Source organism: Lycium ferocissimum, chromosome 5 (assembly GCF_029784015.1).
Source record: "Lycium ferocissimum isolate CSIRO_LF1 chromosome 5, AGI_CSIRO_Lferr_CH_V1, whole genome shotgun sequence".
In the NCBI taxonomy this organism is placed as follows: domain Eukaryota; kingdom Viridiplantae; phylum Streptophyta; class Magnoliopsida; order Solanales; family Solanaceae; genus Lycium; species Lycium ferocissimum.
Window position 1 is genome coordinate 21,419,247 of NC_081346.1, and position 63,737 is coordinate 21,482,983.

Here is a 63,737-nt window from a genome sequence, read left to right on the forward strand (position 1 = left end):
TCCCAATTCGGTACATTTAAACCCTTTCCCCTTGAGTGTTTCTTTAAAAAATTTTTTTGGTTTCATAAAAAAAAAATTAAAAAAAATATTCATTTTTACCGGCAAGTTTTTTGTCATTCCCAAGTGTATCGGACCCGGCCAGACTTCTTTGTTAGTACTTTTGCATACATTATTATGCATTGTAAACTAGTTTGAATGAAACACGCATTTATTGGAATCTTGTGAATGATTAAAACACTCTCCCGTCTGCACACTAATAAAGCAACTTATAAGTTATATATGTCTTCATAGAGTTACTTAGTTATTTTTAGTGTCGGATCTTCTTTCACTTCTTTCATTTTCTCTTATATTTAGCTGATACACCGCTCGATATCCGTCCGATAATTTCTAATCTGATACCGAACCAACCGATATCTTATAGGTTGGCTAGCGGATTAGTACTTTTAAAAGCCGATAACCGTTACGTGTAATAATCCGTCCAATCGCCCCGATATACTCTACCGGCAGCGTCGAATCGCTATCCAATGGAACCCTTGCCTTGGGATCGGCTCGCCCTTCCGTTCCGTCTCGACACTGGTGCATGCTTCCTGATCTTCTCGGTCCTTCGTGCGTGGGTCTCCTCGGATGAAGCATCACCTGAAATGTCAACATATTCAATCGACCTTAGAGCAGAGTAGGGTAAAGAACTTCTTCCCACCTCGCGTGCAATGCCGAGCCGACTTCGTTCTTCCCGCCGAAGGAAACGGCGAATGGTTGTATCCTCCTCCGCATAAAGTCAACGAGGAGTCACACCGACCCTCCGAACAAGAAAATCGGGATTTGTTTCGTTCTTAGAGTCCGAACGACACTTGCCCTCTTTTGCCGCCCTTCGTCCGAGGGGTTTCTCCTCCTTTTGTCGTGTTAAAGAATAACACGGGATGTACCCGCCGAATCAAATTGCCGTCGGGCTCCGTCCTTGCAAACTCAAATACCGAAGATGTTATAAAAGGAAAAGAAAAATACGAGATATAATGTGTTCCAAATCGGTGCCAGTAATATTACCGTGGTTGGGGCGATCCACGGCCACGCGACCCCCCCCCCCCCCCCCCCCCCCCCCCGCGTCGCACCGCCGGTGTGCCGATCGAGGAGAGCTCCAACCCATTCATTCATGTTCCCGACAGCCGGAGGTATCCATGCCACGGCTGATATAAAGTTAAGGAGAAACCGTTTTAATACGAGGGGCGAGTGTTTAACAAAGCGTTCGAGGTAATTATCAAAGAAGGAGCGAAACTTATGATTATCATTCCACCTCTTCGGAAAGGGCATATAGTCGGCTGAAATAATGTTCGTGGTCCTCACTCGGACGTAGCGCTCTAGCCAACCTCGGTCCCTATCTTCATCCATCTTCGAAAAGATCGGATTTCGGCTTCGCTTGGCGAGCTTGATCACATCCCCTCGGAGAATATAAATGGATGAAGTGAGCCATCGTAAACTCCCTTTTTACGTCATTAGCCAACAATCGGAGGCAGGCCACAGTCCTCCAGACTATCGGGCCAATTTGGACTAGGGTCACATTATATGTCCAGCACATATCCAATATAACCGGGTCGATTGGGGGGTCGAACTTGAGTGTAAAGGGATAGGTATAAACGTACAGGAAGCTCTCCCTGTAATCGGAGATCGATTCGTCGGGCCCGAGTGCAAACACTTGCACCGGATGGTTATCCTATCCGCAGTCAGCCCGGACTTGGTCGAGTTTATCCTCGGTAATGGACGATGGGTATCGCCACAACGAACCCTCTATCCGCAACCGTGAGAAGGTTTCTCAACTTCAAACTCTTTGTTATAATCGGGTTTTGGACGGTACTATGTACAAAGTAGTGGGCTCAACGACCGTCTTCCCACCCGGGTGAAGTTGGCTCGGCCATTTTATAAACAGGGAACATCCCGGGAAAGTGGTTTCGGTGTTGCGTACATTTGAATTAGATAATAAAAAAGGAGGTTCGGTGAACTCGAATGAGGGAGAAGGAACAAGTTACAAAAAATAATAAGAGTGAAAAGGCAGTTGAGAGTTTTTCAAAATAGCGAAGTGAGAGGAGAAACGCAACAACACTTTCGATCAAAGAACAACAATGGAGAAGTTGACAAAGTTGGTCTGTTTTGGCAATCAAAAATAAGTAAGAAAATGGAAGAGGAAGACGATCAGAGGTGGGGAAGTAAGAAGTAGAAGTGAAAGTGGTAAAATGAGAGGGTTAAAAGCCTTATATAGGCATGAGGGACTGAAATGGTTACAGAAGCCAGCCAACCGAAGGATGACACGTGTCCCACAATTAATGAGACGTGAGTTGAAGAGACGTGCGTCACGGGGGTTGCCAAAGTCGACCACTCGGGGTGAGACACGTGGTCGACGGGCGTCGACGCGACACAAATCGTTCCCGCCAAAAATTTAAAGATAAGAACGGGCTTATGGCACCACCGTTTGTCGATTCATCCACTTCCCGTTACTTCGAAAAACTACGGTCCAGGAAGTGCGGGGACTATCCGTATATGATAAAATCCTGGATAAGTAAGACCGGAGACCGGGGACGGGAGATAAGAAGAGACAGCATGATCGGCAAGTGTTCCCTTGGGTGATATTGACACCGGCGGCCGACCCGAGAAAAAGGAAGCGACTGCACACGGGACCAAACTCCGTGATCGCAAATTCCGGTTTCAGATGACCAGGGTTGATTGTGGCCGTTGGTCGATTTAGCACGACCGAGTTGATCGTAAAGCCGTTGGTCCGTTTCGATGATCGAGTTGATCGTGGTTGTTAGTCTGGTTAATCAGTTATAAAATCGCCACGCGTCAACATCGTTCTGTCACATTGTATCGACGACCGTACGGGTGTCAGACCGTACGGCCCAACCTTATCCTTTTAGGGTTTACTTTATTCTGAAAAAGGCTTTATGTTGTATGCAAGGCAAAACTATAAATAAGAGGCATTTCCCTACTTTTTAGGGTTAGCTTTTTCAAGATCAAGAACATTGTAATAGGAATTATATATTGAAGCTCTCTCTCCTTTGGTCCGGATCAGTGGCATTTTATGCTTATTCTTCCAATATAGTTGGTTTAATCATAAACATTTGTATCTTGATTCGAATCACTAACGCATATGTTCACATACAAATGCTATAACACGCAAATCTATAATTATTTCCTATAAACCCAAAATAGATTAAAGTTCATCCACATATTCTATACCTCACTTACAAATTCAATTGGTTACCTAAATTCGGGGTAAACAGAAATTAGTATATATTTAGTCGTGCACTCTAACAAATTAAAGTATCTTTGGGGTTGCAACTGCTGCTTCCCTTACATATCACCCCGGATCGAGCGCGAATGTCACTTTTAATTATTTTTTTGAGCCTATTTTTAGAAAAACAATAAGCGTTAAATGAGCTGCCCGCATTCGAACTTGCTTGTTACACCACGTTGCACAACCTTAGCCACTGAGCTATTTCTTTCATTTGCTTCACTGTATTAAATTATTTTTATTATACATATTTGACCTATATACTTATATTTTCGCCACTGCTACGCTATTAGTGACCTATCTGACACAGTATTTTCTTTCAGTCATCATTAAAATTTTTGTTAGCGTTTATGTTAAGATAATAGTGCCCCCGGCGTCTTAAAATCCTGAGTCCGCCTCTGTGTGAGGTGGCATACCACATGGCATCTGCCTTAGTAAAATGTCAGTGCCACGTGTGTACATGTCAACTTTGGACAACTTAATGAAAAAGGGTATATTTGAATCAATAGTATAACTTCAGAGGTATATTTGGACCCAAAGTATTACGAGTGATATATTTGGCCCTTTTCAAATAGTAGGGGCGTATATTTGACCCTTTCCCGAACAAAAAATTGGGGCAATATGGCAGCCGAGGGAGCGTTGAACACCAACTCTGCATTTTAAAATGTGCTTAATTAATTGGTTAAATTGGAAAGAAGAAAAAATTGACTGAATAAAGAGCAGTTCTTTTTTATAAAAAGGAAGAGGAGTAGAGTTTGAACCTCTTTTTTCTCTCTTTATATTTACTTACTCGTATTTGTTCTTTTTTTTTTTTTTTTAATAAAGGTTCAACCTCACGATTCAAATTGATATATTGTTGACAATGAAATGTTCACTGTGGGGCCCATGATCCCAGAACTTAACAGAATGATGATGAAAATACACCCGACTCCTCGCCACCGTTTCCCCACGCGTAACGACAGACGAGTGCCAAAGTTTTTCCCCTACTCTACGTGTGTGTCACTACCCATTAAAATATGCGTTGGTTATTGCACCAAGCGCCAACTAAATCCCAAAAAATATAGAGGGAAAAATACAAATACACAAACTAAACTATAAATAATAATAAAAATACTTTCTCGGTCTCAATTTGTGTGGACAGTTGAAAATTTCAAAATCAATCAATTTTTTGACCTATTTCTTTATATATTTTTAAATTTTCTTAAATCATTAATTATTGTGAATTATATTATTTTTTCATCTCAATTTATGTAATAAAATTTGATTAAATATAAAAAAGTATATTATTTATAGAAGTGACTAAAAAAAAAGTGGTATCAGGTACGTTGGAAATCGAATGATTACTATTTCAAAAGTTGTAAAATTTTTATATCCGAATTACTTGTTAAAGTTTAAAAATTTAAATCTCGAAATTGAGAGCGGACACGTAAATGGGACAAGTGTGAACCTGCACACAAACCACAGAATCTTGTCTTTCCCTTTTGCCTTTATTGCTTTTTAACAAAATAAAATATTGAATATACTTTTCCTCGGGTACTGAACCAAAATGCCCTAAAAAAAAACAGTTTCGACCAAAATACCCCAACAAAAAAAATGTTACGAAAATGCCTTTAGCGCGATGAAATTATCGCTAAAGTGTTAACGGACACGGCTCATTAACTCTATAGCGCAGTAATTTCTTCGCGCTATAGTGTTTTTCTTTTTTAATTTCCCGTTCTTTTGGTTAACCCTTCTTTCGTTACACTTTTTAACGTACTTTGACCATAGATTAATCATGCTTCGGGACCCCGAAATTTCAATATTTTATATAGAACCCTACTTATTTTTGTGCGTTTAATTAGGTAGGATCAACACATCAAGGATACACAAAAGTTCGGATGACCGTTTTAGAGGTTGAAAAGTGCTCGAACGCCATTTCGTTCAAGGATCGGTGACATTAGCTTGAAGTTCTTTACGAATACTTAAATTTGTTCATTAATAATTAATCAAAAGTTAGTCAAAATGGCAGCGTTCATGCAAAAAAAAAAAAAACTTAATTAAATTGCATCATTCATAACCTTGAGTAGATGAAAATACTTAACACACTAATTCATTCATTAATAAGAAACCCATGATATGTTAAAAATACAACCACAACATTCTTGAAAAAAACTTAATACTTAATTTAATACATCAATTAATGCTCTTGAGTTGATCTTCCGCCACCACCGCGAGATGTGCCACCACCACTAGAGGTAACAACTAAAGTTTCCTCCACCCCGAGAGGTACTTCCACCGCGAGATGTAGTTTGACCACTATGCCGTAAGGGACACTTGCGCTTATCATGACCAACATAATTGCAAAATGAGCATTTTCGAGTGTATCTCCCCGTGGAACATCCATTTCATTATGAATACGTGAGTATGCATTCTTTTCCGAATTTACGGATAAATGTTTTATTTGCAACCATTGAAAATGGATGCGTGCCAATAATTCTCACTACCAAGTGGATAGAACCTTCAAAGATACGTTTTTGCATAATTTTCAACCGTATACTCCTCGGCCATGTAAGAGGAGGCGTTCTTTCCCGTTGTGATAAAACACTTGAAGGCGTGAGAACATGGCATGTGATATGATTGCCACTTGCCGCGTGTGCACGTTCTTGAATCTCACAAATTGTGTGAACGTTACCTCCTTTACCTTGCGCACACTTGTTGTGAGTTCAAATATGCGCTGCGGAGGTTGTACTCCATCCGATCATGTTTTTGAGCCTTATATTTGTGGTACTCGAATAGTTTTAACGGTTTTGGCATCCATCTTAGACCTTCTCTGCGTACGTGCTTTGGCCTCTTTTGATCTGCCGACGAACCGCTCCACAACCTCGCTAAATGTCATTCTCACCATTGCGAAGACGAGTAGTCCCCGTGCAGATTTCAACAAGCCATTGAATGACTCGTTGTTTGTTGTCGCATACCCCATCGTCTACCTTCATCCTTGTGTAATGTCCATTTGTCTTTATCAATTGCATTTAACCAAAGGAAGGCTTCCTCATTCGCCCGCCTAATAATGTCCATTTGCGGAGTTAAACTTCTTCTCGATGCTGCATTCGCGTGCCCGCCCACATCCAATTGCAAAGTGTTGGGATTCGATATGCCTTTGGAAGTTTGCCTTTAAATGCCTTAAACAATAACGATGGTAGACAAATGGTGGTTGCCACCCCCCGCAAATTGAACATATTGTGCAATATGCCGGCATTTCTATCCGATATCACACATATTCCCATGCGATCCTTAATAACGTGTTGCCTTAAGTAGTCCAAAAACATACCCCACGTACTAATGCTCTCATTAGCCGCAATTGCAAAAAAGCTGAGGAATATAGCTCCATTTGCATCCATTCCAACCGCTATTAGCGACTTTATGTCATACTTCCCGTATACACGTGTTCCATCTATTGATATTACAAAGGTAAATGATGAGCAAACCCATCAATGCATGGTTTGAAGGCCCAAAATACAAAATCAAAAAAATAATGCGGCACACCAGGCTTCGATTTGAGCTTCCATTCAACAACAAGACCATGATTGAAGTGTTGTAGAGCCGCGTGTATCTCGCAACGTCTTGAAAGAGTCCTCCCAATTGCCGTAGACTATTTCTACGTGCACGCCACGCCCCCAAGATACGCCTTCCTCGTAGTGACGCTTTGTTATATACTTTCGAGAGCGGCTCTAATACTGATCTTTAATAGGGTACACCGAAAAATTTGAAATATCAACATATAACAACGAGGAACATTATATTAACACAAAAAATAAAATAAACTTAGGCGAAGGGGATACCTTGGGTTTTCTCTAATGTCGCCAACTAATACACGCGCAATCAAATTAGTATCTAGATTGCAATGATCATCTGGGAGGTCACCCATATCACAAGTGTGCTTTGTGTAGAACTTTGAAATAATCCACATCTTTTCGGCTTCTTACCACGAGCATCCATTCGCGGCCTTTGATACTTTCGCTTGCGCACCAATCGCCAAAGTTTTCGTGGAATCGTCAACTTTAAACTCCCTCATCCCCCGGATGCAATAAATCTTAACCGCTTTGCAATGTTTTTTTCGAGCCGAAAATCATCCTTTTTCAATATGAGCCTTTTGTTTTACCGCATCCACTCGGCTCTTTCCACAAATTTTGCCGAATATGATCATCATCCCTAGTAAAGACAAAGGCATCCGGGCGATCTTGAATGATCAAGATATGGGATCTCATTGGAATGCCACCGAATCGGGTCGACTCTGTCGTTGAAATTGGCTTTGCTACCGAACCGAGTCGATCGTCTTCGTTCAAATGGTTCTTTGAATTCAGCTCCTCCTCGTGTCTTGGATCGTTCATCATGTCTTGCAATGGGTTCTACTTGATGTTGACGATTAGTTCCAACCTCAATCTCATCGTCACTTTGCTCATCGTCACTTTCCTCCGCATTAGGTATTTCCTCACTATCGCCGGGTGATGTCACTATATAATCTTTGATAATCCGGACCATCCATAGCACGCCTTTGCCTATAATTTGCAACCACCATCTTCTCCCCGCACAAGAAATTAGGGTGTTTTAACTACTACACATCAAATAACACTATTGATGTTAAAAAAAAATAGACGTACGATAGTAATCAACCGCACCGAAAACTTGAGGAAGGACCATCGCTTTGAGTTGTTGGATAGGGTTGAGGATGTTCCAACCCGATTCATCCATCCCGATTGAGGAGACCGTCCGATATGATCCATATCGTGTGTATAACCCCTAAATAATATAATCAACATCATTAGTAGCATTCAAGTGCCATTACACATAATAATAATAAAAATAATAATAATAAAAATAATAATAATAATAATAATAATAATAACAATAACAATAGTAATAATAATAATAATAATAATAATAATAATAATAATAATAATAATAACAACAATAACAATACTAATAATAATAATAATAATAATAATAATAACAACACTACTACTACTACTAATAATAATAATAACAATAATAATAATAATAATAATAATAATAATAATAATATTAACAATAACAATAATAATAATAACAATAATAATAATAACAATAACAATACTAATAATAACAATAACAATACTAATAACAATAATAATAATAATAATAATAATAATAATAATAATAATAATAATAATAATAATAATAACAATAACAATAGTAATAATAATAATAATAATAATAATAATAATAATAATAATAATAATAATAATAATAATAATAATAATAACAATAACAATACTACTACTACTACTAATAATAATAATAATAATAATAATAATAATAATAATAATAATAATAATAACAATAATAACAATACTAATAATAATAACAATACTAAAAAGAATGAATATTTACCACTGCCCGTCAAATTGATGACTTAAACTATCCAGAGGCATTTGGTTAGTCAAAATGCTTTGATAGGTACTCATGTCAGGGTAATTGTGTTGATAAGTAGGTTCCGCTTGAGTGACTTCGGCCTGAATTATAGACGGGGCTTCCCGAGGAGCCCTACCCATGAATTCAAGTCGATTAATGGGGACCTTCTCTATATACATTTCAAGGACGTTTAAAGTTATGCATTTCCTATAATCATAAGGCGCCTTCAAAAAATCAGTCAACGATTCATCGTCTTGAATGTACCACTGACCATAACTAGTTACACCTTGCGGCGTAAATGACGTTGGATATTTTTCAATTATATTAAGATCAAAATCACTTCTACTAATTTGTAATCTATTATACAAGGCTTGGAGTAGTTTTGAGAATTTTAAGTCAAGTGGAAACTTAACATGGTATTTTGGGGAAGAATCATAGCGCAAATTATTTTCCTCGAATATAATTTGTCCGTCCCAGAATAAAGAAACTTTAATTCTTGGAACATCTGCCATACTTTGAATAATTTAAGAGGAATACAAAACGCAAAAACTAGATGAAACTTTGAATTTTTTACTTTTTTTGCGTTATGCGAACTCGGTATTTATAACCAACCAACGCGTGCATGCAATTACGGTGTTACGTCTAATCAAATAAGTGTGGAGGTGATGCATAACGTTATTTTACGGCGTTATGCAAATTTTCAGCGATATAGCGCGATAAAATAATGCGTTATGACGGTATAAGCGCGAGTAAAATAATGCGCTATGACGCTATATATCGCGATAAATTACTTGCGTTATGCCATATAACGCATAATTTTCTTTGCGCTATCGGACTCCTCCATTGTCACCTCACCTATCAAACGAAAAACGTCATGATTCGAATCAAACTTTATATAACGTAATTTGACGAATAGTTGTTACCAACCACACATTTCACACAAAATTGAGCTCTTTGTGTCATTTTTTGATCAATTTAGAGATATTAACCGTGTTATATCATTCACTCAAAGAAACATATTTGAAGCAATGGGTAGGACACGGGAACTAGATGATGATGATTTTCGTTACTCAAATAACCACTAACGATAGATTCAATCGAGAATACAATAATAAAATGACAAGAGGAGTGGGATTGGCGTGTTAGGGAGGCTGTGCCGGAGCACAAGTTAGCGTCGATGGGGCTTAAACGCCCAAAAAAACGTGCTATGTCAATGCCTCGCGTGAACTCCGAAGAGTTTAATTTGGCTCTTAATCGTTTTCGCGAAGAAAACAATCGGATGCAAATACGTTACCATAGGGTAGAATATGGTATATATGGTAGCACAAGATTTAGATCCAAGTGGGATTCGGACCGTGAAATGTCAGGTGAAGATTAACATTTTTCTTACAATAAGGTAAGTAGGTAGGGTCGCAAAGACCCTTCCCCCCCTCCCCCCGGGGTACTTGGGGGTTGCAACTATATAAGTAGCCATTTCTTTGTTATTAGACTACACCATATTCAATGTCGAGTAGTAGAAACTCGGCTTGGTCTTTACTCCTTCCAAAAAGAACCAAATAGCAATGACGATGAGAGTTCAAATCATGGCGCTTTTCGAGCGATACTAGTGATTTCAAACTAGATGAGCTAAATCCCCACCTTCTTATAGAACGTAATGATGATTTACGCGTGTGAAATATTCGGATCCGCGGGAAAATTATTGCGGTTTACGCCGAGAATGGTCACATCGGCTTCTTAGAATCGAACGTCTTGTTCGTGACTTGGAAAATCTTAACGCTCCAATACCAACGAGGTGCTCCTTAACCATGCCTCAAGTAGGTGCGAGAACTTGCGGCTTGCCGTGCAAAGGATTAGAAAAGAAAACAACGAATCGGCAAGACGATGTAGATTTTACATGCTAAAGTTGGCGAAGAACAAGCATCATCAACCGGTAGAGAACTAATCGCTGAAAAAGATGTGTCTTAAGAAACCGCTAATATTTTTCTGAGGACGATATTGAGGACTTGTACTCTGATGATGATTAAGAATGTTGTGATTTTAGTTTTAAGTTTAATATATCGTTATGCTCTTAGGTATTAAATTAAGTATTAAGTTTTTTTCAAGAATGTTGTGGTTGTATTTTTAACATATCATGGGTTTCTTATTAATGAATGAATTAGTGTGTTAAGTATTTTCATCTACTCAAGGTTATGAATGATGCAATTTAATTAAGTTTTTTTTTTTTTTTTTGCATGAACGCGCCATTTTGACTAACTTTTGATTAATTATTAATGAACAAATTTAAGTATTCGTAAAGAACTTCAAGCTAATGTCATAGATCCTTGAACGAAAATGGCGTTCGAGCACTTTTCAACCTCTAAAAACGGTCATCCGAACTTTTGTGTATCCTTGATGTGTTGATCCTACCTAATTAAACGCACAAAAATAAGTAGGGTTCTATATAAAATATTGAAATTTCGGGTCCCGAAGCATGATTAATCTATGGTCAAAGTACGTTAAAAAGTGTAACGAAAGAAGGGTTAACCAAAGAGCGGGGAAATTAAAAAAAGAAAAAACACTATAGCGCGATAAAATTCTTTATGCTATAGGAATAACGGAGGCGTGTGGGTTAACACTTTATAGCGATAATTTCTTGCGCTAAAGGCATTTTCGTAACATTTTTTTTTGTTGGGGTATTTTGGTCGAAACTGTTTTTTTTTAGGACATTTTGGTTCAGTACCCCTTTCCCTCCGGAGTGGTGTTTCCTCCATGAAATGGGAAATGGAGGTGTATGAAATCGAAGCAGTCCTCGAGAAAATCTGGGATTACACGATAAGCTTAGCGATGCTATTCACTCCGTTTCTCGCGCTCATTTCCTCAAGTCTCGCACTAGTAAGTCCGATGACTTCCGTTCTAAGAATTTTGATTTATAATTTTGAATTATAATTTTTTCAATCCGAAAATTGAATATCCAAAACAAAAGTTTAATATATCCAATTCGAATGGCACACCGCCCACCGCCTTCCCTTACATATATCAACTCTCATTATAGAACTATGGATCATCAAACAAGATATCAAATTAACCAAAGAAAGGGAGTGCGAGATTTATAGTTAGAAGAGATTGCTTCGCGCTATCAAACTTATAGTCACATAATGTTATTCTTTTAAGGCTATTATTAAATATTGTAAATATTTGTTGAAGGTGAACAAAATCACTATTAACACATATTTGAAGGGAACCAATCAAATGTGCAAATTTTACGGTGAACGAAAGCTACAAATATAAAGAAGATTTGTGAACTTATGAAGATGCACTCGAGCAAGTGACATTCATTCTATTATTGATTTTAAGTCATGTATCTTATAAAGATTCTAACTTTATTTAAAATTTATCAATGTACCAAAAAAGGATGTTGGTTATTTTGAGCATTATAATAGTAAATAACATTATATTAAAAGTGCATCATGCTACAATTCATTTTGCTGCAATATTTCTTATATTAATGGTCAATCAATAAAGTGGCAATTATGACCCATTATCCATATGAGTTAGTGGTAGAAGAATGTGGCAATCATATCCCTTGCAACTCTTCTAACCTCCAGCTCTTTATTCTCCCATATTATTCATATTATCATCAATTTATTACCCCACCTTCCCACTTCTCTTCCAATCTATTTCAAGGATGAATTTCTTTACCTATAAATAGAAGTCATCCTTACATTATGGTGTGTAAAAAAAAACATAGAGCGCATGAAAAAAGTGAGTTAAAAAAGAGAGTTTTATTTAGTTGAAGGAAAGTGTTAACTTTGGCAGATATGCATTAAAAGAGGCGAATGTCCGTAGCATATTTTGAATATTTATTTATTCATTTTTTATTCATTTTATTATAATTTTTAACTGTAATTTTATGGTATAATTCACAAACAAAGAATATCCTCTTAGAGCATTTTGAGTCTAAGGCGATAGGGATCGAGAGCTAAATGTGTGTTGCTCTGTCTTTTATACTTTGAGGTGAAAGGTTCAAAACCCATAAATAGTGTAGCATCTTCTTTCCCTCTCTCCTCAGTAACATAATAATTCCCGATTTAAAAAGAGTATCCACTCAGTCATTTGTACATTCTTTAAGAAAATACTAACTATAGACATTGCAATTTTAATTGAATTAATCCATACAAAATTTGAATTAAATTCTAAGTTATTTGACATGTTGACCAAGTCAATTTTTGGTTAGTAAAGTCGGATTAATTATTTAAGTCGAAATTACATGACGTGAATGAAATTCAAATTACATTTGGATTAGTCGAACCTCTACCACGAGACGAAAAGGAGCTGACTCACGTCGTTAGAAAGCTGAAGATCCGCTAGATATATTTGGAGACTAAAATCTGTAAGTCACAAATTCTTTGCTTTTATATGAAGGGTTAAACTTATCACTTTCGAAGGGATGCTTAGAGAAGGCTGCATAGTATCTTGGCTAGAGGAAAAAGGAGGGAGTATTTTTTGTTTAAAACAAAAAATAAATTAGGGTAATATTGCACCCGAGGGAGCGTTTAGGTGAATGCCAACCCTGCATTTTAAAATGTAAGTACTTAGAGCCCATTTGGATGGGCTTATTTTAAGTGGCTTTTAAGCATAAGTCATAAGTTAGGAATTGTAGTTTTTGACTTTTGACTTATTTTGGCTTCAAAACAAGTGCTTTAAAGCACTTTTTTTACTTTATCATAACACTACAAAATGGCTTAAAAATTATTTTGGCTTAAAAGCACTTAAAATAAGTCAATCCAAACGGGCTCTTAATTAATTGATTGGGAAAAAGAAAAAATTGACTAAATAAAGAGTAGAGTTTGAACCTTTTTTTTTCTTTTCTTTTTCCTTTATTTACACATTTATTACTATAGTATATTTTTTAATAAAGTTTCAACCTCACGATTCAAATTGATAATGAAATGTTCATTGTGGGGCCCACCATGCCATAACTGAAGTTGCTCAGAATAATGATGAACTACACCTGAGCCTCACGTTTCCACGCTGTAACGGTAGAGGACTGCCAGGTTTTTTCCCCCCACTCTATCGTGTGTGTCACTACCCACCAAAATATGCGTCGGTTATTGCGAACCAAGCGCTAACCAAATCCAAACAAAAATAGAGGGAAAATACAAATACACAAACTAAATAAACAATAATAAAAAATAGTCTCTCTCTGTCCTAATTTATGTGGAGGGTTAAAATTTCAAAAGTCAATCAAATTTTTTTCATCGAAATTTCTTTATATATATATATATATTAAATTATTAATTATTACTCTCTCCGTTTCAATTTATGTAAAGATATTTGATTGGACACGACATTTGAAAAAGAGTGAAGACTTTTGAAACTAGTGGTTCAAAATAAGACTTGAATATTTGTGTGGCTGTAAATCAGTTCAAAAAGTAAATTTATTTTCAAATTAGAAAAAAGGTCATTCATTTTGATACGGACTAAAAGGGAAATAGATTCACATAAATTAAAACAGAGGAAATATGATTTATATTATTTTACCATCTCAATTTATGTTACAGAGTTTGATTAAGTATGAAATTTAAGAAATAAAAGTAAACTTTTGAAAATTGTGATCTAAAACAAGTTATAAATTAAAAAAATCAAATTAAAATTATTTTTAACTATAAAAATATATTTATTATTGATAGAACAAACTAAAATGAAGCAGTATGCCGTTTCCACGCTGTAACGGCAGATGAGTGCCAGGTTTTTCCCCTACTCTACGTGTGTGTCACTACCCACCAAAATATGCGTTGGTTATTGCGAACCAAGCGCCAACTAAATCCCAAAAAAAATATAGAGGGAAAAATACAAATACACAAACTAAATTATAAATAATAATAAAAATACTTTCTCGTTCTCAATTTGTGTGGACAGTTGAAAATTTCAAAATCAATCAATTTTTTGACCTATTTCTTTATATATTTTTAAATTTTCTTAAATCATTAATTATTGTGAATTATATTATTTTTTCATCTTAATTTATGTGATAAAATTTGATTAAATATAAAAAAGTATATTATTTATAGAAGTGACTAAAAAAAAAAGTGATATCAGGTAAGTTGGAACAGAATGATTACAATTTCAAAAGTTGTAAAATTTTTATATCCGAATTACTTGTTAAAGTTTAAAAATTTAAATCTGGAAATTGAGAGCGTGACACGTAAATGGGACAAGAGTGAGCTGCACAAACCCTAGAATACTCTCTTTCCCTTTTGCCTTTATTGCTTTTTGTAACAAAATAAAATATTGAATATACTTTCCCTCCGGAGTGGTGTTTCCTCCATGAAATGGGAAATGGAGGTGTATGAAATCGAAGCAGTCCTCGAGAAAATCTGGGATTTACACGATAAGCTTAGCGATGCTATTCACTCCGTTTCTCGCGCTCATTTCCTCAAGTCTCGCACTAGTAAGTCCGATGACTTCCGTTCTAAGAAGAAACCCGACCCGTTAAAAGCTGGTTACGTTTACGTTAAGGAGTTCCGTGTAGATGACGATGAAAACGCCGTTCATGAAGCTAAGAGTCTTAATGCTATTCGCACTGCTCTTGAACACCTTGAGGACCAGCTTGAGTTCTTCCATGTAATTTCCCTTTTCTTTCCTTTTTTGGGAAAATTATGGTCTATGTCTATTTTTGAAAGTATTTACGCCGCGTAGCCTGTACTTTGAGTTTCTTACCCGATTTAGCTCATATTTGTGCATACGCTATTATACAAGGTTGATACATTATGTATAATGCTTTTCCCCAGGTTTGATGTTTTATAATATTGTCTATTGGGCTACGTGGCGTAATAATTTTCAAGAGCTGTATATTTTTTTGAAAATTTCCCTGGTTTTTGGTCTATTGCTATAATTTATTCTGGTTTAAAGCGTTTTTTTGGTAGTCTTCTGGTTATTACTATTAGTTATTTGATTTAGTCTTCTGGTTATTATTAGTTATTTGATTCAATTTTGGCTGAATGGAATTACCTGAGGTTGTTTGTGAAGGAAGAAATTACGGAATGTTGTGTGATTTGAAGTTTTGTGATATTAGAGTATTATTATGCTGGAATTCATGTGAGTTGAACTGTTTGATGAAACGTTATAATAGAATCCTTGGTGTTAGCGGAGTAGCGTTTCCAGGATATATACTACATCTTATTTAGTGCCCTGTAGCACAACTGCAGGCAAGAGGCAAGGGAGGAATAGGGATGCCAAATGAAAAGAGAACACAAGACAAAGTGTCGTTGTTTAGTTTTCATGCCTCAAATTAAGCACTGTATTTTCTCATACTAATATTGCTTTTATCAAATTAGTGCTGAAATTCCATGTTGTTCATTGTCGAGAAATTACTGCGAAAAGCTTCTGGTTATTTGATTTTGGCACATGCATTTTTTAGCTTGGGTAAGATGGTAGCCTACACGATCTTTTGCAAAAAATTTCATTAAAATAGCAGTCTTTGACAGCTTGGTTTTTATTAGGTGCTCATAAAGAAAAGTTTGATGCTTGATGCGGTGAAGACTTGGTAGTATTTTGTTAGAAAAAGTTTTTTTTTGAACTTCTATGACAATGCTGTGTAGGATAGCCAGATGATTGCAGTTCTCTGTTTAAGTTGTTACTGCCATTTTGTTATACAAAAATAAAAATATAATTGTTAGCAATGTTTATCTTACCCTGCATATTAAACGACTCTCTTGGGTCGAATGAGGATAGGAGAATGGTCATGAACCTGCTGAATTTACGGTATGCATCTTTGATGGTGTACGTTCATTGAGTATGGTATCAATTATGGTTGTTGTCGGTATCAATTATTCTTTTGATTTTAGTGAACAAAATATAAAGGCGTACATGTGCATAAAAAGTTGTATCCAACATTAATGGTTGTGTGACCTCTAATATGAAAAATTGATATTGATACAGATGGTTAGCAATAAAATGAGAGAGCGACTAGGAGTAGAAGGGATAGGTCAATTATATGGTAACTGGCTAGGACTGATCTCTTTTGGTTTACCGAATAGATAAACCTAGTTGTTGTTCAACAAGAAGCTTTCTGTGTGCAACTGTGTCCACAAGAATAGAGCAGAAGATGCTGAAGCAGATTCTAACACTAGTAGACAGCTAGAAACAAAGCAGGTTCTAGAGAAGCAATAATAAGGCAAAACAACCACCAGAGGCTGCAACACTTACAACTTTGGCCTCTGCAAGTATATGGGCACCCAAATTGGGATGCTGAGTGATCGCTGGAATCACAATCTTTCATGCACCAAGAGGTGAAGCTAACATATCTGATAGAGAGAAGAAAGAGAGTGAGAGAGGTCTAGCGTCTTAGACACCAGAGCTTAGACGAAGTTGATTTCACCTTTCTTAGGATATTTTTGTATATATTTGTGTAGTATAACTTGGATTTATTGATATTTCAGTTGGCCCTAATTGCATAAATATTTGCTATATGAATTAGAAAGGTGGGATTAAGACACCTTAGGAAAAACACATGCCAATGTTTTAGAAGTTTATTCATTATTCAAGGGTCATCCAAACATGACTAAGAAGTTTATTCATTATTCAAGGGTCATCCAAACATGACTAAGAAGTTTATTCATTATTCAAGGGTCATCCAAACATGACTAACAACCAAATTAAGGGAAGAAAAGCACAATAGCAACTGGGGAGGCCTACTGATCATAGTGCAACACCTAAGGTTGTGCCCATTGATCAATGAAGTGGGTGAAAAACTTAGAGACAAGGGTTCAATTCTAGCAGAGACAAAAAACACTTGATGGCTTCCCATCTGCCTAAGTCTTAGTGGGCAGAGTTATCCGGTACCTGTGCTGGTGGAGGTAGAAAGTACCCATGGAATAGTTGAGGTGTGCGCAAGCTGGCTTGAGCACCACCACAAAAAAGAGATAGAAAGATCAAAGTATAGTGGTTAAAATAGCCAACCAATTCTAATATTAAATCTTTTTTTTTGAGATAAAGGTAAATACCAATTCTAATATTAAATCTGTCATCAACTTATCCAAGCAAAACATTAAATCCGTCATCAATGAGTAATTCTAGGATTGCAACAAAATCAGGAATATTACCAATGTATCAGTTAATCACTTTAAGAAATACGTCCACTTTCAACGCAATATTTTTCACTGATCTCAAATTCTTTAGGTCTGGAGTTTTGCCTTATGACAAGTCTATATTTATAAACTCTTAGATTTATTTTAAAAGGGGTGCTCCAAAAGTTCATAAATTTCACCATGAGAATTATCCCGCTATCCGCTTTCAATGTGCTACATATGCATCTGAACCAAGATACGATGCCAATTTCTGGTTGGATCGCTCAGCATGTCTGTTTAACACCAGTAAACTTAGGGAGATTTGCCATTGACAACTGCTCTGCTTCGTGTATTTTGTTGGTCCATGGGGGGTCGTGGTACCCGATGCATAAGACCAACTTTCTTGCTAGTCAGCTTTGAAGGCATTGGAGTAATTTTAGTAAATGCAATTTGTATGTTCTTTCTCCGGTTGCATTAGTTGAAGTGGTTCGTGATGTGTTAGAGCGGTTTTCTTTCTCCTTTTCTTTTTTCCTTTTTGGAGTTGTGCGGTCGTTGGGCAGGCGCTGCGAAGGTGTGCGAGTAAAGTAAAGTATTGTCTAACAGAATCAGCTAAAGAGAAAGTTGAAAAGTAATTAGGAATTGTACAGAAATGTGATTGGTGAAGAAAAGTAGTCGGTTTGAGCTGTTTGCATTAATAGAGTATGTTTAAGATAGAAGAAACCTCAAGTTTGGTTCATGAGGATGTAAATGGACAGATCCTGTCATTAAACTGTTTCTGGTATCCTTTTCTTTATTGTTGGATATATTCTTCTTGACATATTCACAAGTGATATCTTACTTGGTTCTCCTTTTTATTTTATTTTATAAAAGTATGACTGCGCAGTTTGATTTGACTTTATTATTATATTGTGTCCAACAGATAGTTAACTTCCTGCTTACTTCTCTTCTTCTTTTTGGGTGCATTTTTACCAGACCGTGCAAAATCAGCAACGTGCAGAAAGGGATGCTGCCGTTGCTCGCTTAGAGCAAAGCCGAATTGTTCTTGCAATGCGATTGGCTGAACATCAGGGTAAAAACTATAAATTCATTGAAGAAGCTCAATCTTTGGTGGGAGATGTTCGTAATGCGAGTCAGTTTGTTTCTCCTGAAAATCTTTATGCTCCTGCTACAAGCCCCCCAGGTGAGAATTTAACGGCGCAGAAGAGGAAGAGATCAAATGCTCTAGTCAATATACTCTTCTCTAGTTTTAATTTCTTTAGGAAGTCTCTTAGAGTGGACGAAGTGGGTGGAATTTTGGGAAATGCAGCCTTGGTTGCAATCAGCATGCTTGCACTGATGCACCTGCAGCAAGTTGGTAGCAAGGAAAAGTACCTTTTGGACTTCCCATTAGGACAAGATGTTGGCCCCAACAGAAATATGAGAAAAATCTCTCAGCCTGAGGGGTCATCTTCCAGTCTAAATTTGGATGTGTTGTCAGCCAGGGGCTGAAACGTAAAATAAAGTTGGTATACAGTGAGAATTGGGGAGAAAAAAGAGGGTATTATGTAACTGCTTCCACTTAGCTGCCGAAGTTTTGTTGATTGATGGGTAGAGCTTTTGTTTCTGGTGGTTGTTAATGCTTAGTCGTGTAAAAACAAATTTTAGATCTATTAAAGCATAAGATGTGAGTTTGTCTTCAGTGGTAACTGGTCCTAATTTCTGAAAAGGTGAAGTCCTATGTGCATAGGATAGAATTTCAACTGTCTTTATTGAGTATAAAATTGTGCCCCCCTCTGAAAAAAGTTAACAAAATGATGGATTTTGTCCCAATTAAGCATAAGTTCGTTTTGTACCCAAAATTTACGAGGTGTGAAAACCAAGTTTCTTATGGTAGACAAAGTGGCTAGAAGGGGATATATCGACCAAGTATGTTTTTGCTTTCTATAATGTTGTAAAGAGCCATAGCTACATTTCTTTGAAACACATGCCAATTTTATACGATAGTCTATATGTATGTTACGGGTGAAGTTCAAATTTGACTAGTTGCGGATAAGCGTGTCATTCTTCATCTAAAGGTAATATGCAGAATGTTGTGTATCGTAAGTATTTAGAAGTTGATTAAACACGCACCGGCAAGTGAATGCTAATTGTCAAATGTGTGAAGAAAACCGAAAACAGATGATATATTTTGAAGTTTAGGTTAAGATTGTGTTAGATATGATTTAAGTTTGCTGTGGATAAAGGTCGCTATATTTACGGGTCCAGAACCAAAATAATGTGTATTTTTGGCCGAAGAAACAAAGTAAAGTGTGAAAAATAAAAATAGCTATAATGCGCTGAGCTCTTTTCTCATAGAAAAGTACATAATCCAAACGAGTTTTAGGAGCTTAGTGACATCATGACCATTATAAGATTGGAAGTTTGGCACATGTTGCTATGTAAATTTCAACAAAAGTCCATTAAGTGAATTGAAGACCGTCCTCACCTGCCAAGTTTTTTTTTGCCTTTCACTATGAATTTCAGTTGGTTTACTTAGCCCGGTCATATACCTGTCTTTTCGGAAAAGAGTAAATATCTTGGATTATCTTTGGGTTCAAATATATCTCTTGTTATTTTTGGACAAATATCTTTTTATTTTAACGGAGAGACACGTGTCATCATCCTATTAGCCTATTTTAATTATGTCCTAATTAATTAAAATTTAACCCATAATTGAATCTAATTAAAAGACCATACCCATATCCCAAAAATTGAGGCAAGCTCCATAATGGCGGCTGCCGATCACCGTCGCAGTTGCCGATCGCCGGCGCCGTGGTTTCATAATGTCCGATTCAGAACCGCTGTTTAATTTTGAAGTAAAGATATAGCTTTTCGTATTGCGACCATAATTAATTGTTGACTCTAATATGTCCGCTATTTAAATTTATTACTACTGTAAATTGGATTGTCTCCTGATGATGTTTAACAACAAATTAAGAAAACATTCAGATAACTAAGTACTCAATCATAATTCAAACAGAATTAATGGCATTGAATAATACTTATAGAAGAAATGTTGCGAGTGTTGGGAAACTTGAAATGAGTTTGCAAGAACTCAAGAAATGGCTAAGATTTGATACAAACAATGATGGGAAAATTAGCAAAGAAGAACAAGAGAGGCTGTAAGGGCAAATGGCGGCGGTTGGTTCAGTAGGCTAAAGGACAAACGTGGCATAAAAGCTGCAGATGCTAAGGGTAATGGATATATTGATGAGAATGAATTTGACAATCTCGTTGAGTTTGTTTTTAACTAGCGCCAGGCGATCGGCAACTACGACGGTGATCGGCAGCCGCCATTATGGAGCTTGCCTCAATTTTTGGAATATGGGTATGAGTCTTTTAACTAGATCCAATTATGGGTTAGATTTTAATTAATTAGGACATAATTAAAATAGGCCAATAAAATGATGACACCTGTTCCTCCGTTAAAATGAAGGGTATATTTATGCCCAAAGTATAACAGTAAGGATATATATTTGGCCCTTTTCCGTATATCTTAATGCAGTGTTAGATGACCTGCTTTAGTTTTTTTGGCTCATCTTCAATCTTTGATGTTACACATACTGAAAATAATCAAGAAAAAAAGGCCTTTCTTGACAAGTATTTTATGCTAATCTTAACTAGAAGGGAAATTAGTAGTATAGCGGGCAAACTTCTAGAGAAAAGTCGCAGGAGCACGCCAGAATGAACTGGTACAAGTTTCTAAGAAACTGAAAGTTTTGATGTTACAACTTTTATCCTTCCCGGAGGGCGAACTGCTATGGAATTATTAGTCATATTATTGTAATTAAATGAATCAACATTGGTGTCCCAAAACACATATGGAAATAGCATTGCAACCTTATTTAACAATCCAAACCCCAATCCTTTTTATTGCATACAGCTTCTGCTGAGGCAGCTCATAGAACCACTCTTCAGAACTCCAGGAAGAACGGTGCAAAATGCCATTTCTCCCTCGAATACTTAGCATTTGTTGCTGGGGGCCAAGTATTCGAGGGAGATATGACATTGTGCACCGTTTCTCTTGCAGTTCTGAAGAGTGGTTCTATCAAGTTCATCCCTGAGACACCAGCGGAAGCTGGACGCAATAAAAAGATTGGGGTTTCGATTTTTAAATAAGGTTGCAATGCTATTCTCATATGCGATTTGAGACACCAATGTTGATACATTTAATGACAACAATATGACTAATAACTGATGTAAATTAACTCCAATATACGGATTAAACAATACGATAGCCCACATTATTTCAAACATGGTATGCGTAAACTTAAAAACTTGACTAAGAGTCATCTACACTCCGCCTGCTTAGAGTTGCATACATAGCCCAAAGCATAGATAGCTCAGTAAAAACTTTTTCCAATAGTGGCACGTAACTCGCGGATGGAAGAGCTGCCCGGTAGATAAATCATCAAAGCGAATCTCTATAAGAGAAGCCAACGAGCTGCAACTTTATTGCACAAGAGAGTCCCATTAACATTTTTGTTATTTTATCCACTTTCCTTGGGCTTAGGAATTTTCTTATATTCATAATCATTAATATCAACCTTCTCTTGCAAAGCCTGCAGAGGATAATAGGCATCAAAGTAAGCTTTTGAAAGGAATTCAACACACACATGGACACAAGTGAGACTACTTGTACCTTTAGTTCTTCCTCCAAGTTAATTTTTTTGGGGTTATATGCATTGACAGGTCCAACCCTGGAAAGAGCTTTTCTTGTTTCGATGATTTCCCACTCCTGATCATCCTTCACTTTAGCAATATCCTTGCTGAACAAAATTTTGCACCACTTATCTTAAGCCAAGGGGAAATACAATAGGATAATGTCTTAAAACCCCGCACAAGTTATGGCAGGAGAAAACTGTCCAAGTAAAATGGGGAGATCACCAAAACGTCAGAATTTTGGCTATCTGGAAGCTACACTGCTTCGGAGTGGGCATGCACCACATAAATACACCCAGCTAGGGGTAAGAGATGGCACATTTTAATGCCAATCCCTCATATTGACGGACGACTGGGGCTGACTGAAATAGCCCATAAAGATTATGGTTTTCACTTCAGCTATCAAAATTTAACTCTAGCAGGATGCCGATAGTAGCACTAACGAATATAGTATGTGGTTGTTGTTACCAATACACATTAAGTATCATTATCACCATAATGATCCAGAAGACAAGAGGATATACATGGCATTTAGATATCAACAAGGTAAGTGAAAATTTCTCCTGAATTACTGTCACTTTTCTTGAGCTATCAATATTTTAGCCTTTAATTGCCTTTTGAATCACACTTCATTTTGCATTTATCACTTTTTATAGGTTTTTTTTATTTGGAGAAAAGTAACAATGTTATAAATATCAACAGCACAAAGGCAGTAAATCAAAGCAAAAAAATTAATTACGCATGCCATTACACTCATCAGGCATCCATGCTGAACTTTTTTCTTTGGTAAAAATATCTCTTTACACAGGCTAGAATCTTTTCGACAGTAAGCCCTTAGCGTTATTACAATCCCATAACTCCAAGGACTTGACTGCTATGAGCCTGAGGTATCCAAGACCCATATCAATTAACATGTGAATCTTCCCTCGCTGACTTCCTCAACATATGGACTTAGATGTCTAAGAACTTACTATTAGCTATTTAAAAAATAATAAATACTCCGCATTATCTCTACGTAATAGATGTCTAAGAACTAACTATTAGCAACTATGAAAACTAAATCAAAACCAAACAAAGAAAATTAAATCAGAACCAAACCAAGAAAATTAAGACCGAGTCCGAGCTCACAATTGCAGATAGTCATATAAGGACTAGTTGTAATACTTTTAAAACATGAAATATGACCGTATAATAGAGCCTCTGATTTAGCAGAAAGGCTGACAAAGTAAACAAGGACAATTACATAAAACTGACAAACCCCTAAACAATATGTTTTCTGAGCTAAGCTCAAACACTTGCAGGGACTGTTAGTTATGATTCTTAAATAACCTATGGGAAGGTGAACATTTATTAGTTGTGGGATTTTCATAACTGTGCCAGCAAAAAGGCCGAAAATGCAAAAAATAAGAAGAATTGTGTCATTTTGTAAACGTTAAACAAACATCAACTGAGTAATTTGACATTAAGTATAACTAACCTGCCTTGCAGAAGTTGGCTAAGACCAATAGATCCAAGCACAGTTAGTGAGATCATAGGAAGTCCATATCTCATAAATGGTGATCTTCTGCCCAATCTTTTGTATGACGAAGGTGGGTTTTGAACGTTGGCAGCAGAGGAGGCTACTCGTTCATTAACTTTATTAGGCTGACTCATCGTAGGCTGGGTAGTTGTCATGGTCAATATCAGTAGGTCACCTGCTTCACAATCTCAAACTAGTCAAAAAGTGGGGTGGCGATAATCAGCATTCAGCAGTATCAAATACAAGGAACTTGGAATTAAGAAAAGGCTTCGGATTTCAAGGGACTCCAAACAAACAGTCAAACTCCCATGACTGCAATACTCTGACCCAAATGGCTAACATAATAGACCCCTGCGTTCAAACCAGCCCAAAATACAGGAAAGCTCGTATGACACACATACAGTCAACTACACCAAATGATAATGAGTTCTACTGGTTCTAAATCTAGCATGGTACAGATTATTCTTAGGGCGTATTCAGGTCTCACAGATGACAGAACGCAGACCAAGACGAGCATGTCATAATAGGATTAGCTACATATATGGAGTATAACTATTAAGCTAGGATGCAGCTAAATTATTGAAGAGTCCTTATTAAGCCTAGATTCAAGCCATGTTGTTCTTATTAGTATTGCATTTAATCCTAAAGCAAGATATTCCCCCCCAAAAAATTAAAGTACAAGTAGATTAGGATGGACTAAGACATGAGTTTCTAGTCCTTTCGACATCGCATAGATTCAAAGTCACAGTATATCAATAACGAAGATAGATATGGGCCTAGTCATGTGTTAGCAGGAACATGGAGACAAAAAAAAAAATTATCTTAAGAGGTCCTAGATATGAGTTCTGGATCACGAACAATGACAAAGAAGAAGCATATTTTGACATATTGGAGGCAAGGGGCTGACCTGGCCGCTTTTTTCACAGCATTCGAGCAGCACAAACACTTCGATATAACAAGGAAATTAATGTAGCACTACACACGGAAGAATAAAATGTCGAGGGATAAAGGACTGACCTGACTCCGTAATATAGAAAGAACATTTGCAACGAATAAAATGTGAAGAACAAGAAAACTAACACGTGACAAAGCAGTCAAAAAGAAAACCCGGACACCAAGCTAATAAGCCACGAATAGAATGTTTCAATACACAAATAAATACCAACCAGCCAAAATTATAATCGAAATAAATCAAAATCAACCTCTTCTTCCCAATAAGCTTAACATATACATATATTTATAGCGAGATTATGATAGAAGAAGTAGACAAAGATTACGCTAGGATTTCATTGGGAATTCACACAGAGTCGACTTTGATGTTTTTTAAAAAAATCAGATCTTTTCCCAAAAAAAAAAAAAAAGGGGGATGAATTTGTATTTGACATAAAATAGGGGAGTATTACCTATACATGAGCTTGATTTGTTCCAGCAATTTCGTTTTAAAGGCAATATATATATATGTAAAGAGAGGGTTTTGATTTTGCTATGAATTTTGGGAGCTAAAGTAAGAAATGGGGTGAAAAATTAAGGGAATAAAGTAAAATGACAAAATCAAAGTGCATATTAATGAAAGAATTTGAAGAGTCGGCGAGGTTGACGTATTATTTGGGCTTTGTGTTGAGGGCTTGACGGATTAATAACAAAGTGCTCCATTGGGCCTCTATTCATCTTATGTACGTAACACATTGTAAGACTGGGCTTTTGGTCGCTTCACATGAAAGCCCAAATAGAGTGAGCCCATTCCACCAAAAACTGAGCCACCATATAGGACTTCTTCATAGCATACATATTTGTGAACACGATTATCTACCTTGATCTTTACTTTGATTATCATTATTTGGGGACTGGGACCTAGCTACTGTCCAGCAATTAAATGAGACGGTCCACCTGGATGATTCTGATTAATAATCAGATAAGCATGCTACCTATACTCTGACGAAAATTTGGAATTAAGAAATACTACCACAAATGGCCCAGAGAAAACTTGCAAAATCAGCAATCCTTTTAGGAAAGTAGTGGATTTTGTAATTGCATGGGATTTGGAATGGCCCCTTTCAAATAGCTACTTCTGTAATGGTGGGGAATGGATTGATGCTGGCTTTTCTGGTTTATAATGCAGCAGTTTATCTTTATTTGGGTGCAGAATACATCTATGAATTTTTAAACTAGTCAGTAAATTTCAGTTAGACACGTAAATTACGATTTTTTTTTTTCCGATTGAGCATCTAAATATATGATGAAATTTTCTTATTAGATACTTCCAACTCAAATTTTAGAAAAAGTATTTGTGTGTGTTGTCAAACACTAATTACGTAGATAAGTCATCCACTTAAAATATGTCACTCCATTTAATTATACGCATTAACATCAAAATGTCGTAAAATCTCATGCATGTTCCAGTTGATGTATACATAATCAAATAATGTGGAAACTTTTATGTGATAACTTATCGACGTAAGGGACGCTTGTGAATACGCGCAAAAACTCTTTCAAAATATGAACCGGAGGTGTCTAATCGGTATACTTTACTATGTGATCAATTGTTTATTTGATGCATAACATAATTCGAGTCTAAATGAAATTTACTGACAAATTTAAGGGGTCGTCGACCTCTCCCTTTTTTTTTTTTTTTTTTGGAGTTCTCACTGGAATCATATACTATATAGCATAGCATTCCATATTTGAAGGGCCAATATGTCGATAAGACAAAACAGAAAAACATTCTCCTGTTTCTTTCGTCTACCTTTTCTTTCTTTTCTCTGTAATCTTTTTAATAAAAGAATTTAGGCGTGCAATATTTATGCGCTTTCGGCAATCGGCAATCTGCATAGACTCTAAAAATCCATTTCTTTTTGGTTTTTAATTCAGAGGTCAACCCCAAAAGGGTGATGTATTTATGATACAATCATGCCTTCATCTTTTTGGTACGTTGATGCATATATTACATCCATGATATTGTAAATTAATAAGATCTCAATTAAAGTTGCTAGACTAAATCATGAAGCTTTCTTCCTAGTTCCAACTGTTTTTTCCCATGACCTTTTCACAATATTTACTCTTTTTTTTTTTTGGGAATCAAATTATGGATCATCCTAATATATATAAGTATGTTGAGTAATTTTAACGATTTGAGAATATTAAATATCTCGTTTGTTGAGTGTGTGAATAAAGTCTCACAATGATAGCTAAAAAGAAAAGGAAACTATATATAAAGTGCAACGATACTTTTAATAGTGTGAAACCTTTGAAGAAACCACGCAGATTGTCCCAAATTGACAATATCACACCATTTTAGTATCTATGGACTGTTTTTGCCTAACATCTTACTAAAATGCGTTTGAGATTTTAAGGTCGTTGGGACATTACTAGTTTACATTTTTTAAAAATCAAATTATGAATTATCCAAATATATGTAAGTATGTTCAGTAATTTTACTATTTGAGAGAATTAAGTACCCCGTTTACAGTGGCGGAGCCACACTATGCCGAGGGTGTTCATCCTGTCACGACCCAACCCCGTAGGCCGTGACTAATGTCCGAGTTGGACACTCGTACGCACTTAATATTGAGAATTTACCCACTACCACGCATAATCATACATAATCACATATGGCTTCAGATTGTCGCAAAATAGCAAACATATATCGTAACGTACAGAATCTCATAGTATACACAAAGGCAAGCCAACTAGGCTGCCGCGGCGGGTGGACCGCCCGAAACACATAACACACACACATAGTCGTACGTACGTAACCGTACCTACGTACATGTCCACGTACCCTCTAAACAGAGTAACAAAATCATATGACGGGACAGGGCCCCGTCGTACCCCTGAATAAATATGTACATATGCATCAAAAAAAGTATATATACCAAATGTAGGCTCCGGACGAAGGAGCGCTCTCAAAACGCAGCAGTAGATGCCACTGGCGGATGGATCCTCAAATCGCGCGTTGGTACTGCGGCATGAAACGACCCGAAGAAGCGGGGTCGACGAATAGGTACCGAGTATGTAAAGCAGGAATACAGAATCATGATGGCAAAATACAAAAGTAGATATGATATGCAAAATATTAAAACACTTGTTTAAAAATATAGTTCATGCAAAGGCTCTTAGAACGGTGGTCGCCCGCCTGTCGTTGGCGCCACGCCACAGCATCACACCAGAAGAATTTCATATCTCCGTAACCCGACAAATCCCCGTAACACATCATAGCCATCCATAACGCCATAACACAACATCACACCAAACGAACCCGGCCTCGGGGAGAGGAGTCGGTGAACCGTAACACGACATCACACCTAATGTATATCATAATGCGCACGAAGCATATCCGGCCCGGGATCCGGTGAACGAAGTAGTGACCATAAGCACGAGCAGAGTCGTGAGTAACCAAATGCATAAAATCATATTCATAATTCATTAAACCAATAAGAAATCCATTTGCGGAAGTCGAAGAGAAAATAGCACTAAATTTTCTCAAAAACCATTAAGGACGAGCATAAAAGCCGCGGGCCCCACGAACGGGTGCCGGCCCCCATCCGAGCCCGACTACGGTAGTTAGGGGAGAGTTATGCCTTATGAGCTTACCTATTATGTTTTGGGGCGTTCCGAGCTCGTATGCAAAAGTTACGGACGTTTGAAGTTCGGGACCCTTTTGTAAAGGAAAACTCTTCATAAAACCTTTGAAATTCAATCTTTTGAAAACATGGAAGTTTTATCTTGGTCCCGTTAAGGAGTAGATCTTAAGGGACGAACCAAGTACATACCTAAGCTCGGATTCTAAGAGTGGAATTTCCCAAGAGCTCGGGTCATAGCCTAACATCACTAAGACATGCCAAGAGAAAGCGATGCCTTACATACCTTATTCGCTCGCAAGTTGAGTCAACCTTCAAGCTTCGGGTACGCCAAGATCTACATAAGGCCAAGCATATTAACATTAGCCATAAGTCTTTATGAACTCAATTCCAGACGAACATTAAATTCTACCGAAATTTCGGCAGCACTTCTCTTGTAATTACACCAACCCCGAGATTTATACTCGGCCAAATCCAACAACAACCAAGCCAACAACCAAACTACAATATCAATTTACAATATATATTCCAACACATTTCAATTATGTTCAATTCGACTTCATGTATCCAAACTATCATCAATGCTTACATATACAAATAATAATCCGAGGCCATTCAAATACGTCGTAAGAACATCCCAAGGGGTCCATATAATGTCCAAACAACTCAAACAACAAGTCAACTTACCCGAAATCCATCAACTACATTGGGACATCAACAACATATTTTCTTCCTTCACAATTCACAAATTACACCAACAAACCATGCTTAAACAACCTTATTCTTAAAAGTTCAAGAAACTACATTACGTCATATTAATCCTTAAAATCAGCCCATACAATTTTTGCTTCAACTTGGGATCATTAACCATCATTTTTATATCATATAACGCATGACGACGATAACCAAAACACCATATAATATCAACTCACCATGGCTGCCCCCGAAACTGCCTATACACGGCCAGCCCTCAAACCTTCAAAATTTCATGATTTCTATCCATTTCAACACATCACAACAACACACACAACAAGCTAAATACAATTAACTCATCACTAATAACACACTACACACATACACGGCCAAGGGCCACACCACTGCTCAACTTCAACATTCCTATTTCCATGTTTTTCATTCATTTTCACATCTCAATATCCACAAACCATGCATAACACATAAGAACAAAGATTGAACCTTACCTTTCCTCTTCACTTCACCACTAGGCTTCTCTTTATGAAGATGAGTGCTTTCCAAGCTTGACAATCACTCTATGTTGTTCCTTACCTTCTAATGAGTTGAATTGCTTTGAGAAAACCACTTATTTTCCTCACTTTTTTTCTTGGTGATTCTCGGCTAGGGAGCAGCCGAATGGTTGCCTCTCTCTTTCTCTCAAAGCTTCTTGTTTGCTCTTGCTTTTTCTTTCTTTCTCTTGAAGCTTCTATTAATACATATAATGATCACATGGAAAATTAATAAAATTAGGGGCTTGGGCCAAGGCTTGGCCTACCACCCCCAATTTTAGCCAACTTGCTCTTCTTTTATTCTTTTGGCCCGATTGGTCATGCCTCGTCTTAAAATTCCGAAATTAATTTCGAAGTTCCCGATTTTGTCCCTCGCCTTTCCCGCTTTATTTCCACATTAATAGGTCATGAGCAACACACACCTATAAAATAAGGTCAACCTAGCCTTATTCCTTTCAAGCCTAGCTTATTTCGAATTTTTCCGAATAGGCAAAAACTCGGGATATAACACATCCGAACCCCCTCGGCGGAAAAAAATACTATTTTTACAAGGTTAAAATTATTTTTTATGTATATATAGTAGATGTTGAACCCCCTTAGGCTTCTTCGTATGTTTACTTTTTTATATTTTGAACCCCTCGGCGGAAATCCTGGCTCCGCCACTGCCCGTTTATGTTAAGAAAATTTAAATTTGTGATTTTGAGGTTGTTCAGACTTGACACTTAACTAGTTCGACAAGGGTCTCAATAGCTTGCGAACTCCTTTAATTCTACATGATTATTTAAAAGCTAATTATAATGACATCCACCTGCTAGTCGTCTAAATGTAATACGCTTTTGGCTTATTTTTGTCATTTTGACTTAAAAACAGTTTTATATTTTACCCAAACACTACAAAAGTGCTTAAACTCTATTTTGGCTTAAAAACACCTAAAATAAGCCAATCTAAACAGGCTCATATGCCCTCTCCGATTGACTTCGTAAAGTTATAGGCACAATGTTCAAATATATAAACTACGTGGAAAATATTTGATCATACAAATTAAAATAATCTTGAAAAGTTTAATTTTTTATTGCACAAAAAGTTCAACCTAATTTCTAAATTGTGGCTTTTCTCTTGCTTACGGGACTTTCTAGAATAGGAGCTTTATTAATGTTTTGCTGCAAGACCTCTTTTTTCATTAATTAATAAAGTAGCCCCTTGGGCCTTATTTAAAAATAAAAAATAAAAAAAAAATAAAAACGTTCCGAAATTAATAACCAAGTAAAGATTGACCAGATAAGAATTTTTTTATAACGGTGTTTACATCAAACTTAATTTCCATCGGTTAAACAATAAATTAAGGTGAAAACACATACTCTTATTGAGTAATAGATAGATTTATTAGTTTAATATAAATACTGAGTGTGTGAATAATTGTTTCTCAAACTAATCCATTAGTTACGATTTCACCTTATGCTGTTGAAGCTTTAACACTTGATTTTTCCCACTTTTTCTTGGTTTTGATTAGAGTGGAGGGCTACTATTTTTGCACAAATCTCTATTTTGATCACATTGACTAGTCGGCAGATCCGTTTTGTGGAAAAAGTAGGGGGTGGTTTGAAGAAAAATCACCGACCCGACCCAGATTTAATGCTCAACCTAGAATCCGGGCCCATCAACATGTTGTCGGTGGGTAAATAGTAGAGTAAATGGGCCCTTTTGTACAGGGCTTTAGCCCACTTGAGCAGACGATTTTCACAAAAACTGACCCAAAGCACGTGACTCACTGACTCATAATATTTTATTGACTCCTCATCATTAAAAACAAAGTTTGGTACAGCCAGCTAACTTCCCATAAACATTTCACGTTCTCTTTGGTTGATTATGTTTTACATACAGTATGAAGATGAGAAGATCAAACATAGGAAAGCAATTTTCAAAGTATGTGTCTGTGACTCTATGCATATATATATTCACACACACATATATAGAGTTCCGAAGCAAAGGTAACGAGTGAAATCCATCTAGTGGTGGATGAGCATTTTTTTCATCTAGAGTAGTGAATCTAGTATTTTCGATACGTAGCATCGATATGTATGTAAAAGATTAGTAATTTTTTTCTTCTAAAAAGTATTATATTTTGAATCTATATTTTCAAAGTTGTATTGGGATCGGTGATATTAACTGAAATATTTAAATCCATTAAATTTTAAATCCCACATAAGTGGCTAAAATCCGTCCCTACCTATACACTATAACATGGGATCCTCAGTTTTCTGTTGGTTACAAAAGAGTTAGTTTTCAATGTTTTATATGTATGTTTAATTTTGACAAGCGCCATTGGCTGTTGTGGCAACGACACCTGGCCCCAATCATATCAAAGAGTAGTCTTCATTGTCAACCCCTGAAGATTTTAGTTTTACTAAGAATCTTGATTGATGGTAGTTAAGAAATTAGAATTACTATAAATATATGTTTATGTTATTGTATACGGTAAAAACCGGGTCAACTTGCGTTCGATGGGACCGGAGTAAAAGATAGGTCCAAGTGGGCATGAACGCGTTCAACTCTACTCAACATCGAAGGTATTTTACCGGACACGGTAGACCTGAACCTAGAGAGCATACTCGGTGTAGGTTCGGACAATCAGTTATGGAGCAGGCCACGTGTCATCAAACTGTTCGTCATTACCATTGACAACGATAAAGGGTGTCGGTGTACGGATCGGCCCCCACCTTTATCCATTTTTCTAGAAAGGCTTTGTAGCATTGCACTAAGGCCCATTTATTGAAACCTATAAATAAAGGGCTATCCCTTCCTTTTTTAGGTGAGCTTTTTCACTACTCAAAAAATTGTAATCAGCAAAGGATCATAATTATTTCTTCAAGTACTTTGGCTCGGTTAAAGGAAGCTCACTCCAAACCGGACCAACTCACAGCATTTGATAACTCTTGCTCACTACTTTCTATTGTTATTGCTTAATAATATTTGCTATTACTTTACTAATATACATCATATATATATTCGATAGAATCTCAAATCACAAAAGAATAAGTTCACCCACTTATCCTATCCACCACTTACAAATCTAATTGTTACCCATAATTTGGGAGGAAACAGTTATATTTAGAAAACAAAATCAATTCAAAGTTATTATAGGAGGATATGTTATATATCAAATATTCAATATCAGTTTTGTCTTTGTGTGAGAATTGATATCCTCCACTCATATTAATTTAGACAGATGCAAATTGCATCTGAATAGCAGGTACAAGAAAAGTTGTTATGAAATCGACCAATCAGAGAATGAATATTAGCATGCCTTTCATAAAACATCGAGCAGCCAAAATCGAAGTACGTATGCAGCGTCAATAACATGTAAGCAGTACAGGCACGCATCTTTCATGAAAGGGACGTAAGAAAACGTGGCTATTGGTTTAAGCAATTGCCAGAACGTACAGGTGGGGATACCAACAATTTAATTACTCATCCCCCTACCTCGCTGTAGCAAAACCAACTGATCCTAGGCTTTGAGAGCAGGGGCGATTTTAGGCCCTATTTTTGAAGCAGGTGAATACATGATCTCGTCGTAAAATTAGGTATTTTATATATATATTTTTTAAAATTAATATAATATTACTTTTTTCTACCTAACACATCTTACAAAAGACCAAATAGTGCACATTTGAAAATTAAGTTATTTCACCAGGGGGGATCAATTCCCGCTTAATATATATATATATATATATATATATATATATATATTTTTTAAATGAAAGCCCAATGCCCGTAAATTAAGATTCGCATTTGTTTGAAAGGTACATTGTTAGTACATGTGGAATAGATTTAAATTATATATGCTAATAAGTGTCATGATTGAATAGCGTAGGGCGTAACCAAGCGGAGCTAGGAGGGTGTGAAAGTGTTCATCTAAAACCCCTTCATTAAAAATTATATGTACATACAGGTCAAAATATTGTTATGTATTTGTAGTGGATGTTGAATTTCTTTAGTTTCTTCATGTGTTTATTTATTGAAATTTTGTATCCACTAATTAATAAAAATTCTTGCTCCCGCCATTAATTGAACCGTGTAACATGAGCCCCTTCTTTAAAAGCTTATCAGCATAAAAGTCTATTAGTACATCTCGTTGACTCGGTCTCATCGACCCCCTCCATTGCATCACATAATAAATAGTTACCTATAGCTGTCAAAATTATTTTTCACTCTGGTGTACAAAGCCAAAATCATAATCCATCTGTACGAATATTGTCTTAGTCTATATATGACCTTAAATGAGCTGTTTTTTGCATTGGGTTCCGCAGAAGCCTGCGGCAAAAGTCGGCTCTGATCATAGATTGTTACATGTACATATCAGTTAATATATGCATAATAGTATTGGTTTGATGATTCTGTCTTCTGATCGAGGCCTCTGTTCTTTGTGAAGTTACGTATATAGCCAGTAGGTTTAAGATGGGGGGCCATTGTCCAATATTCATAAAATCGGCCATACTTTTTGACTTTTCATCATAATTCTATCATCAAAGTCACTTTGCTTTTCTCTCAGCCTTGCTTCTCATTTTTGCAGGGAAAGAAGCTAAGGTCTCCTAATATCAGCTTATACGTACACACTAGCAGCGCTAATTAAATAGGCCACGAAATGTGTGCCAGAAAAATGTAATTGAAACTGTCTCACTACAGATTTTAGCATGAAAATCTTCAACGTGTAAACAAACTATATTTAAAAGATAAATTTATACCGGCAATCAAACACTGTATAAATTTAATCTAAGATTTAATTCTGAATATCCCAGCGTATTCTATCAAACTTGAGATTATTTTATCTCACCTCCTAGGTGGGATAAATTAGTCCAAATACAACCGGCCCCTAATGACTTTGATTTGGAGGATCTTAATTAGCTGCAACGTGCATTTGGGTCTTTGCAAAAAGTCACCTACAAAATCTACTTTATTTGTACGGATTTGATTTTTTGGGGCTAAAGTCAACATTAATGAGGTGCTTACTACTAACTTGGTAGACAAGTTGATCTCCGAAGAATCATAATTTCAAGAATTTGAACTGTTCCAAGTATGAAATTTGATACCCCTCGGTACTGTTACAAAATGGTGAGATCTAATTATATTGATGAGGATGGAAGAGTTGTGTACTTGTGTTGTGTGGAACGGAAAAGTGAAAAGAGTACATTTTGTTGGCATTTTGTTGGTTGTCCCTCGACCACGAAAAGATTACTCATTCCACCAAATTCAATTAAAAAATGACATTTGTCTAGCTCTACGTGGATTATTTTCACTCAGTCTGATTAATATATAAAATTTTTAATGAATTTAAGTTTGGTGCACTGTCATTGTACTAATCTTTTTACACCTTCAGGTAATTTTAAAGGTAAAGTTAATTATCTATAAGTATTATAAATGTCATTATAATTAAAAAACATTAAAGGCAATTACAATCTTAATTGTACTATAATCATAATTATTTTCTACTTTTAAATGTATTTCCTTTCTCGACCTTTCTTCTCTCTTTGATGCTGGCAACGTCATAACAGCGGCAAAAATGACTCCATGCTTTTTATTCCATGGATTTCTTTTAGAAACTTCAATTCATAACGTTTTCTTGTTTCATGAAAATCTAATTCATACGTTGAAAGAGATTAAAGATGAAGGCATAGTCCCTTATAAAATGGAGAAATTAGGGGCTAGGGCACCCTTTTTCACCATAATATGTTCTCTCTTTTGCTATGGAGGTCAAAAAACATTTAATATCCATGCAAAAATGCCAGTAAATCCTGGAAACAAAACCAAAAGAAATATATATATCCAAGAAAGTTAGATTTGATTAAGGATATGGAAATAGAATTAGCAAAAGCAAAAGATGCATTATTATAGTACTGACAGAGACCTTCGAGGGAAAACTCAGAAATTGAGATGGTGGATTCATTGAAGGTGTTAATTCCTGTGTGTGTACTGTGTAGGAAAAGCAGAGAAAATAAATTGACTTACTGAGGGTGGGGGAGACGGGTTTGTAAAGGAGGGAGAGAAAAGCAACATCTTTTTTTTTTTTTTTTTTTTTATATAAAATATTTACCAAAAATAAAAAATTTAAAAAAAATTGGCAACCTGCTACAGCAGGTCATTGTTCTTACACGATGGTGTAAAAAAAAGGGTAAGACATGCGCGGCTAATTCAAACAATTTTATATATATTCTTACATCAATTTTTTCTACCCGAGTCAGTCTTCCCCAATTTCTCCCCCAACTCCTTCGGACTTGTAAGCAGGCCATGACCGTTAAAGAATACTCCATTCGTTTTATTTTATTTGTCATAATTTGATTTGACGAAGAATTTAAGAACGAAAAAAAAACTTTTGAAACTTGTTATTTTAGATAAGTATAAAAATGTTTATGTAACTAAGATTTATGAAATTTGTGGCCTGATGTAGCATTAATATGACGATAAAAGTTTATCATTAAGAACGGATGAAAATGTATCATTCTTTTTCAAACATCAAACTAATAAGAAAATAATGTTAACCGGAGGGACCGTTATGTTAATAAGTTTTAATAAAATTGTGGACCACGGAGGTTATATAAGTGTCCTGGGAAAGTGAGTTATCAAATGGGGCAGTCAAATCATTAATATTTGTCTGTGCCTTTTTATTTATGTCTATATTATCATTTATTACTACTATATAGAAAGGTGGGTGTGGGCAACTTTTTCGTCGTCCGTTTGTGGGCCCAAAAAAAATTGTGGGCCCACATATTTTAAACAACTATTAATATTTTAAAAAAAAATATATGGGCCCACATATTTTAAATAAGTGCTAATATTTAAAAACAACTACTAATATTTAAAAAAAAAATTATGGCCCACATATTTTAAACAACTGCTAATATTTAAAAAAAATTATGGGTCCCATATTAAACACCAACCAGTAATTTGTGGGTCCCATATTAAACATCAACCAGTAATTAAAAAAAAAAAAAAAAAACAAGTGGAACCCACCACATCCAAACTCACAAGAAAAAAAAAAAGTGGATCCCATATTAACAAAATCAAGCAATATCAACAAAAAAAAAAAAGTGAATCCCATATTAAAAAAACAAACAAAAAAAAAATCAAACAATTAAATCAACAAACAATGTTAAAAAAAAAAAAGTGCTTAAAAAAATCAAACAATTAAATCAATAATGATGGATTCATTTCTTGGCATTAAAGTATCAACCCATTAGAGGGAGCAAATGAAATTATCAGACAAAACATACTTAAAATACAAAAATGCTTAGAAAATCAAACGGTCATTTTATATTAATATATATATATATATATATATATGTGGGATTCAGTTTTTTTTTTTATATTGCTTGGTGTTGTTTAGTATGGGGCTCACCCTTTTGGACATTATTAGTTTGCACTATTTTTATGCATATAATATATATATATATATATATATATATATTTCAAAACACGATTAATATAACGTTGTAATTTGTGCTTTCCGTATCTAAAATTTTATTATATTAGTGTTTTGAGCAAATACTAATATAATAAAATTTTAAATACGAAGCGCAAACTATAATATTATATTAATCGTGTTTTGAGGATAGTATATATATATTATATGTATAAAAATAGTGCAAACTAATAATGTCAAAAAAAAAGTGCACCCTATAAAGGGTGGGCTCCATACTAAACAATAAGCAATATAAAAAATAAAAAAAAATAAAAAAAAAGAAAAAAAAGTGGAACCCACCATCTCTAAACTCACGGAAAAAAAAAGTGGACCCCGTTCATCGTCCGTAGCCCCTTAAAAAAAAAGGGGTGAACCCCATACTAAACACCACCAAGCAATATAAAAAAGTGAATCCATATTAAAAAAATAAATAATGTCAAAAAAGAAAAAGTGCAGACTTTGTATTCGTAGCAAACACTAATATAATAAAGTTTTAGATACGAAGCGCAAACTACAATATTATATTAATCGTGTTTTGAGCATAGTGTGTGTGTATATATATATATATATATATTATATGCATAAAAATAGTACAAACTAATAATGTCAACAAAAAAAAAAGTGCATCCTATAAAGGGTGGGCCCATACTAAACAACACTAAGCAATATAAAAAATAAAATAAAAAAAAAGAAAAAAAAAAGTGGAACCCACCATCTCTAAACTCACTAAAAAAAGTGAACCTATATTAACAAAATCAAACGAATATAAAAATAAAAAAAAAATAAAAAAGTTAACCTCATATTAAAAGAATAAATAATGTCAACACTAATATAATAAAGTTTTAGATACGGAGCACAAATTATAACATTATATTAATCGTGTTTTGAACATAGTATGTATGTATATATATATATATATATATATATATATATATATATATATATATATATATATATGCATAAAAATAGTGCAAACTAATAATGTCCCAAAAAAAAAAGTGCATCCCAAATTAAAAAATCAAACAATATTCATGTAATTTTCAAAGTATCTCATTAAGTCAAGAATGATGGATTCATTGCCACATAAAATTAATTTAATAATTTGAATTATAATTATCCAAATCAAAATTTGATAAAAAATAATAAGTATTTCACACCTTTAAATTAATCGAATTAAAATTGAAAGTATCAACTGGTGCTTAAATATTGCTATTATTTTATCTCAATGAAAGGAAAATAGTTTCCTTTTAAACAAGTCTTCTCTTTTAAAAAATATTAATAAATTTGCCGATTTTGTATTCGTAGCAAACACTAATATAATAAAGTTTTAAATACGGAGCACAAACTACAATGTTATATTAATCGTGTTTTGAACATAGTGTGTATATATATATAAACAGTATCCAAACACAATTACATACACATAAATGCACTATAATCTAAAGTGTTGGGCCCGTGCGCAGCACGGGCATAGACCGTCTAGTACTATATATAGGCATGAGTTGGAGATGATCCATCCCCAACCCATGTTTAAAAAAAAAAAGAGAAAAAAAAGAGTGGATCCCATGTAAAAAAATTAAAAAATATATAAAAAAAAAAATCCTCCAAACTCATGTAGGAAAAAAAAAGGAAAAAAAAAAGGTGGATCTCATATTAAAAAAATTAAGCAATATAAAAAAAAAAGTGGACCCCATATTAAAAAAAAGTAATATAAAAAAAAAAACTTGCACCCATATTAAAAATCAAACAATATTTATGTAATTCCCAAAATATTCCCATTATTAGCCTGTTTGGCCAAGCTTATTTTTTCCCCAAAAGTGCTTATTTTTTCAATAAGTGCTTATTTTTTTTAAAAAAAAAATGAGGTGTTTGGCAAGCTTTTGGGAGAAAATAAGTGTTTTTGGGGAATAGCATAAGCAATTTTTCAGAAATTAAAAAAAATAGCTTTTGCCCAAAAGCACTTTTTTGAAAAATACTTTGAGAAAAATACACATAAAAACACTTTTTAAAAGCTTGGCCAAACACTAATCGCTGCTCAAAAGTACTTTTTAAATTATGGCCAAACACAAACTGCTTTTAGCCAAAAGTACTTTTTTGAAAAGTATTTTTTTCAAAAGTACTTTTTAAAATAAGTTGTTTTTAAAAGCTTGGTCAAACAGGCTATAAGTCAATAATGATGGATTTATTGCCACATGCGTACCAACCCATTAGCGGGAGCAAATGAAATTATTGTACAGCAAAAAATGTGAACCCCATCTTCAAAATTTTAACTATATAGAAGCATGGGTTTAGACCCATGCTTCGTCGTCGGTCCATTAAAAAAAGGGTGGGCCCCATACTACACAACATCAAGTAAATATAAATAAAAAAATAAAAAAGTGAAACCCACCATCTCCAAACTAACAAAAATAAAAGTGGACCCGATATTAACAAAATCAAGCAATATAAAAAAAAAAAGTGAACCCCATATTTTAAAAAAAAATGTAAAAAAAAAAATGCAGACTTTATATTCGTAACAAACACTAACATAATAAAGTTTTAGATACGGAAAGACAAACTACAATGTTATATTAATCGTGTTTTGATTATATATATATATGCATAAAAACAGTGCAAACTAATAATGTCCAAAAAAAAAAAAAGTGCACCTCATATTAAAAAATCAAATAATATTGATGTAATTTCCAAAGTATCCCATTAAATCAATAATGATGGATTCATTGCCACATGCGTATCAATCCATTAGTGGGAGCAACTAAAATTATTGTACAACAAAAAACATGGACCACATATTATTGCTTTTCTTCAAAAGGTTAAGTAGCCAAACCATACAATTTTTTTTTTTTTTATATTAGCCTGAGATCTAATCTAGATATTGAACTGTTATATTTGCTATTCCGCCATGTCATTTATTTATTATGTTTACTAAAATAAATATACTAAATATTTATATTTTAAAATAAGATAGAATGTAATTACTTTTTCATTTTTATTCTTACTCTAATAAATGCGAAAAGAGATTAATGTCGTAAAAAAAAAAATCAAATGGAGATCAAATAATGAATAAGGTAAATTAGTCAAATTATAATTCTAATCGACATTTTCTTAAAAAAATCATGCAAAAGACAATGACGAGTAAAATGAGCTAAGCGAAATATTTACCAAAAATTAAAAAAATAGTATTTCTTCATTTAAATAGAAAATCAATTTCTACTTTGTTTCGTTTTAAACATGTAAAATTAATTTAATAATTTGAATTAGAATTATCCAAATCAAAATTTGATAAAAAATAATAAGTATTTTACACCTTTAAATTAATCGAATTAAAATTGAAAGTATCAACTGATGCTTAAATATTGCCATTGTTTTATCTCAAAGAAAGGAAAATAGTTTCCTTTTAAACAAGTCTTCTCTTTTAAAAAATATTAATAAATTTTTACCGATTTTGTATTCGTAGCAAACACTAATATAATAAAGTTTTAGATACGGAGCACAAACTACAATGTTATATTAATCGTGTTTTGAACATAGTATATATATATATCACGATCCAAACACAACTACATACACATAGATACACTATAATCTAAAGTGTTGGTACAAGTGCGACGGCATAAAGCCATCTAGTATATATATATTTATCGGTCCCCAACTAAAAGTAGTCAGTCCAAACAGTGAAACAGGTTAACAATACTCCCAACTTGTATATACATATATGGAGCTTTTAACTCTAACCACCCGTGGTATTACTATCACTGTATTCAGCGGGTTACTTAATTAATCATTTATTTAATTTTTTAAAGAAAATTATGATTACCATGGAAGAAGAAACTTGTAGAACGAGAACAGGCTGGAGTAGTATGCAGGCATGCAGTGCTTAATTAAGCATTTAACACAGATCAACAGTGCAGAAATCCCTAATATAATTGATTAATTAGAACTCTATATTCATAGATTTGCAAATAATCATTACCTGATGATTTCTCACAGTTCTTTTGTCTTCCCAAACCCAGCAATTGGGCATTCCTCAGTCTGCCAAAACTTCCTTTTGTTACTAGTTATAATTACTATCCCCTCTTTCATGTTCTCCAGTACTGTACTAAAGAAAACAATAGTTCAAATTTTTATGGTGTAATTTATTTTATCATCATATTACCTCATAGATAATTATAAGTAACTTATCATAAAATGGCAGAATCTTTTAATGATCGGGATGTCTAAGTTAGTTGCGTGTAACTCGACCAATATTATGGGACACATGTTACCTCCATGAGTACATGTACTGAGTGACTACTTTATTTTTTAAAGTTTTAGCAGATAAGTCGCAATTTGTATTTTTGCTTCTCTTGGAATTTTGAATATGAAATCTCATCAATTTTTAATCCATATTGATCGCTATTTTGAGCCTATATATGCCACCCCCTTAATAACTAAAATTTATAACCTACAAGTAAGGCAATGGGGGAATTATATGTTATAACATGTTAACATATATATTGAAGTATAAAAAAATAATTATACTGTTCACGTATATAAATTAAAGGGCAAAGGGTCAAATATATCCCTCTACTTTACTTTATTGGTTAAATATACCCTCAGTAGCCAAAGTACCTAAATATACCCTCCGTTAGCCAAAGTATCCAAATATACCACTCATAGATGGAAATGCCCAAATCAGATGAAATTAAGCATTTAACTTAAAAAAACCATGCCCCATAATTTTAACCCGACCCGACCCACAAACCATGCCCGAGATTGGCAGCTTATCTCGGCTTTATCCTTTAAATCTTTCTAAAAACAAGTTTCTGTCTGAGATTCCCTCTACTGTTACAAAATACCTTATGGAAAGCCATTTCTTGATTTTCCTCAGAGCTTATTCTCTGGAAATATAGGTTTATGTGGGAAACCTCTTCCTCCCTGTAAATCTTGAGCTTCGATTATTTGTTGCTCCACATAATTTTCTAGAAACAATTTAATACAGGTGATCAAATTGCTAATGCAAATCTCCGCTTCAACATTCACTTCCAGTTCTAATGCAACTCTTTGCTACCTAATCACGATATACATTTGTTAGGTAACCTGTTATAAATGATGAGTAAACCAGCTATAACAAGTTTAATTACACTGGTGGTGCAAACAAATTTTACATTGTCAGTAGAAGTGTTTATAATTTTGGCGAAAATCAAAACACATGTCCATTGCACCTCACATTATATAAGAACACAAGGACTAAAAGTAATAGTAGAGGGAACTCAAGATTTGTAACAGTAAACGGAATCTCAGACACAAACTTGTTTTTAGAAAGGTTTAACGAATAAAGTCGAGATAAGCTGCCAATCTCGGGCATGATTTGTGGGTCGGGTCGGGTTAAAATTATGGGGCATGGTTTTTTTAAGCTAAATGGTTAATTTCATATCTAATTTGGGCATTTCCATCCATGTAGGGGTATATTTAACAATTTTGATTAACAGAGGGTATATTTAGGTACTTTGGCTAACTGAGGAAATATTTAACCAACAAAGTAAAGTATAGGGGTATATTTGACCTTTTGCCCCAAATTAAATCCAAATTAAAAAAAAAAAAAAAAACTTAGTTGTGCCCTTATAAATAGGTCATTGTAGCAGGTCCAATTCTAAGAGGTGTAGCTTCTGCCATGGGAGTTAGTATCAGCCGCATCCTACAGCCAATCAAACTAAGTACACATACGTTTCATATAATCAGCATATTACTTTTACATTTTTTTAACAAGAGAAGTTTTTCTTCCACTTGTTTGTTTTTTAAATTGATGCAAAGTGAGCAGATTTACAATAAGGGGAATTATGATTAAATACTGAGGAGAAGAAAAACTTGCCCCATGATTCCTTCTTTTGCCTATATAGAAGATCGTTTTCTATTTTCTTAAAGATCATCAATTAATGTTCGTACAGGAAATAATTTATAGTTTGGCTTCTTAGTGATTTAATAATGCAACTTTTTATCTTGTCAGTGCGTATAAAACTTATATTCTTTTCCCCCAAATTTTAAGTTACATATATTGATAGCGTAAAGATTTATTTTACTCCACCAGTATATTTCGATCTATTATAGAACTGCTTTCCATTCTTCTAATCAATTACTAATATTTGTAAAAAAATTACTCATAATTGCCTTTTTAAGTAACCTGACATTGTAAACCTTATTTACACCTTTAGGGGTCGTTTGGTAGCTGGGTAGAGTTATGCAGGTATTAGTAATACATGAATTAGTTATGAGGAAATTTATATATTATTTTATGCAGGGTTTAGTTATTCATGCATTAGCTATTCCACCTTTTGCCCTGCATAAGCTAATACATAGATTCCCTCATAACTTATACATGTATTAGTTACGTGGATTTCTAAATTGCAAACCAAACATCGTACTAATTTTATACATGAATAACTCACCTCATAACTAGCTACCAAACACGATATTACTCATGTAGGATCTTTATGCATGAATGACTTACTCCTAACCAGCTACCAAATGACCCCTACATAAAACTTATATGCATTTCCCAAAATCCCAACCGCAGAGCTGCAGCCAACCAGTCATCTATTTTTCTTGTGAAGAATACTGACAAAATTTTCCAGCAATTGTTGAAGGAAAAAAAAAATTTGCATGGTGTTATTGGTTTGTCTTTTGTAGTAGCTGCCATTTCAAAGTAAATCTTCTGTATATAACATTGACAAATCTGTCTGTAATAGATTTTCTTTAGATTTTTGATGATTGATATTTAACCTTTCTTTCCAATATCTTTCAAGATATATAGTTAGGCGGCCGTGGTCCAAATAGTTTTTCGACTTTCGTTACGACTTTCTCACTTTATTATTACTGCCCTCCCTCTTGTAGACTTATAGTAAATCTGAAAAGAAAAAGCAAGCAATTTGAGCAGAACACCTAAGTAATATTAAAATGTTGTGTTTTTCATGTTTTCAATGTTAACATTCGTAGTTTCTTCTTGTCAATAATATAACTCAAATTGTGTTCAATCCTGCTTCTTAGTGTCAGTTTTGTGAGTTGGCGTTTAATTTGAAACATAATGTGTCACTGCCACAATCAACCGATGCAAGTGGAAACTTCAAATATTAAGTTTGATAAATATCATAATGATATCGATGTGGTGATTAGATGCACTGTAACCCAAAAATAAATTCATTGTATCTCTTGGTTATGCATCAAAATGGGCTATATATAAACTTTCAATAAAGAGGAAAAAGCCACTGAAATTAATGGAGACGCCAATAATAATTGAAAATTCGTGCTAAGCTAGGACCACATACTTATTATACATGTATGTACCATTTACATGTAATTCTTCCCAAGTACACATTAAAGAGCCGAATTATAATTTACGGTTGAAAATCAACTTTGCTAATTTTACTAACGTAATATCTAAAAATTCTTTTACATTCATGAGAATGTGTCTCATTTACTGAAGGCATAGTATGTGTATAGACATCCCCTCAAACTTGCCAGCAAATTTTATTTAGACGCTCGAACTAAGACTTATTCTAATTGAGCACATGAACACATAATAAAGTTGTGTGTGTGTGTGTATATATATATATATATATCGTATTAGACGATTTCGATTCAAAGTTTTTTTAAAAAGTTGTTGTGTTCTCAAGCGTCTATTACGTAGATAAGTTAAACACTTAAAATATGTCACCTCCTTTAATTATATGCATTTGCCTCAATGAGCCATATAACCCCAGCCTTATTTCAATTGAGGCTGACGTGTGTACTTAAAGGAAAGTACATATCTTATGTGGTTAACTTAACTACCTAATACACGCTTCAGAACAAGTGCAATTTTTAAAAAAAAGTTTAAACTGAAAGTGACTAATAGGACCACTTTATTATGTGTTCGAGTACTCAATTAAAACAAGTCTTAGTTCGAGTGTCTAAATAAAATTACTAACAAATTTAAAGGGTTATCGATGTATTCAGCCTTTATTAAATGTTACTCCCTTATAAGCAGTTGTGTGCATGCGCGCATGTGGTTGATCATTTTATAGATTATCCGTTTCCCCTGAAGAGTCATGAGCTAGAGTTGATGAAAGCCTAATAAAATGAGGTTTAAGTCTGCTTAACAATGATTAAAACTTGCAATTTAAGCATACCACTTTCGAATATCTTGCATATTATGGTGGGCCTAACGAGATTAAAACTATAACGAATTAAATAAATGTGAGAAGAAGTTAAAGGGATTCAAAAAACAACATATCAGTGTAATTCCACAAGTGAGGTCTTAAATATCTACTATATGTATATAGAAATTGAGTCTGAGCTGATACATATTGTGCAATTTTTTGGGGAAGGGGGATTGGTTGAATCCTCTTGCTTCTCAAGCTACGCCTCGATGATGATGAGATAGATAAGATTAATCTGCATGAATTAGAAATCTCGCATTCGAACCTTAAGAATGGAAAAAAAAATCCCAAGAACAGGCACTTCCCTTTTAATGTATTTACACGACTCAAAACTCAAATTAATCAAATTCCAATGAGCAGTGATGGACTTAGAGTGGAGCCATCGGATTGCCGAGGACCCAATAATTTTTGTTCAACAACAACAACAATAACATATGTAGTGTAATGACACAAATAGAGTTTGGGGAGTAATTTTTATTTGTATATATTTGAAAACATCTTCCACATATTTATGTATTTAATTCATATTATATATTACATTAAAATCGTTATAGAAATCATAAATTTTAATTAATTTTTGAATTTGCTTCTATGAATGAGGAACTAAGTTGCCGTTTGGATATGGTTTGAACCCCAAATTATGTCTTTTTGAATGATTTGAAATTTCATCCCATAATTTAAAATTTCATCTCATGATTTTAAATTATGATTTTAAATCGCATTTCCGAACGCCAACTAAATAAAAGCGAAAGATCTATCCACCTAAAAGGGGTATGGACAGTCAGTCATATGTTGAAGTAGAGACAGATGGTGTCGTGTCAATTGATAAGAAGTAGTACGTACTATGATCTATCAAATTCGTTTGTAGCTCCGCATGTTACTGTTTTGCTTGTTTACATGCCGAGTGTTAAAGATGACTGAACCAATATACACAGTACTGATCAGTACTGTTTCTGTTTGAAGAATGAAACTTCTCTTTCAATGCTCTTCTCATCAAAATTACCCAACCTGCTAAACCTTCCTTTTAACCTGAAATATCACATGCACCTCTACGCTGACCCACTAAAATATTGCAAGTATTTATTCCCCCTGCAAATTAATTAATACTGTATTAATTTATGTAATATACTTATTTGATTTGCATTTGTGTAAAACAAATGTTGATATCTTTTATATTTAAAAATAATTTAACATTAAAATTTCTATTTTATGTTTACTAAGATAATTTAAAATGCCGTTAATATTTATGATTAATTTTGTATTGCAATTTTAAAAGACTTTCTTTCTTCTTGAATTAAATGCTCAATCAAATAATCATATATTGAGACGGATAATGTATAATTAATCAGGTTAGGATGTTAGAGTATAGTTTAAAATGTTGATTTGAAAATTTCAAAAAAATGAGCTTTCTCTATCCAAAATAGAAATAAAAATTGGTGGAGTACTGTAGAGTATGAGTCTTTTGTGAATTAATAAATTGATTTTTTAAATGCTTACATCTTTTTTCATATGAGAGATAGTAAAAAAATATATTATACGTCATAATAATTAACAATTTAAAAATTTATGATCAACACAAAAACTCTTTTGACTGTCCTAATAGTAATAACTGTGAATGTCACATTATGATCAAAAGGAAAAGCTATTGCACTCTTCTAGTATTAAACTAGTACTGTCATTCTTTTTTTTTTTTTTCCAGAAAAGACGGAAGCAAAATTTTATTTTGGATAAAAGAGATCTGTTACCAAAGATGAAAGAATGAGAAGATATTCATATGGAATGATGGATCTAGTCTATAGTTTTATACTCACTCGGTCTCAAAATAAGTATTATTTTAGTAAAATTATTCTCATTGATAAATTAATAAACAGTGAGAAATTTACTAAGCTATACTTATTTATTAGATGTTTTTTTAGAATTAAGCAATATTAAAGAGGATTAATTCTTTAATGCTAAGGGCATAGTTGAAAATACTTGTCAATTTTTGTTTTGAATTCTTAAGATGATACTTATTTTTGAATAAATTATTTTAATTAAGATGATATTTATTTTGGGACGGAAAGAATAGAAGAATAAGAAGAAAAAGTGAAGTTTGATTGGAAAGATTGAGATCTAAGAGGAGGCAAATCCTGCACATGCATGGGAGAAACACAAGTTAATCTATAATCATTATGTTGGCTTGTGAAAGTAAACTACTGGTCGGAAAGCCATTTGACCAATTTATCGCTTAGCTTTAAAATGAAAAAAAATAATCACTACTCCTGCTATCTATTTACCCTTAATAGTACTCCATAAAATTAAAGTACGCATAATCTGTGTTGATTAATTAGTGTAACTGTGTAAACACCACATTTAGTCTTTTTATAGGATAAATTAGTGAGAACAATACAATACCGTTAGATATGTTTTTTCTTGAAACGCCCTCAATGGACAATGACCCTAATACTTTGTTTATCCTCAAGTACAATGAGTAAATTATTTTATTCAGAGGCAAACCAAATTACTTCAAGATAATTAGTAGCAGTACTTATTTGATTAACGCACCCCACATAATGGGAAAACCCCTCTTTTTGTTTCATACCAATTACTCCACTAACGATAAATACTAATTTGATATCTTCATTAGGACTGAATAAAATTGGAAATCTCTGTTGAGACGTGGGTCGGCCCTCCTAAAAGGCGTCTATAAAATTCCCAATTTGGAGAAAATAACATATGTTATTTAATTTACTGATAGTTGAATATTATAAAGTGCACCTTCAAGGATCTTTTCCTCTAAATTGTCTGCAAATATCGTGTGTGTGAGGGCCCCAAATATGGTGTCTTATTTGCAAAATGAAGCTTGAAACATGCAATTGGTCGTCTTTTTTTTTTTCTGTTTGTCTGGTGGCTTATGACTCATGGCTCACACGTAAATTTCTTTTGTTTTAATTTAGCCTTTTTGTTTGTGGGAAATATATTAGACTCTAATTTATTCCCTTTCACACTCTAACTTTGAAAAAAAGAGAAACAAAGAAAACATTCTTTTTTTTTGTCGTTGACCAAGAAAAGAAAGAAAGATAGGTTGACTTTTGTAGCCTATGGTCAAAGCTGCATGTATATTGGAATTATGAACTGTTTAATTGGCTGATTATAAGCTTAGGACTGTTGCTCTACTTTGAGCCACTTTATTTTCCAGGTATTCGGGGAACTGGCAATAGCATTGAGACCACTAATTTTGGTTTTTGTCGATTTTTGCGTTTGTGAGAACATAAGACACCATGACACTATTATCTCATTTTTAAATTTCTTTTTTTTATCTCATCTTTTGCACATAATTTTTATCTCCTAATTTCTGCTAAAAATGTCGTTTTTTAAGAAAAAGTAAGAAAGAGTATGCAGTGCAATTAAAAAGAAATTAGAAGGAGCTCTCTGAGGTATCATGAAAATTGACTTGTCCACCAAATGCAATGAACTTTTCTGCGCCAGCTTCGTGTAAATTCTTGAATAAACCAGTGTTTCCACATGAAGTTAAGGTATCAAAAGGAATTTCCAACAATAAATTTCTTTTTAAAGACGTCGGGGCAGATTGTCTATTACCGTAAAGCTCATCAATGAAGACTATATATAGAATCACCCAATGGTGGAGTTAGAATTTTCATTAAGATGATTCAAAATATAAAGAATTAAATGCATAAAGAAGCTAAGTGAATTTGACATCTACTATATATAGACATAAAATTCAATTTTGACCCTGTATATACAATGTAATTTTTCGTCAATAGAAATTGCTCCCCTAGCTCTGACCCAGTGTCATCTACTGAGATTTATTTTTGAAGATTGTAAATTTTATTTTTGGAAGTCAACATGGCAGCATTAACCATATCTCGATAGAGGCAAATTAATGTGCCGACTTTCTAGCAAACAAATGATACAAATATGAAGCAGATTTACTGATTAGGACTACTGGCTTGAGGCTACACGATATGAAATTTCTTTAGATTTAAATCATAGCTTAACAAAGATTTAAGGCTTTTGTTCAGCACTTTCAATTACCCCCAAAAAGGCAAAAAGCAGTTTTTGTTTTCTCTGATTTTATCTAGAACATAAATCTTTTAGTCAATTAACGGCATACAAAATATTAACATATTTGGTTTTTAAAAAAAAGCCATGTAGTTTATAAATTTTTACACACAAAGGTTAGGTGTCTGTCAAAACAGATTAAATTACAATAATTAACTATAGGTGAAAACGTTTTATTTCAACACTTGAATCTTTTAACAAGAAGGTGAGTTTTCCGCTAAAACTGATGAAATTACACTAATGGTCTGTGAAAATTTTATTCCACAATTGAATTATCAAGGTGAAATAACATGAATATACGAACTTGTAACATAAAGAGGTAGCAATCTTAATAAGGCTATAATATCATAGTTATAAGGCTATGCCTTAATTGCTAGTATTATTTTGGTAGCTTCTATTATTGTCCTCATAAACCCCAGCCGCTGCTTTTTTGGTACAATGTGGAAAAACATCACGTTTTAGTGGAGCATAATCTCAATTAACATTCGCTTCCAAAAAGAAAAAAAATAATCTAGAGCTTATCACAAAAAAATAGACGCTTTAAGCTTCATACGGGCGAAAGCGCATCAACTTGACCCGGTCAATCGAAAAACCCCGCAAATCACGCCTAATGGTGTGGGGCAAGAGAATGCCACTTTGGCAGTAAGTATATTCAATGGATTCACTATTCAAAATCTAAGACATGATTCACCTATTTATTAAATCAATTAAACATACTCGTTAAATAAATTACTTAATAGAATTAATCATATTTAAATAAATCTCAATTATATCTTACTTACACGAGTAATTAATGGAGTTGTAAGCATTGAATCGAGAAAAATGATTGATTCTCTGAAGTGACAAATAATTTGAACCAACTTTTTAGCTTAAGTTAACGGGGGAATTTTCGCTACCGCTAGCACACGCTGAGTTGTGAACACGAGGAATGGGCTTCCTAAGAAGGATCCCGCTCTAATATCTATGAATAAATTTAAATACAAGGATTAAGATACGATGACTTCTTAAAAATGAAAGCATTTTGTTCACTCTCAAATACTAGGGGATTTCACTTGGAAAAGAAAAATGATAAAAAAGCCAGAGGGAGTGGATATCCCTTAAGAAAATAAACTTCTAGCTAAAAATAGGTAATTTGACTAAATTGTCCCTAATTTAATATGTATTGAGATTTGGTCACTTAACACTTAATAAAGACAAATTTAAAAAAAAGAAGATTAATTACTTTTTAATTTGGTAAGTGGATACTATTTTTAAATAAAAAAATAAAAGTTATGTGAATACTCTTTTTGAATCGGAGGGAGTAGAGGAACAACTGAAAATTCAGTGAAGATTATAAGATTCCCATTAAAGCATCCACAGAGACTTACGATACAACTCTTTCCAAGGCCATCTCTACTTATTGAATAAAATTATAAACTAAAACTACAATAAAACTCCACTCTTCACTCCGTTCACTTTCACGGAGATTCTAAAACAAATAAATTATACTAATAATAAATACTACTAATATACTCAGAAAAATAAAAAATAAAAAAGAACAAAAGTTTAGCCGATTTCTTGCTGTCGCCGGAAGACAAAATTTGCCACTAAACAGTGGCAAGCCGGGACAGTGACATTAACAAAATTGGTCATTCATAGAAGTGACTTAAATTGCCAATAGAGAATCAACACTGGAAAAATCACCAATATCTTGGAAATAATCATCCACTCCTAATGTACCCAAGTCTTGAAACGAATCATCAAACTTGGCAAAATCATCATCGTTAAGTAGGAAATCATTCGCGAAATCCGATGAAAATGTGTCATAGTACGATGAACCAAAATCATTGGGATAACTTCTTGTTGTTGTTGCTGCTGCTGTTGTGTCCTCAAATAACGTCTGTTCTGCTGCATTGAAATTGAAGAAATCTTCTAAGAAGGGAACATCTGTTGGCAAGTAATCATTTGAGTAATCTGGTATCACGCTAGTCTCCCCCTGACACTCCTCCAGGGGCTGTTGCCGAACCGTTAAATCCAACGGTTCAGCAACCTGAACAAACAGTTCAACATCCTGAACCGTTTGTTCACATTCCATCGGTCCTTGGACCGACAGACACTCTTCAGGAACAGTTGCTGAAGTCGGTTCAGACGGGCTTTGCTGATCTGTTCCTTCACTTGACTGGCTCATTCTAAACCGGAAAACAGACGTTGGAGAAGGAATATTACGGGACTCGTTGCCTGATTCATAGCCAGAGTTGGAAGGAACACTGATCTCCGGTTCGGGCTTGGGAGGACTGATAAAGTTCGTTAAGGCGTCGGGCCCACGAATCTTAATGGCAGCGTTGTCATAAACCATAGCAGCTTCTTCAGCAGTGTTGTAAGTGCCTAACCAAAGCCTGACACGACGAACCGGGTCTCTGATCTCAGCAGCCCATTTACCCCATGGCCTTTGACGTACGCCACGGAACTTCCTTACAGTGCCAGCAGATTGTGGGGGCTGGGCTTTCATTGGTTTCTGTTTGGGCTGAAGAGAGTCAGGTACTCTTTTCTTCGCCGCCTTGCTACTGTTAGGCATGCTGACTTCACACTTGATGGCGGTTTCAATACTGATTTCGTTGATGTACTTTTTGATCCGTCGGCGTCCGAAAAGCTCGTCTTCTTCGTCGCTGGAAGAGTCCGTTGCGTCTGGGTCTGTAACAGAAATCCGAACAGTCCTCGGAACAGAGTGATTGTATTGGGAGGATTTTCGGGCTTCTGGGAATTTCTTGGATTTTACAGGGGAGGGTTTAGTGGTTTTCCTGATAACGTTTCGATGCTCGGTGTATTTGATCGGACAGAGCATATCGTAATCCATAGAAGAAGCTCTGTTTCTTTTGATGAGCTCTGTTTCTTTTGATGAGCTATCTTCACTGTTTCTGCTTGTTCTATCACTCAAAACACCAGAAAAAAGGGCGAAATTACAAAGGAACGCAAAAAGAATCGGAGTGAGAGGTCCAATGAAGGTAAAGGAGGATTGCTTTGAGAGTGACACCAAAAGTAGCACCCTTAAAAGATGAGAAGAGCAATGAAACCGTCAAAGAGAAGCCAAAAACACGATGATTCAGACCACAACCTGACAGAAAGAACCAAAAACATTAAAAGATGGGATGATAAAAGGAGAACACACCACAGTCCCACACGGAGAACAAAGCCTGGGATTAAAAAAGGAATTGAATGGTAACTTTAAAGGACTGAAGAGAGTTTATAAGGAAAGAAAGTCAGTAGTGAATCCTCTAAAACTTTCTTGCTCCTTTTTTGAAAGGTAAGGTGATAATGGTTTGAATTGTAAGATGATGATGGTGATTATTAGAGAGAGGGGAGAGTGAGATTTTAGAGAGACAGAGTTGTGTTTGAAACTGGCGTGAGTCAAGAATGATCAATTTGCTGTTTTATAGGATCCAACCAGCCGAAATTAGAAGCTCCATAATAAGCACACCTATTTTTATATTTTAGTACTGTACTTTATTATTTTTCTCTTTCTCCCATTTATTTATTCCATACTTACTTTTTAAAATAAGGATTATAAATAAAAATATGATTCTGTAAAAATATCTAAACATATTCACTGGTCACTGCCTAACTGGGGACCAAAGATTCCGGTAAGTAACGACGGTAAAGAATCACGATTCGCCACATCTCAAAATGAGTCTGAAACACCTTTAGTGATTATGACGCGTACTGCAAAAAAAAAAATTATTATGACACGTAGGGATGGTGGGCCCAGCTAACGACGTTTGGTCCAATGAGTGAACTTCAAACGCCTGATGAATCAGCTCCTAATTGTATCCTCGAAGTACGTGTCGCCTGTCACGTGAGGACCAGGATACCCGCCCCAGTTAAAATATGTCGGTCAAATGTAAAAGGCATAGCCAACAACTCTGTTCTTTGACCAATTAATAACAGATTTTTACGTAGTTACTTACTGGTGGTTGATTTGGGTATTTTTTCTTAATTATTCTTTCCATATACTCCCTTCGGTTCATAATATATGTTCACTCAGGCTTTTTTATTTTGGTCAAAATAAGAGAGAGTGTGTGTATATATATATAATAAAAAAGGAAATTAGTTTTTTCTTTTAAGATTTACCCTTATTCATATATTTCTAAAAAGTCTTTTAAATTACTCCATCTTTTTTAAGATATCATTTAATTAAGGGTAGTTTAGTTACCTTTACCATTTCAAAAAAAAAAAAAAAAATTAAAAGTAGTTTAGTTAAAATATCTATTTTTAATAGGAGCTAGTGTTTTCTTAAGGGCGTCAAAAAGGCTAAGGAACATTTGTTGAGTAACATTATATGTCAAGTTATTGAGAATGCATGAATATAAAAAGTTTTCGAACAAAGATTTTTAGGCGTATTAATCAAATATATACAAAAAATGAAAAAAAAATATCTTTTTCGATGATTGTGGTGAGAGTTTCACGTGTTTTTTCATTTTAAACAAGCTATGATGGTGTCTGGTTAGAGTTTCACGTGTTTTTTCATTTTAAACGAGTGACGATGAGGTCTAAAAATTATACGCGCTCTTTCCTAATTAATTTGATTCACCTTTTTTAGGCATATTAATCAAATATATATACAAAAAATGAAGATAAAAAAATCCTTGTCGATGATTGTGGTGAGAGTTTCACGTGTTTTTTATTTTATTTTTAAAACAAGCTATGATGGTGTCTGGTTAGAGTTTCACGCGTTTTTTCATTTTAAAAGAGTAATGATGAGGTCTAAAAATTATACGCGCTCTTTCCGAATTAATTTGATTCAATTTTTTTAGTATGTCTAAAAAGAATGATATATTCACGTTGTTGATTATGCATGAAGATAAGAAGTTTTTGAAAAAAGATTTTGAGACGTATTAATCAAATATATACAAAAAATTAAAAATTGTCCCTTTCGATGATTGTGGTGAGAGTTTCACGTGTTTTTTCATTTTAAACGAGTGATGATGATGTTTGGTGAGAGTTTCTCGTGTTTTTTCATTTTAAACGAGTGATGATAAGGTCTAAAAATTTTAAGCGCTCTTTCCTAATTTACCTGATTAAATTATTTATAGTCTGTCTAAAAACGTGATATATTTATATATTTAAAAAATATTTAATTAAAGATTTCTCATTTCACACTTAATGAGATAATTTGTGGTCCATAATATATATATATATATGATTTATTTTAGATCATAATTTTTAAAAGTATTTTTCATTCTTAAATAAAGAGCCCAGTGCATCACGTAAATTGCAACAGAAGGAGTAATATCTAATTAGGGATAAAACGGAATAAGGATTACATAGTTTAAGTATTATTCTCTTTTTAGATAAATAAAATTGATTAGTTTACTGAGGGGCATTTTTTTGTCATTTTTGTCATTAAAAATTTAAAATGACACAATTTAAAATTTACTTGTACAGCTAGGAATATCATGGGGAGGCCCCTTGAGTTTGCCGCTTGTGGTGGCCTCTGGGTTTTACCTTTTTTTCTATTTACATATACCAAGGTAAATGAAGCTCACGCGACAGTGAGGCTCGTGCTTTTAACAATCCAGTTTTCACCCGTTAGTATACGAGTGCGTGGCAACGAGATGCGACATCGAGAGTGAGGACGTTGACAAAGTATATCACCCAATTGTCGACTCTGTTCTCGGTAGAATTCTTCGTAACAGTAATCTTTCAAAATACAATAGCACATGATAAACTCAACAAAGTTAGTCTGAGTTAAGTGGAAATGTGATTAGTCTTGTGACTCTTTTGTGGGCTCCAGCACGTGGTTATTCTTAGGTGGCAACATACGGTAATTTCCACTTCGATTTTTAAATATACGTTTATCAAATTAATTCGGCATATTCAGTATTTTTTAAGTTCGATTTCAGTATTTGTGGTACGGTAAATTGATAATTATAGTTTGTTGGACTTACATATACTCCTATAATAGAAAATTATGTTTTCGGCTATATAAAAAACGTCTCAATTATATCGTACTAACATCATACACATGTAAACTATTCATACGAAAGTATAAGCAATTCTCTTCATAAATTAATTAGACAAAAATGATATTTCAATCAAGATAGATTAATCAAAATTCCAATGTTTCCAACGTCTACAACAATTAGTTTGGTACTAATACGGGTTTATATATGTGTGGGAATTATAATACTATATTATAATACTATTATATATGAGTTGTATATGTAACTATATACTTCAGTACGGTATTCGGTACTTTGATATTCTTTTTTTTTATAAATATCGAATATAGATTTTTTTTTTAAAATGCATACAAAATACCATAATATTGAAACTACGATAAAATTTTCGATTTCAGTATGGTAACGGTTACCTAATGTTCCATGCCCACCCCTAGACTCCCGTTTCCATTATTTTGTGTTTTGTATTATTATTAATTCCATTTAGAGATAATCAACTTAACTAAAAACCACAAAATATTTCACGTTTTCAATTTATGTGATAATAGTTAGCATTGATTCAATGATCAAACAAATAAATATGTGATCTTAAACATGTCACGATATTTGTGTGCTTATGAGACATTTGAAATTCATGACCTTAAAAATATCATAATATCTGTGTGACTAAAGGCGAAGCCAATATTTAAACGTTATCGGTTCAAGATTTGAAGATATCGACATTATGTGTTAGTAATTGAGTTTCGAATTTAATATATGTACATATTTAATATATTTCTAAATATAAATACATTGCTTCAACTAAAACAACTGGATCCGACTGAACCTATATGTAACTGTCTAGCTCTGTCCCTGCGTGTGACAAACCGACCCATGGTTTTATTTATTTTAAACAACTACGTTTTATTTTCTTTTAATTTTGTACGTTCTTAAGTAGAAAGGGCATTAAGAAAAAATAATAATTACCGAATTGATGGTAAAAGTAAATAACTGTGGAATTTGTTTACACGAAAAATCGGTACAGTTGAATTTGTACGCGAGGTCAAGGACACGTGGATCAATGTAATCAAAATTATGAAATAGCAAGTAATAATTAACAAGACAAATGAAAGTAAAGCATAGCTAGTTGTGTAGCCTAGGCCTTGGAGAGGCTTTGAACTAGAGTTTCCGGGCGGTGAATCACTATAAACACCACAGATTAAGCAAGAAAGAGAAAATGCTAAGAATAATATGAATATTATGTATTGTTGTATAATGTTTCAGATGCCTTACAATAGAATGAGTACCTCTAATTATACTAGAGCTATGGGGTGCATGATCCACAAATTATGCCCTCTTCATTACCAATATTAATGCCAAAGGTAATAAAAGGTAACAAAGGGATTTAATGCTATGACAATGAATGTCAATATTGCACATTTAAGACCGGAAGAGGACTTGGGGTTTCTTGTAAGGGTTGCACATTGAATGACGTTTGACAGGTGAGTTGGCATGCTTCTCCGCACCCTTAGTAGTTCCATCTCCGGTAGCGGTTGTCAAGTTACCCCTCCGAGCGTCGTTATACTTTCCCGGAGCCCCTCGCTTGCTGACTCAAATCTGACAAGTCACTATTGCCACGTGCCATCCTTTGATACATCCACTTGGTGTCGACGGATTTTACCCTATACAGATAGTCTCCCCACTTTCCTGTTACTCGCTCAGATGTGACCGGGAAGTGGAAGATTTTTCCCTTCTCGCCAGAAACTCAAGTAATCACCCTCCCGCCTGCCTCATTAAAAACCTTGCCGGAAAAATCTAATAGGAACAAAATCCGGGCGAAGGGAAAATGAGTGCAGGACTTAGGAATTCATATGAAAACTCTGCCACTGGTTTTTCTTCTGTCAGCGGACGGTTGGTGCTGAAAAAGTACCATCACCATAAAAAGCTTGATCTCGAATTTTTAATGTTTATCTGAAACTTTTAATCTTTGAGTCTTAACTCTTGAGTTTTTAGTTGTACCCAAAACTTTTCTTTGAATCTGATTCTCGGGTTTTTTGTTTTCACCTAAACTTTTGATTGTAGCGTTCATAACTCTAGGATTTTTAGTTATACCCGAAACTTTTGATTGTAGAGTTCACGACTCTAGGGTTTTTAGTTATTCTCGAAACTTGTATAACCTCGCAGCCTTGGAAACCGGGGATGTTAATGACCAGGAATTTAAATCTTCTGGTTCTGGTAAAGTCCGAAATAAAATGTCTGGTTGACTTTACGACTAGGAATCAAAGCATCGCATTTACGTCATTTAACTTGACGGCTTTATAAGAAAAGGCCCTTTATTTCGGTGCTATGAAGAGGACGTCTCCTGTTCATTTAGGCACTATTGTTCCGATTTGTAATCCTTAATTGCTTTTAAGCGTGAGCAAATTTAAGAATGATTTCTTTTCATTGGGACGTATACGAGAATGTTTAGAAGGCGCAAGTTTTGCTTCATTCCATTCCTTGAACGTACGCAAGTGTTTGCAACTTTGCATATACGAATTTTTACATGAAATGAACAAAAATACCTTGCGAGAGAACTGCGGCCGGGCTGACATCTATTGGGTCTAGCCAGTTCTTGATTCTGATTCCTTCTATTTTTCCTGGGGAAGATCTGGTAGTCCCAGTCCTTTTTTTTATTATTCCGGAGCCAGTTCGGGCCATCTCTGTTATATCATTTGGACATGATGCATTTGGGTATAGTTGCCTCTTTTTTTTTAATCACTGCTCCAGAGCCATCTTCAGTACTTATTGTTGCGGTTTCGCCTGCTTTGATGTAACAACCCCCGTGTCCGCATACATTATTCTTCATCTAAGTTGTGTTTTCGATTACTCGCTCCGAAAATGCTCACTGCCCTCCGTCCGTCCGTGGTCCCGACGGTATGGTTCAAATCGTCCCGGAATGCCTCAGATCAAAGTTCAGTTGACCTTGACTTCGGGCCGTAGAAGATGTCGGTATATTTACCTGTTCATCTTCTACACGAATCTTTGACGTATACCGATTGTGAACATCTTCCCATGGCATGGCCTCGAACTCTAGGAGATTTTCCTTAAGTTTCCGTGAAGCATCCTAACTCAAAGGGTTGAGACCCATAGTGAAAGCTTCGGCGGCCCATTCATCCGGAACTGCTGGTAACAACATCCGCTCCTCCTGGAAATCGGTGATGATATCACAGCGGTCTCCCTTGTGATATGCGATAAATGTTCGCCTTTCGCATTCGCACCTTTTGGGCTCGAACATGTGCTTTAATAAATATATCTGCGAGCATAGAAAATGAATTAATAGAGTGTTTGGGCAAAAGAAAATACCAAGTTAAAGCCTCTTTAGCCAATGTCTTGACGAACTTCTTGATCAAGGCCAACTCAATCTCATTCGGTTTCAGGTCATTTTCCTTACCAGTCATGGTGTAGGCCATTATGTGATCCTGCGGATCTGTCCTCTCGTCATACTTGGGGATGTCCGTCATCTTGATCATTTTTGGGATCAACTCCGGCGCGGCTTCGGGTTTATATGCCTGCTGGTTGTATCTCTTTGCATCTGGAGCCTCCAGGACCCCCCGGGATATGATCCATACTGGCTTGCAACTCCTTCGCACTCTTTTCCGCTTCCTTAGTGATTTTATTCATCTTATCAGTTATGTCTTTCATAAATTGCAATACTTGTGTCCGGAAAGGATCATCTCGGACGGATTTTCTCCCGGATGTGTCTTTATTCCCAACAGTTATTTCTTCCGTTCGGTCTCCCACTGGGTGTATTGTTTCTGACAGTTGGTGTCGGAGGAGTCCCCCCACGCTGGCGTTTGGATTGCCAGAAAGAGTTGAGATAGTTTGCCTCAGGAATTTTATCTCCTCCATTAGTGACCATTGTTTCTCCCTTACGATCTGCATTGCTTCTTAGGGGGTTTCGTCAGCAGGCGTTATTTTCTCTGTAACCCATTGATTTAGACAGTTTTCGGGGCAATGCTCCATCGTTGTTTCCGGTAGTGAGATGAGCTTGGTCACCGGTAATGCTTTCATATCAGAAATATATGTTCTAACAAAAAAGACTTAAAGAGAATTAGTATAACAAAGTGGGTCGCAATGATACCATAATTGTCCTGGCCCCACGGTGGGCGCCAAACTGTTTACACAGAAAATCAGTACTGCTGAATTTGTACACGAGGTCAAGGACACGTGGATCAATGTAACCAAAATTATGAAATAGCAAGTAATAATTAACAACACAAATGAAAGTAAAAAATAGCTAATTGTGTAGCTTGGGCCTTGGAGAAGCTTTGAGCTAGAGTCTCCGGACGGTGAATCATTATAACCTCAACCAATTAAGCAAGAAAGAGCAAATGCTAAGAATAATATGAATACTTTTTTATTGTTGTATAATGTTTCAAATGCCTTACAATAAAATGAGTACCACTAGTTATACTAGAGATATGGAGAGCATGATTTACAAATCATGCCCTCTTCCTTACCAATATTTATGCCAAAGGTAATAAAGGAATTTAATACTATGACAATGAAGGACAATAATGCACATTTAAGACCGGAGGAAGACTTGGGGTTTCTTGTAACGGTTGCACATTGAATGACGTTTGACCGGTGAGTTGGCATGCTTCTCCGGACCCTTTGTAGTTTCTGTCTTCGGTAGCGGCTGTCAAGTTACTCTCCCGAGAGTCGTTATGCTTTTCTGGAGCCCCTCACTTGCTGACTCAAATCTGACATGTCATCATCGCCACGTGTCATCCTTTGATACGTCCACTTGGTATCGATGGTTTTACCCTATACACACACCAAATGCTCCTTATTCACATGTTGAAGAACGTAATTTTATGTCTCTGTCACGACATTCTTAGTCAATATATACAATTGGACTTTAGAATCATATATTTGAATCATTTCTATTAAGTTTGATTTATGTTTCCCTCTAAAGCTGCTTTATTGAAAAATAGAGTTTTTTGCACTTGGACTTCGATATTTTGCTTTGAAAATAAAACTTAAACTTGCTTGCCAGCTAATGTTGTAGAGATGGGATTTTTTTTTTGTCTTATCGGACATAAAAATTAAAATGCAAGTTTTAACGTGCAATTACACTTGCAAGCTGCAACACCAAAATAACGTTCACTAGCCACTAATTTGTTCCGTCTTTAAAAAATAGTAGTTTTCCTGAAATTTTAAATTTCGCGAGTGAAACTCCTCCCACGACTATAATTATTTTTTAATTTTAAAGATGGAAAGTGGCTATTTGTGATTTTTCTTTTTCCCAAATCACACCCAGTTATCAACATAATGTTGCTTAATATGTGTCATCAGCCTTCGCAAAATAATTTTCTATTTAAATCTGGACAGACAATGAAGTAAACCGAACTTTTACATATCATTTCCTGTTTTAGATGTTAAAATAAAAAATAAAAAAAAGCTAAATTATTGAACTTAAAAATCTGCGTCCTTTAGCAATCACATTCCCTCAATGCTCACCCTACCGATGATGCATTCACATCTATGGTCTTCAATTATATATATTCCACTATACATATAAATAAATATACACATGAAAAAACTATAAATTGAAATTATAAATCAACCGTAGCCTCTGATCGCCCATAAGAAAAAGATGAAATAATAATGTTCATTTTTACCCATTAAAACAATTAATGCAAACACCTAAGCAACAGATAATGTCCTCTGATGTCCTGGTATTCAATGTTTTATTCATTAAGTACTACTAGTATCTGTAATTCCGTATCACATCTCAAACCAAAAAGAGGTATATTTTTATTTAATGACTAACTTCAGATATTTGGTGGAAAAGTCAAAGTATGCACAAGCTTTGACCACATACCTGTATAAAAAGAAAAATATGACTATGTTTGGAGTTGGACAAATCTTAATTTTGTGAAATCAACTAGTAATTTCATAATTGATTGACTATATTCTACGAATTTGATTTTTTTTTTTTTTTTTGGCAAATCTTCTTTTTATGAAATGAATAAGTAAATCAAATGAATTTGATTTATTTTCAGTCGATACGACTTAGGGAGTTGTCCTGAATCCTGAAGCCAAATACACACACATATATTATATGTGCTCCTAAATGAGTAAATTGTATTATGTACACCACAAAAATGTTGTACCTTTTTTATTTGCATATCCTCGCAATTGTGTTAGTTAGGCTGCAACATTTACTCATTAATGCAATCTCGACATATTACATTTATAATTTGAAATATGGTACATTGCATTCTTTGTAGTAGTTGTTAGATGTTTTTCACTTGAAGTGTAAAGACAAGTGAAAACAACAACGTGCACAAGTTGTAGAAATTGACTTTGGTGTCTGCCTTAGGATGCTGGCACGTAAAATCACTTAAAAGGTTGTAATTGAAGGAGATCACATGTGCAACTTCCTATTGTTCATATCATGTCTTTTGAAGCTAGCACATATTGGGATCGAAAGAATCAAATATCATTAATAAAACAAATTTTGAACAATGACATGTAAGATGACAAAAAATCAAACACCAAAAGCGACCTAATAACTTAATATGATTTAATCAATAGGTATCATACTCACTAATATAAGAGATAATACATATAGTTATCAAAAAATTGTTCCCCCTAAACACTCTTTGTTGTCAAAATAATCTGTATAAGTATAAACAGAATTTGAACAGAATCTTTACAATTAACCAAAGAAACTACAGAAAGTACAGAAACTGGAAAATGAACAGAAACAATGTTGAAAAAAAAATCCAGAATATAATCGAGCCCACTTAGTTCAAAGTGTGTGTCCTTAAGGAAATTATTCCCCACAAGACTCGAGGTTGATGGAATATTCCCTCCCAGATAGAACGATTATCTTACCGAATAGTAGTACTCAAATTCGGTAGCGGCGAACCACTCAACAAAGAAGCAGTATCACACATAATAAACAAGAGAATGTTTTGGAGAGAAAGATTTGTAAGCGTATAAAATTCGCATCGAATTCTGGAAAAATGAAGGATTTTATAGCAATTGGAGGTACTGATTCCCGAATGTTTGCAACCATTCAGACTACTACCAGTGTTTTTTTGGAGGAAATTTGAAAATATCCGGAAGAGAAAAACGGACCGTCTGGCCGCGGGTAAGGGTGGATTTTCTATTTAATTAAATAATTAATTAATTAAATAAATAAATAAATAATTAAATAATTAAAGAAAAGTTTGTCCAAAAAGATAATCAATCAATCTTTTGACAAATCCAAAGCCAAAGCCAAAGCCAAAGCCGAAGCCGAGCCGAGCGAGCGACGACGACGGCGCGAGGGGTCCTTGCCCCCTCAACCCTTTTAGCAACTAGATAAGGTGTAATGTAATATATACACCTCTCCTTTCCTTTTTCCTATGTGGGACGAATGCTTTAACCAAAGCAAAAATGACCTTTTACATGCCCTTCACTTTTCATCCCATCATTTCCCATTCACCAATATCAAAACCCAACAATCCTCCACATGAATGGGGAATGGCCATAATATAAAAGAATCTTAGCGGACAAGTGTGATATACAACCGAAGATTGAAAAATCCGGATAAGTAGGTTTCCTTGAACTTTCCGTAGCGAACTTATATCGGATATACTCGATCAATCGGTAGATTTGATATCTTTGAACCGTCGAACTTTATTGTATACCTAGACAACATAAGTCACACAATCAACCCTCAACCGTTTATGGTTCTCACGGTTGTGTTCGTTTCAGCCATGAACACCGCCTGGTTTCATGAGTGCATAGAGAATGGGCCTTCATTGTCATTCCCCTTTAAAGCGGCTTACACTTAACACTCACATAGGTGATTTCTAAACATGTGGTCCTATAGCCACATTATCTGGTCATACACTGCCAGATTTAGATAATCATTAAAAAAACCTTAATGCTTTATTAACTCATTAACAAGCCATAAAGTTTTATCCTTATCTCTGAACATTGTCTTCATCCGAGAATGGGTTGAGTTATTTGACAATGTTGAACCGTCAGTCACAACTTTGTTTGATCTCCGAACCTAGCTCTGGGATCTCCAAGTCACAGGTAGAGTTACGCCACGATGACTTGTCCCGGCCTTAACCCCATTCCATTGATGATCTACTAACTCCCTCTCTAGATAAGCCTTTTTGTAAGGGATCCGCTACGTTATCTCTTGACTTTACATAGTCAATCGTGATAACGCCACTAGAGAGGAGTTGTCTAACGGTAGATTGTGTCTCCGTCGTATGTGACGGGATTTTCCGTTAACATTACGCTCCCCGCCCTACCTATTCTTCGTCAATCGTCACAATGTATACATATAGGAGCCAAAGGTTCGGGGCTTAATGGA

General features: G+C 34.8%; 3 protein-coding genes across 3 annotated transcripts; 1 reads left to right on the forward strand and 2 right to left on the reverse strand.

Annotated features, from left to right (window-relative positions):
* The first annotated feature begins 14,911 nt into the window (after positions 1–14,911).
* On the forward strand, positions 14,912–19,427 carry LOC132056476 (plastid division protein PDV1). The gene is made up of 2 exons (XM_059448695.1): positions 14,912–15,307; positions 18,724–19,427. The coding sequence occupies exons 1-2, from the start codon at positions 15,011–15,013 to the stop codon at positions 19,237–19,239; spliced, it is 813 nt and encodes a 270-aa protein (XP_059304678.1). The 5' UTR covers positions 14,912–15,010; the 3' UTR covers positions 19,240–19,427.
* Positions 19,428–22,087: 2,660 nt separating this feature from the next.
* Positions 22,088–25,375, reverse strand: LOC132058299 (cytochrome c oxidase assembly protein COX16, mitochondrial). Its single transcript, XM_059450846.1, has 4 exons — positions 25,354–25,375; positions 23,909–24,125; positions 22,412–22,538; positions 22,088–22,331 (listed from the first exon to the last, which is right to left on the reverse strand). The coding sequence occupies exons 2-4, from the start codon at positions 24,103–24,105 to the stop codon at positions 22,260–22,262; spliced, it is 396 nt and encodes a 131-aa protein (XP_059306829.1). The 5' UTR covers positions 24,106–24,125; positions 25,354–25,375; the 3' UTR covers positions 22,088–22,259.
* A 25,401-nt stretch (positions 25,376–50,776) lies between these two features.
* LOC132056477 (ethylene-responsive transcription factor CRF4) lies at positions 50,777–52,850 on the reverse strand. Its single transcript, XM_059448696.1, has one exon. The coding sequence runs from the start codon at positions 52,288–52,290 to the stop codon at positions 51,103–51,105; it is 1,188 nt and encodes a 395-aa protein (XP_059304679.1). The 5' UTR covers positions 52,291–52,850; the 3' UTR covers positions 50,777–51,102.
* Positions 52,851–63,737: the final 10,887 nt, after the last annotated feature.

Excerpts from the sequence above, each read along its gene's own strand:
- LOC132056476 (XM_059448695.1), top strand. The coding sequence starts at position 15,011 with ATGAAATGGGAAATGGAGGTGTATGAAATCGAAGCAGTCCTCGAGAAA. Across the intron at positions 15,308-18,723 it reads ACCAGCTTGAGTTCTTCCAT|ACCGTGCAAAATCAGCAACG; the intron begins GTAATTTCCCTT and ends CATTTTTACCAG.
- LOC132058299 (XM_059450846.1), bottom strand. The coding sequence starts at position 24,105 with ATGACAACTACCCAGCCTACGATGAGTCAGCCTAATAAAGTTAATGAA. Across the intron at positions 22,539-23,908 it reads AGCCAACTTCTGCAAGGCAG|CAAGGATATTGCTAAAGTGA; the intron begins GTTAGTTATACT and ends AATTTTGTTCAG. Across the intron at positions 22,332-22,411 it reads ACTTGGAGGAAGAACTAAAG|GCTTTGCAAGAGAAGGTTGA; the intron begins GTACAAGTAGTC and ends TATCCTCTGCAG.
- LOC132056477 (XM_059448696.1), bottom strand. The coding sequence starts at position 52,290 with ATGGATTACGATATGCTCTGTCCGATCAAATACACCGAGCATCGAAAC.